Consider the following 72,089-nt stretch of genomic DNA (forward strand, 5'->3'; position numbering starts at 1 on the left):
AGAGAAGAATAAGCATAAAGGTGTTTAATATTGATTGATTAGCAAAACAGATACATGGGAAAAATAAATAGGAATGTAACAAACAACTTCCCTTAGATAACTCCTCTAAATATGGAGAGGATAACAACTAAAGAAAACAAGGATATATCAAATCCTATATCCCCCCTCAAGATTTAACATGCAAATTGGTAATGCTAATCTTACCAACAAGAAATTGACATTGTTGTGCTGTTAGGCCCTTTGTTAACAACTCTGTTATTTGCATTTTTCTACTGATGTGCATGGGAATAATCTCCTTTGATTCAACACATTCAAATTCAAAGTAATATTCCATTTTGCATGCTTAGTACTTTCTTGGAAAACCATATTGTTTTCTATGTGTCGAGCACCTTGATTGTCACATAACAAGGGTTTAGGAGATGAAGTGTTGACTTGTAATTCACTAAGTAACCAACGAACCCAAAGTATTTCACTTAATGTGGACGCCATAGCTCTATATTCTTCTTCAGTTGAAGATGGCGATACGACAGACTGTTTCTTACTTTTCCAAGTTATGAGGGTTCCACCTAGTAAGAGGAAGTAACCGGTATGGGAACGTCTCATGTAGGAACAACCAAGCCATTCAGGTTCCTAATAAGCATTTAGGAAAAGATCTCCTGCCCGGGAAAGAAGATTGCCTTGACCCGGTGTAGACTTCAAATATCGAAGAACACGATTTGATGCCTCCAAATGGTTGTTTCTTGGATCAGCCATAAACTGGCTCATGATAGAGTAAGTAATGTTTGGCCGTGTACCTTAAAGATACAACAGCCCGCCGATCAAACGACAATATTGAATCACATTGACACTTACTTAATTTTCATCTTTGTTTAGTTTCAAACTTTGTTCAATAGGAAAAGGAACTTGGTTTGGAACCCAATTTCCCGTTGTCCTTTAAAATATCCAAGGTATACTTTCATTAGCTAAGGCCCGAACCATCGTTAGTTCTGGTTACTTCTATATCGAAAAAGTATTTTAAAGGACCAAGGGCTTTGAAACTAAATTCTTTGTGAAGTTGATCCTTGATTTCTTGGATTTTTTTTGGACAACTTCCTATCATAATCACGTTGTATATGTAGATTAGAGCAATCACCGTAGTATGTGCAATTTCATAAATAAATAGGGAGTGATTTGCCTTGGACTGTTTGAAATTCAAGCTTAAAAGGAAAGTGGTGAACTTGTGATACCAATTGCGTAAATCTTGCTTTAACCCGTATAAGGACTTTCGTAGGTGGCAAACTCGAGTTTCACCTTCTTTAGAAAACCTTGAGGAATCTTCATGTAAACTTCCTCATCTCGATCCTCATGCAAAAAGCCATTGTTCATGTCAAGCTGATAGATAAGCCAATCCCTTTTTACAAACACTTGTAACGCCCCGTTTATTTAAATAAATTAATAATTGTATGTCCCGGACTAAATTGAGAAGAATTTTAGAAGTTGGGGGTTAAAAGTGTAAGTGTCAGATTAGTTTTGTAAGTATTTATGAAGGAAGGGACTAAAGGGTAATTTATGGGACTTCTTTGGGGAAGATTTTTGAGGTCAAGGGGCTAATTGGTAAATTCCGGAGTTGATTTGTAAAGAATTTAGAGGATGGAGTTAAAAAGGTAACTTATGGACTTAGATTGAAAGGAATAAGAGAAGGCGGGGCTGGAAATGTAATTATGGGGAGATTTCTAAAAGGCCGGGTATATATGCATTACGATGACTCATTGTGACCTAACCCTAATTGAAAACCAGCCGTCACCCTTTCCATCTTCACTACCGGTGCTGCTATCATTCCAACGAGAAGAGTAGTCGGGATCAGAGTACCACCGTCCCACTGTTACATTGCCGCCACTCCTTTTCTTCTTGCATGTTCCGATCTAACGAGTCCGAGTCGACGGCCACCATCCTACCTTTTACGTTGTTGAGCGCCGACATGCTCAACCTTGCTGCCTTCACTTCTTTGCCACCGGAAGCACCGCTGCTGCGTCCATTTTCGTGACCATCGAAGCGCCGCCGTCGCTTAGTTATTCTTCCCCGCCCCGTGTCCGTCATCATTTGCTAATCCGAAGAGGCAGTTTTGGTGTGCTTCAGCTCCTAGGTTGCAAGCATGGGGGTGGGCTATGGTTGCTGTTCGTTTTCTCGGATGAGGAACAAGAAAGACCACCGCCACCACCATTGGGTGGTAGCTAGTATCGCAACCGCCGCTGGTTCTGCCTTTTTAGTGGTGTTGCCGTCACCGTGAGCCACTAAGGGAGGGTGGATGGACCTTTTCGTGCAAATAGAAATCTTGTAGGTGTATGTTTGTTTTGTTGTAGAAGGTCTTAATGGCCGGAAAACGGAATAGATGCCCATCATGGCCGCCAGCCATGGTGGCTGCCGCCACGAGTCACCGCCGGCCACCACTAGGGTGGCTGTGTGTGTGTGTTTAGTTTAGTCTAGTGTGTGTATGTGTGGTTAATCGAGATTTGGCTTTGTATAATGTAATAAGCTTTGAATAATGAAAATAATAATAACCACCACCGTGAGGTGGTGGCCACCGCCGTATGCCGCCACTGACCACCACTACCCGAGGAGGTAGTGGGTGGTGCCCCGCTAGAAAACCCTAATGGGATTAGAGATTGGTTTTGGGCCTATTGGGCCATGTTTGGATGGAAAACCTTGGTTATGAGTATTGGGCTAGGACTTAATTGGACCCACTTTTGGGCCATTGGGATTAGAATGTGTGTTAAGCCCAATTATTCCATGTAACTTATCTAGTACACTAAAGGACTTAATGGACTAAGTTCTTAAAGGGCTAAGTGTGAAAACCCTAATTTCACTTGGGCTTTGTGTTAGGCCATCCAAGAATACTCAAATGGACTTGAGTAATTAGTTGGGCTCTAGGGTAAGGCCCATATGAAGGATTGGGCCTAATTTGGAAAATTGGGCCATAAATGGGCCATAGTTTGGGCCTAGATGGTTGTATGATATTGGTCCCTTAGAATGAGACATGTTGGACCGGACTGAGCAATTGGGCCTTAAGGGAGGTCCATGTAGAGGTTTGGGCCCAATTTGGAAAATTGGCCATATGTTGGGCTTTGATCCCTAGTTGACTTTGGTCCTATGGATTGGGCCGTGGGCTTGGGTAAGCCAAGCTAGGGGTAATGTAGTAATTACCCAAAGTATGTATTTATAGTTATGTGTTAGAACCCAATTATTAATTGGGTGTTATTTTGGTGTTGACAGTTCGGGAATCTGTCATCCAGCAGCTAAGGTTGAGTCTGCGGGACTTCAGCAGTATGAGATTGTGTCTACGGGACTTCAGCAGTGTGAGGTGAGTTTCCTTCCAGTAGGATCGGGTCTACGGCCATAATGTCGGCCCGTTTAGTTAGCAGTAGTTCCAGACCTCAGTCCGATGCAGTGGTTAGATTGATTGATGTCTTGGGATTCAAGCATGTTTTGTGTTATGTGTTCCGGACCCTGGTCCGATGCAGTATGCAGTGTATGTGTTCATGCTAGTTGATATGTTTATGCTATGTTATGTTCAGTCAGTTTCGGACTTCGGTCTGATGCAGTCAGTTTCGGACTTCGGTTCGATGCAGTTAGTTCCGGACTTCGGTCTGACGCAGGGGACAAGGTCCCAGTTAGTTTTGGACTTCAGTCCGATGTAGTTTCCGAACTTTGGTCTGATGCAGAGGGCAAGGCCCTGGTTAGTTTCCGGATTTCAGTCCGATGCAATTCCAAACTTCGGTCCGATGCAGAGTGCAAGGCCCTGGTTAGTTCCGGACTTCGGTCCGATGCAGTGGGCAAGGCCCAGTATGTGCTTTATATGTTATTGTATGGTATGTGGTAGTTTGGGGGATCTCACTAAGCTTTGTGCTTACAGTTTTCAGTTTTGGTTTCAGGTACTCAGTTTTCAAAATAGGAGCTCAGGAAGATTGCAGTGCATACACCATTTGTTTAGCCTGGGATGTTTATACTCTGATATACTTGACAGGTGTTATAATATTTTGAGATACATTGCTTATGATTTTTATATGAGGTTTACCGACTATGTTTTTTATTATTAAATTAAACGAAATTTTCAGACTCTGTTTTTGGGACGTTACAACACCGCTAATAAAGTTCGAATTGTAACTAATTTGGCAACTGGTGTGAATGTATCGTGATAATCCACCCCTTCCATTTGGGTAAAACCCTTTGCTACCAAATGAGCTTTGTATCTTTCAACTTTTCTATTTGGTTTGAATTTGATTTTATAGACCCATTTTGAGTTTATAGCTCGCTTTCCTTTAGGCAGACTCTCCAAGGTCCAAGTTCCATTTTTCTCTAGAGCGTTAATCTCCTTTTGCATAGCTTCATGCCAATGAACTTTTTGAGCTTCTTGTTTTGAAACACTTGGGCTCATTATTATTATTGATGGTCAGAGAAAAGCTTTATGATTAGTAGAAAACTTATCATAAGAAACAAATTTAGAAATAGAGTGGCATACTGTAGAGGAAACTTGATTGGAATTTGATGTTGGGTGTTTGACCGAAGGGGGAACTTGTACCATGAAGTCCTTGAATCTCAATGGCTGGACTCTTGCTCGAGTAGGTAATGTTTCAGATTGTACTTCTTATCTTGGTGCATTTATTTCAACTATATCATTATTGAGTTGTTCTTCATCATTTGTTCGATCCACTTCATACTCATCATGAATTTCATGTGAGTTATCCAGCTCACCTGTTTGGTCACGATGCATTTGAGTATCTTTCTCCATGGGGTTTTGTTCTTTGTTATGTGTCAAAACCGTTTCATCATGACAATGGCAATCGTGACACACCATTAGTTCTTTGCTTCCATCTTCATTGTTTCCTTGAACATTTTTGAAAGGAAAAATTTCTTCGTGAAAGTTGACATCTCTACTAAGTATTATTTTTCTAGTCTCGAGATCAAAATTCTTATAGCCTTTAGTTCCTGGAGGATATCCAAGAAACACCCCGGGCTTTCCCCTTTCTTCAAACTTTTCTCCTTTCATATTGGTATTATTAAAATAAACAAGACAACCAAATACCTTTAAGAAATTATAAACGGACTCTTTGTTCCAAATTAATTTAAAAGGAGTTTTGTTTTTAATAACCTTGGATGGGAGACGGTTGATCACATATGCTGCGATTAATATGCATTTACCCCAAAACCTTTTTGGAAGGTTTGCACCGATCCTTAAGTCATGAGATGTTTCAAGTAAGTGCCTATGGTTCCTATCAACCACCCCATTTTTCTGGAGAGTATGGGGACACGTTATAACGCTCGTAGATCAGGGCTAGTCAATTTAGAGACGATAAGCATCAAAAATGACTTTTTGATCGAAGATTATTTAGAAGGATTAATCTTAACTAAGTTTTAGTATATGTTACAAGGATTCTGTACATATAAATTACGCCAAAATCCGAGTTATAACGAAGAAGTTATGACCTGCCGAAGTTTCGCGACAGAACCGACACGACCCAGCGCGACGTAAATAGTGAATTTAAGGTAGATAGATATCTATCCTTAGTGATCTAAACGAGAGTCAAATATTTCGTCGATAGTAGTCCAACGATAAAAAGACAGACAAAAATGGAGTTCAGAAGAAGGAGTTATGAATTTCGAACGGAGTTTTCCTGTCCCGGCCTACTAACGATAATATATAAGTAATATATTTATAATATATTAAAAATAAAGTCAAAATTAGCCAATGGAGTCTAAACGAGAGTTGTAGAGCATAATCTCACCTACGCGTCGATATAAAGAACGTCGAAAACGGAGTTCGTGTGCGAAAGTTATGAATTTCTGAAGTTCGGGGCGCGAAACCCCGAAACTGCCAGATACCACGACATGACAAGTCTTCTGACACCTCCGGGAGTCCCCCAGATGCAACTTGCGATGACGCATGCAGTGACGACCAAGCCCACGACGTGGGAAAAGGTGCCATGACGTGGCAAGGGCAGATTTTGCCCTATAAATAGATTTGAAGGGACAGCCGAGTTTGGTTGCTCATTCTCTCATCTCTCGCCCATATTACCTCGATTTACGTGCAAAGAAGTACCCTCGAAGCCCCGGTATCATCCCGAGACCCGAAGCGAGTCCCGATGTCTGAAGATCCCGAGAAGTGCAATTCCCGAGCCGAAGCTCTGCCCGCGAGGAGCCCGGTTTTTGTGAAGATCTTCCAGATCTACCGAAGAATACTACTTCTGCAAGTCGTAGTGCTGTCCGATCATTTTCTGATCAAGTGAGTGTATAGTCCCTTTCACAAACACAATTTTAATACAAGTATTGTTTGAATGTATTAAGTATATGTTTTGTGTGAGTGTGTAGTTACTTTCTTCTAACTCATACATGGGAGCTATTCTCTATGAGATACGTGTTATGTGTATGTGTCTCATCTATTATTTGGAATGTGTATTGGATGAACATGCTATACAGGTTTTAAACTATGTATAAAAGTGTATATTTATATCTACGAAAATGTTGGGTAGAACATGGGTAAATGTGATAGTTGGTGACTATGGAGTTAGCGCCTATTGTATAAACCGTGGTGACTATGGAGTTAGCGCCTACTGTTAAGTAAACCTTGGTGACTATGGAGTTAGCGCCTATTGTATAAACCTTGATGACTATGGAGTTAGCGCCTATTGTATAAACCTTGGTGAGTATGGAGTTAGCGCCTATTGTATAAGCCTTGGTGACTATGGAGTTAGCACCTATTGTATAAACCTTGGTGACTATGGAGTTAGCGCCTATTGAGTAAACCCTGGCAACGATGTGACTTCGTGCCTATACCTCAAGTCAATCCTTAAGAATGAAGGATAGATGATTCTTAGGGTATATCCTTAAGATAAATGGAGATAATGGGGATGGGTAATTGGGTTGATTGTTTGATGATTAAATATAATAAATATATTACTGTGGGTTGAAAACCCTATATGCTCACCAGGCTCTCAAACCTGACCCACTCAGTTTTCTTTGCATTACAGGTAATGTCACAAGAGTATAAGTTGGTGGACTTGACGAGAGATTTTGGATTATAGATCAATAGTTATAAATAACCGTTGTAAGGTCTATTTTATACTGTTTATGCTTTTGGTCTGTATCGGAACATGACATCCCGAGATTTTGTTATTTAATGAAAATACATTTCTTTAAAGAAATGCTTTGATAAATTCTTATCACATTTTGTTTTGGGAACAAATTCCACAACCGTTTTCTTTAAACGATTACTCTAATTTATAAAACAAAGCATAAACAAATCGGTCTTTTCTGGCCGTGAAATTGGGGATGTCACACACTTGGTTTCTAACAAGATTCCCTTTTCATTGTAAATTCAAGTATGTTAGTGGATGTGAATTCCCCACCATTATCACACCTGAATCTTTTGATTTCTTTCTCAAATTGCATAATCATTTTGTGAAAATTCTTAATATATTGGTTGGCCTCACTTTTGTGTTTAAGAAAAAAAAATCCAAATTGCTCTACTAAAATCATCAACTATGGTAGGAATATAGTTCGCTTTAGTATATGACGGAATACGATATCTATCCCAAATATCACAATGAATTAATTCAAACGGAGCATTTGTTTTAATAAAACTAGAAGGAAAAGGTAATGTCGTATGTTTTTCTTTGGCACAAGAATCACAAAAACTATGTAAATCATTAATACTAGCTTTGAGGAAGTCTACTCTACCAAGCTTTTCATTTTGAAGTGTTTCCAAGTCTTTTGTGCCATGTCTCAATGGTGGTGGCCATAGTTTTTTTTCCTTGAATCATCTTCATTCGGTACAGTCCCCCTTGGCATCTCCCCGTACCAATCAAGTTCCTCCTATGAAGCCCCTTCATAATACAAAATCCAGGGAAAAAAGATATGGAACATTGCAGGTCACGACAAAGGAGACTAACAGAAAGAAGATTACATTTGAAATTCAGAACATAAAGAACTCCATTCACTTTTGTTCCCCCCTGAAGGACATAATCCCCTTTTACCTTAACTGGAATTGAATCTCCATTAGGAATAAGAACAAGAGCCTCGAAAGGGTAGCCTTATTGTTAATAAGGATGTCAGATAAGCAAGTAATGTATTCAGTGCAACCCGAATCGAGAATCTACTCACCTTCTTCATTTTCTTTACGAGCCATATTAGCTATAGGCTTAATACCCTCGTCATTACCTATTCCAAATAAGTACTTCAAGAAAAGCTAATAATCTTCATTTCTCAAACCTGGAATCAGACTCATCTATGTCTCGATGCATGCAACCTTGCCCTTTGACCTTTCTCCTTTCTTTCCGGGCCACCATTCTGAATATCCGATCAGTTTGAAGCAACTCTCATGCTTATGACCATCTTTATTGCATTTTGTGCAGTTTTCGGTCCCTTCTTTCATAGCCTTGGTTCCAGTTCTTTCTTTGTTAGAACTTAGAGGACCATTCCTTCTTTGAAAAGCTTTGAATGCAACGGATTTAATAGGTTTTGTTTTCTCATTCGAGACAGATCTTTGCCTTTCTTTCCCAACCACCATGTGATACGTTGTTCCGAGTGAATGAATTGGTTTTATAGCTAAGATTTGGGTTTTAATGATTGTGAATTCAGCATCCAGCCCCCTCAAAAGTTCATAAAGATGCTCCTTCTCTTGATGCTCATTAATCCTTGTGCCAATATTACATTCACACTTGTTACAAGAACATCGAGGGAAGGGATATATGGACTGGAATTTATCCTATATGGATCGTAACCGAGTAAAGTACATGGACACAGTGGCGCCACCTTGTCAAGTATAGGTGATATTTTGCTTTAATTCATATGCCCTAGGGGCGCTTTCTTTCCCTAAATGTTCATTCAAACTGGAGCATATCTCTGACGCCGTTCCTACATACGTGACGTAGTTTCATATGTTTTTCTCCATGGCGGTTGTCAACCAACCCTCTATCATGGCATCCACTCTGACGCCGTTCCTACATACGGATGTAGTCTTTGGAACCCTTTTCGGGTTTCTTGATCATTCCATCAACAAACTCTATTTTTTTAGCGAACATAAAGTTTGTCCTCTCTTGGCTCCAATCAGCGTAGTTGTTGTCTGTGAGGACCTCGTTCATGTGCAGTTGTTTTGGGTAGCCGGATGGATGAAGGTAATAGGGTGAGTTGTATCTGATCCCACCACAAGAACCTTCTCCATCTTTGGTTTTGTCTCATGTCATTCTTTAAGATCAAAAGCTAGGTTTGAAAACCCGCTTTGATACCATAATAGGTTTAACAAAAGAGAAGAATAAGCAGAAAGGTTTTCAATATTGATTGATTCACAAAACAGATACACGGGCAAAATAAATAGGAATGTAACAAACAACTTCCTGTAGATAACTCCTCTAAATATGGAGAGGATATCAACTAAAGAAAACAATGATATATCAAATCCTATACATGGACCCCTCCCCGGCTCATGTTGATTCTTCCACTCCGTACTATGGAAATGACAAAGTCACCTTTGGCAACGGTATCATTCTACCTATTTCCCACGTTGGTATCACATCTATATCACCTAAATTGATATTGCGAGATGTTCTTGTTGTGGCTAACCTAAGGATGTAATTACTATCGTTCAGCAAGCTTACTAATGATTTACCGGTTGATGTTTTATTTTCCCGGTCTTATTTTGCTATTCAGGATCTAATTGCCTAGCAAATTCTAGCAAAAGGGAAACATGAAGATGAACTTTACATTATGGGTTCTACTTTTCAGGCGCATACAACATATTTAATTTCGCCTTCTATGACATCTTTTGAATTATGGCATAAACGTTTAGGACATGTTGGTTTCGACGAGCACACCATATAATATGAAGTTGTGTGTGGTATGGTCATAGTTATGCCTATGTGGATGTGTTATAACCTAGGAACATCACCCTCCGCCCATGGCATGGTATTAGATAGACCATAAACATTCACATATCATTTTTTCTTTCGCTTATGCTTACATGGCATGAGTTATAACATCATAAACATCATCCCACTAAAATGATAGAGAGAAGAAGCTTAGTGGCTGTGTTACGAGGAGGGGTCTATACCCTTAGCTAGTCTTATTTGAACATTTCGCTATTATCATTTCATTTTAATATACCCCTATAATTTCCGATGATATGTGGCATACACTTATATACTTGCGTTTTGTATCAATATATTTTTAACTAGAGTTATTCCGAGAGCAAAAAATACTCCACTATAACTTTTCTGCTAATAATAATTTCCTTAAAGTTTTACTATATAATAATCGTTTAAAATAATTTAATAAATACGATGCTTAAATTGAGTATAGGGACAAAAGCACAAAGAAAAAGAACGTGTGATCCGGGGAAGGTATATATGGCAAAAGGCGGGCCACGGCGGTGGCAATTTGCAACCAAAAGTGGTTGTGGTGTTCTTTTAAGGACCTTTTTTCTCCATATCTTTGATAACAGGGTTAAATGTATTGATATCATAATAAAACTTATGATTTTTTTTTTATTTAAATGAATTCATTTGTGGGAATGTATAATTTTTAGTTACAGTTTAAACTTTAAATAAGACTTATGGGTCCACTTTACTGATTTCATTTTATTTGTTTTTTTATGTTGTTATGAAAAGTATTACCCAAACGTATCCATTTTAAAATTTCAATATTGACGGGTTTAAACTATCACATGTAATTTTCTAATACCAAAAGTTTGCCCTAGTTCTTCAATTTTTGGTGGAAGGCGGAAATATATTATACTAACACGAATCTAGAAAGGAAAGAATACGAAAAAAATACAAGTTAAAACTGGATTTTGGAGCCAAGTAATAAACTATTAACGTGCATTGCATACAGTTTTGCTAATAACACTACAAATGATTTTTAAATATTATAAATGTATCTGCAAAAAAATAAATAAATAAATAAATAAATAAGGAAAAGGCCATTTTCATTATTCCCACTATCTTTTGGACGGAGATAAATTCCAACCAGTCATCTTTGTTAACGTAACAGATAAATCTTATGTCCACATAATAGCATGTAAATCATATGCGCCATGCAACAGTTAAAGTCGGCGATGATCAAACCTGAAGTAATTTTAGATTCTACCCTTGTGGGTTCCATTGGTAACCTACTTGCACATGTATATATGTGTGTATGTATGTATTTTAGTATGTATATCTACTATCATCTTTTTTTTTTTTTGCATGCTATATAATCGAATATTTATTTGTTTCGTGTTCAACTTGATTTTCCATGTTTTCACTAACAACCATCTTAACTTCTAAATACAAACAATATTGATTGTGTAGTCCCGTCATGTTAGTTATGTTTTGTCATGTATCAGACATGGTTTCTTAAATTGTTTCAATTATTTTGATCAAGTACACAACCCCACAATGAAGCTTATTTTGATTTTAAGAGTAACAAACAAAGCAATACCATACAAATATATCATAGACCCATTTCTTTTGTATTTATTTTGATTTTTAAGTTCTTCTTCTAGAAAACTCCAAGAAAATGTGAAAGATAATAAACTTTTTACATTCATCCATCGACTTACAACTATATATACATTCTATATATAACATGAATTTATAACATGAATTCTGAGGAGCCTTATACACGACCTTTTTGTCCATTCACATTTGGCCACGAAACTTTTCCCTTTTTGGATTTTTGAAACTTTATTTTTGTTTTGTTTTTTTTTTTTTTTTTGCATTTGCGCCTTTAGTTTTCGTTGGCTCCCTCGAACCGACTTCCCCTTTTGATTTTAGCGGTTTCACTGCCTTGCTGACCACCGTCCTTATTGTCCAATGAAATCAAGCGGTTTTGTAAAATGTATCGTCAAGAACGTTGCCCCTTCGTCTCATCTTCTTTTGTGCATATCAGATGGCTACCGGATATAACTCTCAACCAAAAATTGATTGGGGGTGGTGTGACCCAGAAAAAACTCCTTCCAACCTACTTCTTTTATGATCTCATTGGAAATCATATAAAGACAATTCTGATTTCAGCATGCCGAAGACGTATTGAAACTATAAGAAAAGTTGTTGATAAGGTCATTGTAGGGATTTGAAGGCTCAAGAACTTCACGTGATTGCTATCCTCTAAAGATTCAAATCCTCAATCGACTTTCTCACATTTCTTTGCAGATTGGTAGTCATATTTTTCCCCTTTCCCTTGCTTATATTCTTCTAGCGCCATTCTTTTCCATCACCGACTCATGGTTACTTTCATCCCTCTATTCATTGATTAAAATATCGGTCCTTACCCCCACCGACTCTCATTTTCTTGAACCACCACTATTCCCTCTCAGAGGATTAGAGTGAAGGCGGGCCAGGAAAGCACCATCATAGGGTGAAGGCGAGGAAGCTTTCAAATTTTCTAGGGCTCCTCTCCTCCGCTTCATCTACTTCTCGGATTCGGCTTCCCATCGATCCGCTAGCATTGATTTAGGGATTATTTTTCCAGGTATGTTGTCGATTTGAACTATCTGTTTATTTAAACTCATGTAGTGAGTGGTTGTATGTTTGTAAAATCAACACAAATGACGGGACGGAAGCGAATTGAACGTAGGAAAAGGAGATTGAGGGTATTTTGTTGGAATGGACCAAAGGACAAATCCAAAATTGATATTTCAAAAAATGGAACATAGAATCGATTCGTCGGATTTAGAAGGCGTTCGAGAGAAAATGAAGACGATGGTGGAGGTAAGAAAGAAGGCGGTGACGGAAGGAGTTGACTGCATCATCCCGATGAGTAGTACCAGGTAGGGTTTAATTTACAAATTGTTCTGTATCAAAATTTTCAATTTGTTCTATTTAATCAGTTGCTATCTAACACTGCAGGAATGTAAGAAATTTTCATGAAGCATGGTTTGCTAATGAAGATGCAGTTTGTAAACCTGTTGGCATGTTGGATAATACCAACATCAAGCCACCAAAAGATGGAGAGGAAAGTTAGGGTAAAATAGTAAATAACTTGATGTTTCAGACTTTCGGTGAAGTTTTTAATCCTTATCTTTTTGTCATTTGAAGCTACCTCGTGGGATTTGCTTTGAATCGTATACACTTTATAATGTTAACACTGTTGCTTGTGGTCATCCTTTCTGTAACACATGTTGTCCAGGTTTGTATTGAATGCTCTGTGTTTTCTTTTCATTTTATTTATAAGTTTATAAGTGGTGCATTGAATTGCCAAATTTTTGTTTTTTTAATGCGTTTATTGATTTTGGTAGCTTATATTAGCACATCTATAAATGATAGTCTTGATTGTTTGATTTTGAAATGCCCAATTCCATCTTTTGGTGTTGTTGTTGATGTGGACATGTCAACATGTTGACTTTAGATGAAGATAAGAAGAAATATCGTTGTTACCTTCATAGATCTTATATTGAGGAGAATAGAAAGGTATGGAATTTATCTTAATGGTTTCATAATCAAGATTTTGATTATACTTTTATTCATTGATAATTTGATATGATTGACAAAGTGGTGCCCTGCTACTCCAAAGCCATCTGAAACACCACTTCAAAAGAACACCTCATCATTACCAAAGGCTCCTCCACAGGGTAACACAATGCTTGTTATCAATGTTGTTTTTGCAAGGGAAACTAGCAGAAACTCTGTTGAAACCTTGGTATGTTTCTTACAAATTTTACCTTATTTATTTCTTCAATTTGGCATCATTCTCTCTTAATAATTTTTAAACATTATCATATTGTGGAAATGGACATGTATTTTTTTACTTAAGTATTTATTATTCAAATAATAGTGCAAGTTCTACAACAAGATTCAAAATAATAGTGCAAGTAAATCACATTTTATTTAATTATTTTTTGATGTTCTTAGGTGACAAGCAACAAGGAAAGCATCTATACAATGGGGTAATAAACATTTCTAATGGACTCTAAATAATAAAAGTAGTAATAATAATAATCGAAGTTATAATGATTACGATATATATATATATATATATATATATATATATATATATATATATATATAATGATATAGATTAATTAAGGCATTATCTTGTGAACTGTTCTTTGTTCCTATTAGCTAAAATTGTGTCTGATGGTATTACTTTTCTTTGTTATGGCTTTTTTTACTTCCCCCCCCCCCTGTGGAATTCCAATTATGGAGAATTGAACTTTTTAGATGACTATTTGATAATTAATAGTTAGCTGCTCATGGAACATGTAGATTACTTTCGATTTTTTTTTGTTTTTGGGTATTTGATTGAAAGGACTGACCTGTGTGTCACACCCCAAAACCGGAACGGCGGAAACATTCTGGGTGGATGACGTCATGTCAAGTATCACAACATATGTAGTATAGTAATCAAAGTACAACAACCATTGCATTAATAGTAATAATTTTACATAGTTTACATTTCATAGCAACATCAAAGTAATACAAGGAATAATATAGATGCAGCTCGGTACTAGGCTGTCTTCACAAACGCTCCCGGGATGTACATGTCTATCACTGACCTGAGAATACAAGTTATTTTGAAAGCGAGTATCAGCATTTTTATAATGCTGGTGAGTCCATAAGTATTTAGTGTCATTTGTATAAATACGCCTTTTTATTCAAAATAACTTTATGAAAGATAGTAGTTTAGAATCTACGGTGTATTAGCGTCCTTTCCAGAAAATCCTATGTTTTCTAAATAAAAGCCGTCTTCTACCAAGACCCGACCGATTTATGTTTTAAGGAGTAGTTTTCCCCAAATTACTATCATTACTGAATATAGAATTGACTTTAAAAGAGTAATGAGAAAATCATAAGTGAAAATACTAGGGGAAAATAATATATATACCTCATCAGTAACACTGTTGACTAAAACAAAAGAAAACATAGACTCCAGGAGAGTATCAAATGAATGATACGCCTGGCTCAGTCTAACAAAAGGAGGTACAGACTCCAGACAGTATCTAGTGAACGATATAGCTAGCAAAGTATAAAACAAAAAGGGTGAATGTGAACCCGCATGTAACCATGCCGATCGACGATAGAGCATCCGATGACCCTCCAGGTCACACGTAGAGGTAATGGTATTTGAGGTAGTGGCATTATGTCACCCATGGGCCTTACCGACGCAGACTGTAGCTAGTAGTCTGGGTGTGGGAGTGTCATTCCCGTATAGATCTATACACATGATGTTCGCTCTCCTTCCCTGAGACTCTGGTTACACGGTGTTGGCACAATGAAGCGTTGTAGAGGGAAATAGTGTGTCACATTCTAAAGTAAAAGAGAAAGAGGGAGATAGAGAGAAATAGAGATAGAGATAGAGATAGAGTCTCCTAACTATTCCTATAATAGTTACTAGGGTTCCAGAAACATGAATAATAGAAGGATGCCTGTACTACTCAAGGCGATGAATTGGCTGAGAGAGAGAGAGAGAGGTTTTATGTCCATACATGTATACATGATATATAATTAATGTTTAAACGACCTTCGGATGGATAACCGATACCTACCAGACCACATCCCAACGAGGAAAAGGAAATAGGGCGAACTAGCTTTCCTAAGTCCTTTAAACATTATTTATATAACTATACAAATATAGGCATGCATTTAACGAAATAGAAGCATAGAAGAAAACTTTGGTAAAACCTTTGGAAAACCTTTAAAAATAAGAATTTACGACTTGATGTCATTTCGTAAAACAAGCTTTGAAAACCTTTGGAAATCCTTTGAAAAAACCTTTCATAAACAACTTTGAAAAATGGTTTGTATAAAACGGTTTAAGTGAAGAAAACCTTTGATAAGAAATCACGACTGGATGTCTGTTAAGTAAACAAACTTTGAAAAATGTTGGATAACCTTTAATGATCTAAAAAGGGATATTCATACTTTAACAAGATTCGAAAACCTGATTTGAAAATCTTTAATCTTGATAAACAGTTTAACATGCAAAATCTATTTTGCTATACAGTTATTAATCACATGTGATTTATCTAATAACTGTACAATTCAACTTGTATTCCCCCTTATAAAAGCAGTTAAAATCATTTAAAAGGTTAATTCAGGGGTATGAACTAACCTGTCGTGGGCGATTCGGATGAATGGACGGTATAGGATGCTAAGTGTCAAGTGAGGACTTGACCACACATGCGAATCCTATTTAACATGTAATGATACATTTACGTATCCAATTAGTCATTTAATAACTAATTAAGCAAGTAAAGATGTCCTACTACATGAAAACACTTTGCAACAATTGCTAGGAGTACCAAGGGTTGCATACAAGGTGTGTATGGACTCACATTGGAGTTTACTCCTCAAATAGTAGTGTCTAAGGGTGTTTACGGTTTTGGAACAATATCCCCCATGAGTTTACGGCAGTAAACTCATGGGAATTGTGCATTTGTGTGCTTTAAGGCTTCAGGCTTGACAAATAAGGGTTCTAGAGTTGATTCAAGGGCTATGGAAGTGATTGGGGCTCAAAATGGATACTTTATGGAGTTGACGGTCCTTGGACCACTCCCTTGGGAGTTTACGGCCGTAAACACATGATTTTACGGTCGTAAACTCATGTTTGTTCATTTCTTTTGTGCTTTGGTGGTTCTAGGCTATGTAGGCAAGGTTCTAGTCACTTATATGAGCATAGGAAGGTGTTAAAGGCACCTAAACACCTTGTAAAGGTGTTTACGGTTTTAGGAGGCCTTCCCAAACCATAAACTCAAGTGTTGCTCATTTGGGCATGTTTTGGTGCGTCACATGAAGGAATACAAGGTTCTAGGCACTCATGGAAGCTTTTGGAGGTGTTTAATGGGTAATTTAACATCCAAAAAGGTGTTTATGGTCCTTGAAGGTGTATTTACGATTCAAGAATGTTCTTGGGCCGTAAACTCATGTTTACTCCCCATATGTTAAGATTTTAGTGTTCTAAGTCCATTCGTGCAAGCCCCTAAGTCATTGCTAAGCATTAGAAGTCGTTTGGAAGGGTTTTGGGGCTTCAAAACCCCATTTATGAGTGTTTGCGGTCCAAGAGTGTTCTTGGGCCGTAAACTCATGATTTTGAGGGTTTTGGGTGATTTAAACACGAATTTGTAAGTGTGATAATCTAAACAACAAGCTAGGAAGGTTAACTTACCATTTTGAAGTTCGAAGAGGCGATTTTTGACCAAAACCCGATTTGTAGAGAGAGAAAGTAGAGAGATAAGGCTCCTAAGGTGTGAAAAGGTTGGGATGAAACCCACTCAACCCTTATATAGGGTTGAGTTTACATCCTGGGTGGAGGTCTACCCAACACCAACCGCAAACGGGGTTTTCGCGACTTCCGTTAAACACGGCAAATTTTAAATTATACTTCCTTATTTTTGGTTCGCTTGACGAATATTATTTAAAATATTCCAACGGGCTTAAATCCGGCCAAAAATATTTTTGGGATAAGTTTGGCTAATTTTTGACGTGCTTAATTACGACGTTAAAACTACGGAAATTTTGGGTTGTCACACCATCCCCCTGTTAGAGGGAATTTCGTCCCGAAATTAGAGTTTAGGAAAGGAAGTGGGCATGAATAATCGATTAATGAGATGAGGGTACTGCGTATTCGAATGTTCCTCGCACTCCCAAGTGAACACTGGTCTTCGCTTGGCGTTCCAGCGAATCTTCACTAGTGGGATGCGGATTCGTTTCGCTCGCATGATCTCTCGGCTCATGATTTTCTACAGGTCCTCTACACAAAGTTGGGTTCCCAATGATTTCTATCAAGATAAGTGTGATTTAGAGAGTTACGTCGGGCAAGCACTTTTTCAAGTCTAAGATGTGAATCAATTTGAGGTGAAATTTATGGAATTCCGAAAGTAGACTTCGTCTGACAAGGGTTGAACCAATTCTTATAAAGAATCTCGGATGGTCCTAAGCTCTCAGAAAGATAGAGCTTTTCAATACTTAGAACATAATGTACTTCTATGGTGAGATCATCACTGGCGTGATCTCCATTTTGAAGTTCCAAACGTTCTCTCATATCGGGGGTGTAGTTCTTCGGGTCGGTTCTTAGAAGGCTCGGGTTATCCTCGGATTCGCATTTCCTACTGATTGGTTTTCGGATGTTTCCTGGATCATCGGATGTATTGGATACACACTGGCATGTATTGATTTTGTGGCATTTATCTCGACCTAGTGCAAAATGGACCTACACTTCTGATTCTTGAGGTGTTTCGATCGGAAACTCTCAGAGTCAGTGAGATAGGGTTTTACCATACGATGTTTAGAGGGTTTTATATTTTCATCATCGTCTGACGGATGCTTTCACAATATGATTCCTACTGGAAAGAATCATGCTCTTACTCGCTCTGCTGTTTCATGGATAACAGTCTCTGATTAGGGCTAACTTAGCCCGTTGAGATTTTCTGAAGCGCTGGACTATTTCAGGAGGTGGTTTTACTATCTCTTTTGAGATAGTATTCCTTGGAACACCTAGTAGCCCAACGAATCTCTAAGACATGCCCTGTTCTCTAAAGTGTCGGTTTATTACAGTTGCAGAATGCGCGTGCTCTTGTGTAATCCATCGACTAACACCTAGACTGGTGTCAAGTCTATAATATCTTCGGGATCGGTGTTATAAGGCTTGACGCAACATACCATCTTATTATATTCAAGTATTTCTTGGTTGCAAGGGTTATCATGTGGTTCTTGGCATTTTAGTGTTCACTTCGGAGAATGCAGTCTTTCGTCTACAGGGCAACGGTGACTATTCTCACATGAGGAGGCGGTGTGTCCTAGGCACTACTTGTCGGTAACAGGATGGAAGAAGTGCCTGAGTAGTGCGAGTATCTTTGGCAACTACTCTTCCGGTGTTTCTGAGTTTCCATGATTTAGATTATGTATAGAAGTATAGGGTTCCATCACTTGGAGCTTCTAATTTCCTCATCCACTCTTCCCAGGGTTTAACTTATCGCGGCTTCCAGGTTTCCGGGATATCCACTGAGATGCTTAATTCGTGGGATTAAGCATGAATGGATGGTCGTAGTTAATGTCCTTGACTCTTACGAATCAGATTTCTTTACCAACTGAGGGTGTTAGCTACTATATTGGCTTAACTGGGATGACAACAAATTTTGGATTTGTGGTCATTATAGTAGCTCAACCTGCAGTGGTTCTCTTGACTCAAGTTTCTATTCTATGGGATAGGATGAAGGGTTTTACTATGAGGTTTGTGGTAGAGCTCATACTTGGCTTAACCACTAATACCTGGTGTATGCAAGCCATATATAATTGAGATCGACGGGATGTTTAGTTGTGCGACTCCACCCCAGACCCACAACCCAACGAGGAACAGGGAGTAGGGAGGAAGCACACATCTTAAATCTTTTTTATCTCAATTATATACCACCCTTATGCATATACTCGGTCATAGTAGTCAGTCCCATGAGTTCTATCCTCCTGATTCACGAACCTGATTGTGAAGTGTGAAGGGTGTTTCTGGGGGATCTACAGAGTAGGTTTCGGGTGGTTATCGTCTTCTGGAACACCTGCAGTGTCTTTCGCTGTGGGTTCTATCTTTACTTAAGGAGAGGTTGGTTAACAGCGCGCCATACCCTTCTCCTGGGTATTTCGGAAGGTTTTAGATAAGAGGGACGACCGACGAATTGCATTAGGTTTTATTATTATCTGGTTAGGAAGAACTTTTAATTGTCGAAATGGCTACGGTGAAAGTTTATTTTTACACAGAACTAGGGATTTACACATGGTTGCACTAGGTCAACCATGATTGATAGAGGCGTCGAAGTTGGCATACATCGACATGACATAGAATGAGGGTCGATAGGTCCATGTGCTGAATGGGCACACAAGTTCTTGGCGTCTCGGGTTTCGTCCCGTGTATCACTGTTGCGGATACTTGGACCGATAGAGTCGACACGGAACTATAGAGGATCCTGAGTGTTTTGGAATAGTGTACCTTTCATGAACGGATTCTCACGAGGCCTTTCTATAATCGCCTAGCATACACTAGTCATATATAATTAAGGTGGGGAGGACTGTTGACTGAGTGACTCCGCCCTAAATCCACAACCAAACGAGGAACAGGAAATGAGGCAGCATCATTCACTCGAGGTCTATCCAACTTAATTATACACTGCTTTAACGTATATACTGAGCCATTATAGCTTTACCTTATGAAATTTTTAGTTTTACCATAGTGCTGCGACTTTTAACAAAGTTACAGTATTAGATTTACTACAAGATTAACGCTGTGAACTAGGTGTATTACAAAAGCAAGTATACGCAGTATGAGGGCCCCTTTACCGTCGGGATCTCGCAAAAGATCATACTCTGGTCGCACTAGTTCTAAAAAGTTTACGAGTCTGATACAACGAACGCTTAGAATACTTTAACGAGGGTCTGGAGTAGTTTCTCCTGCAGCAGTGATCCTTAGTATCACCCCGTCTGCGCCGGAGTTCTTTATTATTGGACAGTCATTTTGAGGTGTCCCATCTCGCCGCACTGGTGACATATCTGGTTCGTACTAGTATTGGTGATGGGTGTGAGGTGCTTAGTCAGAGTTACGTGGACACGGGTGCCCTACTCGTTACTCCACTTTGAAAATTTTCTTTTAAAGATCCCGAATTTATCATCACCTTTGCGGGTAGGTTCGGTCCCAATGCCAGGGACTTGTGAAATGGGTCGTGTCGGTGCTGAAGGGGCCGGGGTTGCCGCTTGCTGCAGCGCGGCAAGTCATTGGAGTCGTTGGCGCTCCTTTCTAGCTCGGCGATTTTGTTTCCTATTCTCGGTTTTACAACTTTGCATGTTCGTGACTGTTGTCATGCGTTGGCTTCCTAGATCGGTACAAAGATCAGAATTTTCCATTCCTCTGCCAGTCGTGATTGCATTGCTAGCGTCGAGGTTCGCAAGGACAGTTGTCGCGGCAGCTGTTACCGCGGCTTGGAAAGTGGCAGCGTCGATATGAAGGATAGGGGCTTCATTGTTTGGCTGACTGTCTCTGGATGACGACATGATTCTGTAACACGAAAGACGAGGGGTTTGTGAGTGACCAAGGTTGACTCTAGATTATTTGATTCTGACTAAGAGATGAGTGGATAGTAAAATGTGTGATTCTATTTTAGTTTCACATCCCGACAAGGAAAAGAAACTAAGTCAGCAACCTCACATTTTACTGTCTACCAGGTCTTCGTTATATATAACTTGGAAATGTATGAGCAACGAAATCATACTAATAAACTTCTCACTAACCCTTCATAATTGAACTAGAATTCCTAGTAAGGGTTGTCTTTGGACCTTGATGTATTTCAATCGTTCACCAACGGGGTAGGAGTATGTTCTCGAAGGTTTGACCTACATCCCTATGATGCAGCCCGGGTATCAAGGTAGGGGTAATATTGAAAACCATAAGATGGGTGTCGTTCCTACTAAGTTATCCTTATACTGGAGAGATTTACTCTCCGACTCTAGAGATCTGAGGACAGTTCGGAACGAAGCCCGCGGGGAGAAAGGCTCATGAAGACTTATGGCTAAACACTCTCAATCGAGGTTTTGGGATACAATCTAATCGTATTACTTGCGACAGGAAAGGCGATCTACCTAACACATAGTGCGAGTAGTGTAATCACTAACTCACTAAATTGTATTATTTTATGGGTGTATTAGCGCGGCGAATACGAGAAAAAGGCACTTCTCAGTTCCATGTATTAGCTCCCTCTGTCTACCTCTTATCCGTGACTGGGACCGGCGTTGGTTTTCTTCGGGTAGTTACCTAGGGTTCTCTTCTCGTGAAGACATATTGAATTTCTACTCCATCTTACATCCGATCCTGACTCTGAGTGTCATCGCTTCATGATGGATGACTGGAAATCTCGGAAGTTCAGGCAAATTTCCCACCGATGTCCCTAAAAGGTATAGGCACTTGATGGTTTCAATAGTCTCGTCCTAGTTCATTTATTTCCGAACTGGAAATCTTCTCAATGAAACTCTTATGGGTCTGAATCAACTCTTTTGTCGAACACCGAAGTGGATAAGGTTTTCTACAGGGTTCGTGCGAGAATGGAAATGTCTAGACAATCCTAAGAGATTATTAACATTTCACTGGATGATCCATATCGAGTCCTGCTACAATTACATAGGGTACACAAATTATATATAGCTTAGATCCGATAGGCCTTCGAATATGTGATACTACTCTATATCCACATCCCAACGAGGAAAAGGAAGTAGAGCGAAACCACACATTCTTAGTCTATGGGATCCTTATTATATATAACCTTGGAAATATACCCTCTATAATCATAGGTATATCAATAAGGATCTTTTTAGTTTTTTCACACAAGGTTATCTATGGATCCTAAAATACCCCTATGGTATTTAATTTACTTGTTTGATTCTTAACTTCTGAATATGATTGTGGGATTAATGTGAGTCTTTTAGTATTCCAAAATACTCCAATAGTATTTTAAACTTTATGTTTGGCTCTAGCATTCCTATTTGGTAAGTTTCAGACCTGTTGCAACACCATTGTCACTCCCAAGCACACGTTCATCACATCTCGAATACATGTAGTTGATCAGGTTACATTTATTCCAGCTTACGATTACATAACTGCTCAGGTTTGACGGTAATGCTCATCATCCGAAGACTTTTATTCATGTTCTTCTTGTGATACTTTCTTCGGGTGTTTAGATTCTGGGTGTTCTAATACTTTTGTAAAATATGGTTATATTTTAAAGTATAATTCTTGGTCAAAGAGTTTTATCCCTATGTATTTATAGGCTGTATATCTTTTATGAATTGATATACTAAGCTCACTATAAACAATGCTCTGATACCAATCTGTCACACCCCAAAACCGGAACGGCGGAAACGTTCTGGGGTGGATGACGTCATGTCAAGTATCACAACATATGCAGTATAGTAATCAAAGTACAACAACCATTGCATTAATATTAATAATTTTATATAGTTTACATTTCATAGCAACATCAAAGTAATACAAGGAATAATATAGATGCAGCTCGGTACTAGGCTGTCTTCACAAACGCTCCCAGGATGTACCTGTCTATCGTTGACCTGAGAATACAAGTTATTTTGAAAGCGAGTATCAGCATTTTTATAATGTTGGTGAGTCCATAAGTATTTAGTGTCATTTGTATAAGTACGCCTTTTTATTCAAAATAACTTTATGAAAGATAGTAGTTTAGAATCTACGGTGTATTAGCGTCCTTTCTAGAAAATCCTATGTTTTCTAAATAAAAGCAGTCTTCTACCAAGACCCGACCGATTTATGTTTTAAGGAGTAGTTTTCCCCAAATTACTATCATTACCGAATACAGAATTGACTTTAAAAGAGTAATGAGAAAATCATAAGTGAAAATACTAGGGGAAAATAATATATATACCTCAGCAGTAACACTGCTGACTAAAACAAAAGAAAACATAGACTCCAGGAGAGTATCGAATGAATGATACGCCTGGCTCAGTCTAACAAAAGGAGGTACAGACTCCAGACAGTATCGAGTGAACGATATAGCTAGCAAAGTCTAAAACAAAAAGGGTGAATGTGAACCCGTATGTAACCATGCGGATCGACGATAGAGCATCTGATGACCCTCCAGGTCACGCGTAGAGGTAGAGGTATTAGAGGTAGTGGCATTATGTCACCCATGGGGCCTACCAGCGCGGACTGTAGCTAGTAGTCTGGGTGTGGGAGTGTCAGTCCCGTATAGATCTATACACATGATGTTTGCTCTCCTTCCCGGAGACTCTGGTTACACGGCTTTGGTGCAATGAAGCGTGGTAGAGGGAAATAGTGTGTCACATTCTAAAGTAAAAGAGAAAGAGGGAGATAGAGAGAAATAGAGATAGAGATAGAGATAGAGATAGAGATAGAGCCTCCTAACTATTCCTATAATAGTTACTAGGGTTCTAGAAACATGAATAATAGAAGGATGCTTGTACTACTCAAGGCGATGAATTGGCTGAGAGAGAGAGAGAGAGAGGTTTTATGTCCATACATGTATACATGATATATAATTAATGTTTAAACGACCTTCAGACGGATAACCGATACCTACCAGACCACATCCCAACGAGGAAAAGGAAATAGGGCGAACTAGCTTTCCTAAGTCCTTTAAACATTATTTATATAACTATACAAATATAGGCATGCATTTAACGAAATAGAAGCATAGAAGAAAACTTTGGTAAAACCTTTGGAAAACCTTTAAAAATAAGAATTTACGACTTGATGTCATTTCGTAAAACAAGCTTTGAAAACCTTTGGAAATCCTTTGAAAAAACCTTTCATAAACAACTTTGAAAAATGGTTTGTATAAAACGGTTTAAGTGAAGAAAACCTTTGATAAGAAATCACGACTGGATGTCTGTTAAGTAAACAAACTTTGAAAAACGTTGGATAACCTTTAATGATCTAAAAAGGGATGTTCATACTTTAACAAGATTCGAAAACCTGATTTGGAAATCTTTAATCTAGATAAACAGTTTAACATGCAAAATCTATTTTGCTATACAGTTATTAATCACATGTGATTTATCTAATAACTGTACAGTTCAACTTGTATTCCCCCCTATAAAAGCAGTTAAAATCATTTAAAAGGTTAATTCAGGGGTATGAACTAACCTGTCATGGGCAATTCGGATAAATGGACGGTATAGGATGCTAAGTGTCAAGTGAGGACTTGACCACACACGTGAATCCTATTTAACATGTAGTGATACATTTAAGTATCCAATTAGTCATTTAATAACTAATTAAGCAAGTAAAGATGTCCTACTACATAAAAACACTTTGCTACAAGTGCTTGGAGTACCAAGGGCTGCATATAAGGTGTGTATGGCCTCACATTGGAGTTTACTCCTCAAATAGTAGTGTTTACGGTTTGGGAACCATATCCCCCACGAGTTTATGGTCGTAAACTCATGGGAATGGTGCATTTGTGTGCTTTAAGGCTTCAGGCTTGACAAATAAGGGTTCTAGAGTTGATTCAAGGGCTATGGAAGTGATTGGGGCTCAAAGTGGACACTTTATGGAGTTTACGGTCCTTGGACCACTCCCTTGGGAGTTTACGGCCGTAAACACATGAGTTTACGGTCGTAAACTCATGTTTGTTCATTTCTTTTGTGCTTTGGTGGTTCTAGGCTATGTAGGCAAGGTTCTAGTCACTTATATGAGCATAGGAAGGTGTTAAAGGCACCTAAACACCTTGGAAAGGTGTTTACAGTTTTGGGAGGCCTTCCCAAACCGTAAACTCAAGTGTTGCTCATTTGGGCATGTTTTGGTGCGTCACATGAAGGAATACAAGGTTCTAGGCACTCATGGAAGCTTTTGGAGGTGTTTAAAGGGTAATTTAACATCCAAAAAATGTGTTTATGGTCCTTGAAGGTGTGTTTACTGTCCAAGAATGTTCTTGGGCCGTAAACTCATGTTTACTCCCCATATGTTAAGATTTTGGTGTTCTAAGTCTATTCGTGCAAGCCCCTAAGTCATTGCTAAGCATTAGAAGTGGTTTGGAAGGGTTTTAGGGCTTCAACACCCCATTTATGAGTGTTTGCGGTCCGAGAGTGTTCTTGGGCCGTAAACTCATGATTTTGAGGGTTTTGGGTGATTTAAACACAAATTTGTAAGTGTGATAAGTTAAACAACAAGCTAGGAAGGTTAACTTACCGTTTTGAAGCTCGAAGAGGCGATTTTGACCAAAACCCGATTTGTAGAGAGAGAAAGTAGAGAGAGAAGGCTCCTAAGGTGTGAAAAAGGTTGGGATGAAACCCACTCAACCCTTATATAGGGTTGAGTTTACAGCCTGGGTGGGGGTCTACCCAACACCAACCGCAAACGGGGTTTTTCGCGACTTCCGTTAAACATGGCAAATTTTAAATTATACTTCCTTATTTTTGGTTCGCTTGACAAATATTATTTAAAATATTCCAACGGGCTTAAATCCGGCCAAAAATATTTTTGGGATAAGTTTGGCTAATTTTTTACGTGCTTAATTACGACGTTAAAACAACGGAAATTTTGGGTTGTCACACTGTGTTGTTGTTTGGTCACGAGAACAAAAAAGGATTGCAGTTGTTAATGGCGGTGGTGCTGACCACCGAAGACAATTATATGAAATTACTAGTCATGAAAAACACATGATTGGTATAAAAATTAATTTCCTCATCTAAGTTGACGGATAGTTTTTAATTGGTTGATGTTTTACTATCTTTTGGATTTTGTTATTTCATTTATTGGATAGTTGACAAATCTGCAAACACAATCAATGTTAGTTGGTTGGTGGTGTTTCACTTTTGATGAGATTTACCTTTTTTCTTTTCTTCTAGTAACGTAATAATAAAACGTGTAATTTCTTTCAGGAGCGGGTGAAGGTAAATTCAGTTCCCCTTATATGTCGATAAAAACTACATGCTAGATGAGGTTACTATTTACAACTATCTATCATGATTGCTAAATTTACATAACATTGATTTAAAATAGATACTTTTTTTTTACTTTCCTAAAGCAACATGATACCACATACACGCACCATGTGCATGGTCATAAGCATCATACAACTCAAAAACTATTCAAAAGCATCAAGTTCAAACAAAACATACAAGATTCAACTAATATGTAGTAAGTACCTAAAGGAAACTATATCTAAAACCTACAAAAAAATACAACATAAACAATTAAAAAACGGACAAATATTGAATTTGATGGTGCCGAATAAAGATATAAAAAAACATAAACACAGTAAAAGTATTAAAACTGAGGCTACTATAATTTTTAAAGAACGTATGATCTTTATTTTCTACATTTCTTTTATTTAAGAATTCTAAATCAGTAGGTTTGTAAAATATAAATTTCATTATCCATCTTTCCTCATCTGTCTTTCATATTCTTTGAAAGTCATATAAGAAACATGGATATTGTTTTACTATTATATGCATTCATTTTAAAAGCTTTATTAAAAAGAATTTGTTAAATTATGTTGAAGCAATCGATAATAACAGAAAAAAAAAAGTAAACATGGAACAATACCAGAACGAGTCAACAATTCAAGTAGAAACCAAGTTAGTTACAAAACTTGCAAACAATAATTAATGATCAGTAGAAAGCATTATAATACATACACACAGATAATAAAAAATACATAATACACAATACCAAAATACATAAATCATCAAAAACCTGAAAGTCATAAAAAAAACGAAGGTAAACATGATGAAAATGTGAATAAGATTCAAGTAGTTCAGCAATGTCTGAAACAAAGGGTATTTTTTTGGTCCAAAATAAAAAGATTATCATCTTTTTTTTAACTTTTTTCTTCAATAAATGAGTAACATGGACTTTTTTTTTCTTTTGAAATTTGAAGTCTTAACACTAATGTTGATGTGTGTAAGTAAGTAAGTTGTGTTCATATAAGTTTAGTCCTTTACTAAATTTGATCTTTTTTTAATATTTTTTCAATAAAAGAGTAACAGTACCAATTCCTTTTTTGCAATTTGATCTCTTAGTTTCTTATATGTATTTGATTTTATTTATTTATTTGTGATTTGCAGCCCAAATATAGTAGTATACTTACTCATATACTGCATGAGAAGACCATCATTTGTATAGTGAGTTTTAATTAATGACTGGAAACTAACCATTAATAATTTGGTCAAGACTGTTGTATTTTGTTTTGTAGGAATTACCAAGTTGCATAACTGATGAAGCTTTCCGAGAAGATGTTTTCTGTTGGTTTTGGCAATAAATAAAATGTATTTCCTTTTAACATACAATGATACATAGTTACACTAATTAACATCAGCAACATACTTTAGAAACAAATACCCTCCAACCCACGCAACGAGAGGGGATCTTTTCTAGTTTAGGTTGAAATGAGAATACTAATAAGGTTGGAATGTGAGAAGATATCTACACCATCCATCTTTCTTGGTCAACGACTATTTTACCAGGTGATATATATATATATATATATATATATATATATATATATATATATCATTATCATTATCATCCATACTTATAAAGCTAGCATTTTTTCTTGAATCTCATGCATTTGAAACCCCTTTTTTTAACTTCCTCAAACCACATTCATTTGGAACTCCCTGTATTAACTAATGCAACTCAAAAGTTTTCTTAATTATGATTTAACACTCAAAAGTTTTATAACTTATATTATGTTTAATTAGCATTTAGTGAAAAGTTTACTATAAAAAGACCAATCTTTTGTGTCTTTTGTGTTATATAAAATCTTACATGTATGGAGGATTTAAAGATATTGTGATTCAAAAGTTTTCATATAATTGAAGCATTCATGATCCAAATATGATGATTTGAAGAAATGGGTTATGTCGTATCGATGATAATTGTAATATTATTTTTTCTTTCAACCAAAACAAATGAATCTTTTATATTATTTCTTTATATTCAGTTTATCATTTAATCTTTATATGTCATTTGTGTGTATTACTCAATCTTGAATGTTTTGCTTGGAATATATTTCTGATTCTTCTTTTTCAAGGAAAATATTTTGATTGCAGGTTAGTGAAAAATTGTCATCAAGTTTCTATGGTTGAATGGTGTTAAATGAAAAAAGAAGATTCATAAAATGGATATAGGTTTTTTTTGTTTTTGCAAAGTTGACGAATGTTAGTTTTTTCTTTTGATTTAAATGTATGCATATGTAACATCATTATATTCAACCACCTAATGCTCTTATTTATTTGATTGTAGTTTTTCTATTTTGATTATGTTTATTTTCTATTTTTTGTTGGGTTATCCTACACAACATATTTAAAAGACAATATTTAAAAGATAATATAATTTTGAACATTTGATATGTAATTATGATATGTTCTTTATATAAAAGTAACTTATCCATATTATTACGACCAGAATTACGTATGACATTTACGAATATATATATATATATATATATATATATATATATATATATATATATATATATATATATATATATATATATATATATATATATATATATATATATATAATGTGATTTGTTTAACATGTATATGCACCTATGTATGTTATAAATTTATAATTAAATATCTTTATGTTTAATAATTGAAGGGATTAAAATGATGCATCAAAACCAATTATTTAGGCGAATATAATAATAATAATAATAATAACTAGAAAGGTTACCCTAGCTACGCGGGGGTCGGAAATTTTCAATGTTGTTTCTGAATCGATAGATATGACAAACGTAGAAAGTGCAAGGATGACAAGCTCAGGCTTTGCCCTGGACCGTTTTGTTCATGTTTTTATGAAAAAATGTAAAAGTTCTGACTGCAAGTACCAGAAGTGTGAAAATGGCTAAAGAATTAAAGCGGTAGGAATTAGCAAGTTTTTAGAAAATGGATCAAAGTTGTCGAACCGTTAAAGTTTTGTGGCCAAACTTTAAATATTAAAAGGTTCCTAAATAGAAAAGGGATCAAAGTTGTCAAACCGTTAAAGTTTTGTGGCCAAACTTTAAATATTAAAAGGTTCCTAAAAAATGTAAAAATATCGATTATAAGGACCAAAAGTGTCAAAATGGCTAAAAAATGAGGACCAAAGTTGTCGAACCGTTAAAAGTTTTGTGGCCAAAGTTTAAATATTAAAAGGTTCCTAAATAGAAAAGGGATAAAAGTTGTCAAACCATTAAACTTTTGTGGCCAAACTTTAAATATTAAAAGGTTCCTAAAAAATGTAAAAATATCGATTATAAGGACCAAAAGTGTCAAAATGGCTAAAAATGAGGACCAAAGTTGTCAAACCGTTAAAGTTTTGTGGCCAAACTTTAAATATTAAAAGATTCCTAAATAGAAAAGGGATCAAAGTTGTCAAACCGTTAAAGTTTTGTGGCCAAACTTTAAATATTAAAAGGTTCCTAAAAAATGTAAAAATATCAATTACAAGGACCAAAAGCGTCAAAATGGCTAAAAAATGAGAACCAAAGTTGTCAAACCGTTAAAGTTTTGTGGCCAATTAAAAGGTTCCTAAATAGAAAATGGATCAAAGTTGTCAAACCGTTAAAGTTTTGTGGCCAAACTTTAAATATTAAAAGATTCCTAAAAAATATAAAAGTATCGATTACAATGACCAAAAGTGTCAAAATGGCTAAAAAATGAGGACCAAAGTTGCCAAAGTACAGGGACGAATTCTGGCAAAAAAACAACATAAAGTCCACGGACTAAAATAGACAAAAATTGTGGAAGTTCACTATTCATAAGAACTATTTATAAGAAACAATTTCCATAATAATAATAATAATAATAATAATAATAATAATAATAATAAATATACATTTCCAAGTACCGCATTCATTTGAAACTAACGTTACAACTCAAGAGTTTTCTAATTTATGTATATTTATTAGGTACAACTCAAGAGTTTTTAACTTATGATTATTAATTAGTAATCACAAATAACGTTTTATTTTCCTTTCTTTTATAAAGTTGTAAAGTTTTGCTCTCTAAAAACATTAATGTATTTGAAGAGATTTGTGATTTAAATATAAAGAGTTAATATAAATATTATAATAGATGTTTTAGTGTTTTTATGTTATTAAAAGTTATAGTGTTTATTTTTCATATTTTTTTATTATTCGTTGTATATATATATATATATATATATATATATATATATATATATATATATATATATATATATATATATATATATATATATATATGCTATCAATTGCGCGCTATAGCGGTGCTATAGCACCGCTATAGCGTTTCGTGGTGATCACCAACCGCTATTTTCAAGTTATCATTTTCAAATCGCGGTACCGCAATTTGCGCCGCAATTAACCGCAATTCACCGCTATTCTCATAACCGCGATAGCGGCGCTATGGCCGCTTTTTTATTTTCTTGCATATTTCAATTATTTTTATTACATTTTGCCCATTTGATTAAGTTGTCAACAAAAAACAATTTTTAATGAGCCCGTTACTTGCATTTTAAAAAGCCCATTGAAAAACCTAATTAACATTATTCAAAGTATCTGATCCAAAAACGTGAATGTGACTTGAAGACTTGAAGACGATTTGAGCTATGACGAACAGACAAAGACGAAGAACACAGGTGCGACTGCGAGGCTGCTTCTTCCGAGTTCGGAGGAACTGACTTCTTAATTACTCGATCATGAAGAATTTGGTCTTCACTCTTCATCCTTCACTACGTAGTTTGTATATTACTATATTAGAATTTTGAATATTATGTTATTTTTCTATGAATTTTTAGGTTTTATGATATTAATTCTATATAGACTTATTAGATTTTATGATATTGATTCTAAATATAATATAAAAATATTAAATTATATGGAATATTAAAAAAGCCGCTATACCACCGCGAAAACCGCGATTTCAAATAGCGGCATGTGACCGCTATCGAAATTTTGACCGCGATAACTGCATAGATATATATATATATATATATATATATATATATATATATATATATATATATATATATATATATATATATATAATAAATGTGTTTCTATTTTTATGTTACTAAAAGTTGCAGTTCATATTGTTATTCATACGTTTTGTTACCCGTTATATTATCATTCATTTGATATATAATTTACACAATTTTAAACGGTTTATAAAATTATCAAATAATTGTATATATCACGACGACTTAAAAATAAAACTATAATGTGTAATAAAACTAATATGTTAACTATATGTTTGCTTTACTACTAACATTTTATTTCAAAGTAGAAATATTAAATAATAATTTGGTAAAAGTTATTATTTTAACTATATAATTTTAATCCTGCGCAACGCGCGAGAATTCGCCTAGTATACTTATAAAGCTTGCATTTTTTCTTGAACCACATTCATTTGAAACTCCCATGCATTTTTTTCCTTTCACCACATTCATTTGAAACTCCTATGACTTTTCAATTTCTTTCTAATAATTATTATAAGTTGGTTAATAAGGTTAAATAAATATCAAACCTAAAGTGTAATCATATATAAACTAAATTTCAATATTAAAAAAATATATTTTCTTCTACTTATAAAGTTTGTTTTTAACTTTTAACATATTATACTTAATTTATTAGGTCTAATATGTTGTATGTAAACCATTATCATTTTAAAGCTACAACTTTTGATCAATTTGTAAAAAATACTTAAATTGTTAATTTAAATATAGTCTTAAAGGATCAACTTAAATATAAAATTTAGTTCAACTTAAACGACCCAAAGAATATTTTGTAAATGGTTAAAAGTGATAAATTGTAGTGTCTTTCTAATAATTATTATAAATTAGTTAATAAGGTTAAATAAGTATCAAACCTAAAGTGTAATAAAAAATAATTAAATTTCAATATTAAAATAATATTTTTACTTCTACTTATACAGTTATGTCTTTAACTTTTAACATATTATACTTAATTTATTAGATTTAATATGTTATTGTATGTAAACCATTATCAATTTAAAGCTATAGCTTTTGAACTGTATGGATAAAATACTTAAATTGTTAATTTAAATATAACATTACATGATCAACTTCAATATAAATTTTAGTTCCATTTAAAAAAACCCAAAGAATATTTTGTGAATAGTGAAAAGTGATACATTGTAGTGCTAAATACAAAAACTAAATTGTAATATCAATTCACTAAAATATTTCCTAAAGATATTTTTATAATCGATAAAAGTTTTTAAATAAGTTGCTTAAAATAACTTACAATAACAATAGTTAAAAATAATTCTATATAAAGGATTATATTGTTACCTTTAAAATAAAAAAAAAATTGTGATGTTTTAAATAATTACACTGATAGAAATTAAAACGTTAAGCAAATAAATTTTAAAAAAGAATTAGCAATAACAACAACTATAAATAATATTAAACCATATATTATATTTAATTTTATTCATGAGTAACCTGCAGTTAGAGATCATTCAAAAGATTGAGATTATGCAGTTTTAATAGATGTATATATTATCATATAATTCAAAATAATCAATATACTATATCAATTTAGTATACGAATTATTCTATCAAATTTAACGACATTATTGTTATATTTAAAAAAACTTATATTTGTAATGATTTCAATTATATAAATGCTTATGCGCAACGCGCGGGTATTCGCCTAGTATATATATATATATATATATATATATATATATATATATATATATATATATATATATATATATATATATATATATATATATATATATATATATATATATATAAGGAAATACATAATTTTGTCAGAACGTGAGACCAAATTTTTTTTTAATGAAATATTCTAATATTCTATTGTTCGTAAAAATAGAATATGCAATATATATTCTAACATTATATGTTTTAGAATATTTCAATGTAAAATATGTTAAAATTATTGTTTTAGAATATTATAATATTACACATTTAATTTTTTTGTGAGCACTAGAATATTAGAATATTTCACAAGAAAAAAGTGGTCTTACGGTCTCACAAAATTAGACCGTTTCACATGAACTTAACCATATATATATATATATATATATATATATATATATATATATATATATATATATATATATATATATATATATATATATATTGTTGGGATGGCAACAAAACAAGTTAAACACTTTCAAACAAATGTCAAATAAACTTCAGTCAAACTTGCGAAATAAAACTTCTAAAAAACTTAAATCAAAACTAAACACAATATTTAACGTGGTTCGGTCATAGTGACCTATGGGAGCTCTCAATTAAAATCACACACATAGGTTACACCTCACGTGAGCTCTCAAAACAAAAGAATCTCCCTTGCTTACTAACTGCTCCAAAGAATGTGCTCTCAGCCACATAATAATTGCTCTCTTGAATTTACTGCACACACACACACAGGTGCATACTTACAAAGAAGAATAATGAATTGGGATATGAACATGTTTATAAGCAAGCATGACAAACCCTAACTCTGATGGGCCAGACACATCCATGATTAGCCTATAAAGGGATGCCCTAGTTTCCAACCAATCATTGAATTCCAGGTGAGCGCTTCTATAACCTTTAACCTCATGAGCATCGTCTATAAGCATCATCGATGAGCATCGTCCATGAGCGTCATCGATAATCATTGACTACTAATGAGTGTCCTCCTTGAGCATTTTCAATCGATGGGCATCCTCGTTGAGCATCCTCGTTGAGCATCTTCAACTGTTGAGCATCCTCCTTGCGCATCTTCAACTAATGAGCATTCTCCTTGGGTATTTTTAACTGATAAATATACATGATGTTTATATGAGATTCATGATGCTCACCCATGATCCCTAATGCTCACTTGTGATCCCTGATGCTCACTCGTGATTCCTGATGCTCACTTGTGATCCTTAATGCTCACTCATGATTCCTTATGCTCACGTGTGATCCATGATGCTCACTTGTGATCCTTGATGCTCACTCATGATTCCTAATGCTCAGTTGTGATTCCTGATGTTCACTTGAATTTGATCAAGTCTTTACACCCCAACAATCAGTAAAGAATCCATATTCATCATCTTTTTTTAATTATATGTGGTGATTTGTTCTGCTTCCTGAAATACACACACACCAATCGAAAAACAAGTATGATTCTTCACATGCACCTATCTTTTTTCAACAGATTTGTAATTGAATGGCCCAATGAATAGCTTAACATACTCTTTTAATTAAGTACCAACATCTTCAATTGTTTCTTCTGTTTGGAATCAAATTTGGGAAAACTCAATTTTGATTAACCTGACTCCTAGTAGCCTACCGCTTCAATGTGAAACATGTTGAATGAGCCAACCTTTAATTCAAATCGCCAAAAAGAGAGGTAGGTTGTTTCAAATGTTTCAGAAGTTCATTTGTGCACAAGTGACTAAATGTGTTCTCAATATATCCTTCCTTTTATTGTTTGGTTTTCTACGATTACTTCTCCTTCTACTGCTATTTTCAATGACTAAATACGATAAAAAGTACAAAATTAGGAATCATTGGACCATTGTTATGGATTGTAAATATTCAAAACAAGATTATTATAGGTTTTATACAATAAATCCAATTCCCTCTTAAGATCTAATTACCTGATTTTATTACTCAAAACAAGATTATTGTATGTGTTTTGCAAATGAAAAAAATCATTTATTGTATTATTTCTTTGTGTTTTGGTTTTATTTGTCAATTGATTTTTAAATAATCATTGTACATTACCTTGATGAAAACAAGTTTGAAGATTGTTAAGATTCAATCTTCAGGAAAATGACCGAATGTGTAGGGTAAGTATTTCCTTTATGAATTTTTGTTTAAATTTCCAGATATTATAATGGGTTCAATAGTAATAGAAGGAAGGAACGAAGATGATATTCATAAGGTATTGGTGTCAAAATTGCAAGTTTTTTTTAACATGTATTAAACCAATGTTCACTAGTGAACATTTGATATTCATGTATGAAGAAGATTAATTTCCTTAGTTTTTCAATAAATGTTTATTTATGAATAAGTGTTCATCTATGATGGTTCTAACTTTCATGCATGTTCGCCTATGAGCATGTAAGAACATGATTAATTTTCTTGATTTTTGTATAAATATTCAATTGTGAATATGTATGAACAAGTATTATTCTGTATCTATGTTCAGTTATAAACATATATGAACTAGGCGAATGCCCGCACGTTGCGCAGAAACACCTATATAGTTGAAGTCTTTACAAATATATGGTTTTTTAAATATAACAATAACGTTGTTGTTAAATTTGATATAATAATTTGTATATACTAAATTGATATAACATATTGATTATTTTGAATTATATGATAATATATACATTTATTATAACTTCATAATCTCAATTGTTTGAATGACTTCTACCCGCGAGTTACACATGAATAAAATTAAATATAATATATGATTTGATGTTATTTATAGTTGTTTTTATTGTTAATTGATTTTTTTTAAATTTATTTGCTTAATGTTTTAATTTCTATCATTATAATTATTTAAAACATCAAACATTGTTTTTTTATTTTAAAGCTAACAATATAATCATTTATATAGAGTTGTTTTTAACTATTTTTATTGTAAGTTATTTTAAGCTACTTATTTGGAAACTTTTAACGATTATAAAAATATATTTAAGAAATATTTTAGTTAAATTGAGATTACAATTTAGTTTTTTTTTCTTTTATCACTACAATTTATCAGTTTTTCCTATTTACAAAATATTCTTTAGTTTTTTAAATGAAACTAAAATTTATATTTGAGTTGACATTGTAATGCGCAGAAACACTTATATAGTTGAAGTCTTTACAAATATATATATTTTAAAATATAACAGTAACGTTGTTGTTAAATTTGATATAATAATTCGTATATTAATTTGATATAATATATTGATTATTTTGAATTATATGATAATACATACATCTATTATAACATCATAATCTCAATCGTTTGAATGACTTCTACTCGCGAGTTACACATCAATAAAATTAAATATTATATATGATTTAATATTATTTATAGTTGTTGTTATTTTTAACTAATTTTTTAAAATTTATTTGCTTAATGTTTTAATTTCTATCATTATAGTTATTTAAAACATCAAACATTATTTTTTGATTTTAAAGCTAACAATATAATCATTTATATAGAGTTATTTTTAACTATTGTTATTATAAGTTATGTTAAGCTACTTATTTGAAAATTTTTAATGATTATATAAATATATTTAGGAAATATTTTAGTTAAACTGATATTACAATTTAGTTTTTGCATTTATCACTATAATTTATCACTTTTAACTATTTACAAAATATTATTTGGTTTTTTAGTGAACTGAAATTTATATTTAAGTTGACACTGTAATGTTATAGTTAAATTAACAATTTAAGTATTTTGTCCAAACTGTTTAAAAGTTGTAGTTTTAAACTGATAATGGTATACATCCAACAATATTTTAAATCAAATAAATTAAGTATAATATGTTAAAATTTAAAGACATAACTTGATAAATAGAAGTAAAAATATTATTTTAAAATTGAAATTTAGTCTATTTATGATTACACTTTAGGTTTGATATTTATTTAACCTTATTAACCAACTTATAATCATTATTAGAAAGACACTACAATTTATCACTTTTAACTATTTATAAAATAATCTTTGGGTTGTTTAAGTTAAATAAAATTTATATTTAAGTTGAGCCTATAATGTTATATTTTAAATAATAATATAAGTATTTTATACAAATTGTTCAAAAACTATACCTTTAAAATGATAATAGTTTACATCCAACAATATATTAAAACTAATAAATTAAGTATAATATGTTAAAAGTTAAAAAACATAATTTTATAAGTAGAATTAAAGATATTATTTTAATATTTAAATTTAGTTTATATATGATTACACTTTAGATTTGATATTTATTTAACCTAATCAACAAATTATAATTATTATTATAAAGAAATCGAAAAGTAATGGAAGTTTCAAATGAATGTGGTGAAAGGAAAAAAGAATGGGGGTTTCAAATGCATGAGATTCAAGAAAAAATGTTAGCTTTATAAGTATGTATGATATGAATATTCAATTATGAACATGTATGAATGTACCTTATTTATGAACATTTTAGAAAAATGTCTATAAATGTTCATCAATGAACATTAATCTCGTGTGCATCAGTTCAATTAATGGGTTTTTATATAAATGTTCCCAACAGAACTTATATATGTAAATAAATGTTATAATTTAAGAACATTATTAAAACACTATTATTTCCTTTTAAAAATAATATAGTTATTTTACCATCAAACCTTTTTGGTATTAAATTGATCAAGTGGTCAAGAAGATGGTTCTATGGATCTATGAATAAATTTGGTTCTATGTTGAACCCACCCCTATATATATATATATATATATATATATATATATATATATATATATATATATATATATATATATATATATATATATATAAAAGCCAACCCTCATTCCTCAAAATCTTAGAAAGGTAGTTGAAGTCGTGCCCAACTTCAACTTTTCAGTGATATAGACCATAGTACCTTCATATGCTGAGTTCACCATACTAAATATTTCTTTAGCCTAGCATCCCCTTGGTTCACTATCTTGAACTCTCTAGTTAGCCACATCTTAATCTCATTGATCTCCTGCATGTATGAACCAACAATCAACACGACATCAACATTCAACACAAGGATGATATAGGTGGATCTTAACTTCTTTAGGTAAGATTCATGCTCAACCGCACGTCATCTGAACCCACTTCTCCTCATAAAGTTATCAAACTTTAAGTACCATTGCTTAGAAGTTTGTTTCTTTCCATAAAGGTTTTCCTTTTTCCTAAACACCAACTTTTGATTATAAGCTGTAAGAGCACTTTCTGGCTATGCCTTCCAGATGTCTCCTTCCACATTACCATCAAAGAGACCAATTATATTCATATCTACCTGCTCTAGATAGAGATTATCAAAGTCCACTACATTCAAGATGAAATAATTGTAGTTATCATTGAAACTGGAGAATCGTCCTCTCTCTTCTTTTAGATTCCCTTGACCACCAATCTTGTCTTGCAAGTTTTTCCACTATCTATCCCATCCTTAAACCTAAATCATCTGAATGTTCTGCAGTCCGCTCAACTCGTCATCCGTAGCCTTCTCCCACTATATGGATTTTGTAACAACCCGTTATTCCAAATCAATGTAAGTCAAACTTGTTCAAATAAAAGGCTAAAATCTTAACCAAGTATGAATGAATTCTCAACATAACTTGAGGCAATAAAAGTCAACAAAGCTTACACTAGTTCAAATAAAGGCTTAATACTTAACTTAAACTATATATATATATATATATATATATATATATATATATATATATATATATATATATATATATATATATATATATATATATATATATATATAAGGTTTTCGGTTTAGGGAATCTAATCCCTAACCAAAACCGAAAACCCTTCCTTGAAATAAAGCAAAACCGAAACACCCTCTTCTAGAAAGCCTAGACCGAAATCACTTCTTTGTTTGACTAAAAAACCGAAATCCCTTTTTTCCATTTGACTTAGGATCGAAAACACTATCAAGCCCATCATATGGGACCGAAAACATAAGGTTTGATGCCCATTAGGACCAAAAAGCCCCACTTATATTTAGTTTCATCCGTAAACACAATTCATTTCTCAACTTTTCGACCGCAAACACCTTCAATTTGCTCTCAAATATCATCCGAAAACCTTCATATCTTCATAAGATATTGCTTAGATCTTCATCCAATCTTCAAATTTTCAACCGAAATCATCATCCTACCTTCAAATCTTCATAAGTTCCTTCATATCTTCAAGTTTTTCCTCAAGAACACCATGCACATCTTCAAATATTCATATTTCACCCAAGAACACCTTCAAATAATTACTAATAATTTTTGTAAGTATTTCTTACATAATTTAGTATTATCTAAAACTTTAAGTTATTATTTAAATTATTTCATAAATTTTAATACGATATCGTGTATAATTATTATTAGGATACGACTACTTACGCGGGTTCTAACCCGAGGATCATCACTACTACTTCGTATCCAATTGAGAACGCATATTCGAGGTGAGTTCATACCCCTACGATTATTTTACAATGTTTTTTTTTTTTTGGGGGGGGGGGGGGGTGGAATACAAGTAAAACACAAAAAAATCTCATGTTAACATTCAAACGATTTCAAACTGTTTCAAGCTAATCTGAATTATTTCAACTGTTTCATTTATTATTTTACTTAAACATAATTATATATATATATATATATATATATATATATATATATATATATATATATATATATGGTTCAACAGACTTAGGACTGGTGTTTTCGCCTTAACTCCTGTTCCTTATTTGGTTGTGAACTTAAGGTAAATTCACATGTCCAACTGGCTCTTTAATTACAATTATATATGTTTTATATATGCGAGTATAAATCTTTAACCATTTTGTAATACGCCGGGCAAAGGGGTATTTTCGTAAATATTTTCATTATCTTCAGAACATACATATAAACTATAATAGGTACAGTTTATGAAACATACATAGTATCTTACTAGTACAAGAACCATACAAGAACATACATGATAATTTATAATAGGTATAATTTATGGAACACTTACACTATTTTACTAAGTTCAAAGTGTCACACCCCCAAACCAAGGATGGCGGAAACGTCCGAGGGTGGAGGACTTCATGTAGAGTATCACAACAACGAGTATAATAGTGCTCAAAGTAAATACAACCATCATAAATATAATTGAAAAAGTTACACCAAAGTATATGTTTACATGATTCGAATCAATTACATTATGATACAAAATGAACTGTTTGACGATTTATCGTCCCATCCTCAAAACGTTGTTGATTTCCTATTTTCACTGAATTCCTGAGAATACAAGTAGTTTTGAAAAGTGTCAACACAAAGGTTGGTGAGTTCATAAGTTTTTGACGGTAAGAGTTTGAAAATCGATCTTTGTAAAGAGATGTATGATACCAAGAAAAATCCAATATTTTCCTTACATAAGTTATGTGGTCCTAATACCAGGACCGAAATCGAACTAGTATTTGTCATACTTAAAGATATAAAAGTGGTTTCAAATTGGCGTAAAACCCTTTCTGATTTGAGAAAAACTCTCGTAATGAATGGTGTGTAGTCTTAAATACTAAGACTGAAAATATACAGCGATATTTGTAATTGATATAAAAAGTGATTTTAAATGAACATAAAACCCTTTTTAATATGAAGACGTACAAGTATTTTTCCGTACTTAAAGTAATTTCTGAGAGCTAAATCGACATAACTCACTAATTTAAAGTTAGAACCCGTAAATCTTATGATTTGTTAATACCACATGTGAGCTATCATAACCATACTTGACATAGACGGCCTCGTAATACGACGTTTTTCAGGCGTCGCCGTTAAATGACACTTGTCACCACAGACCTGCCGGTCTAGCTGTTGCAAGCAACTCTAGTGTGGGTTTGTCAAACCCAATATAGATCTATACACAACTATCACGTTCTCCCTACAAGAGACTCTGGTTACAATTTACAGGACTTTTTGACTTTGTTACTTTGGAAGTAACCCGAAGGGAATGACTCACAAATTTATTCATTAACAGATTTACGTGAACTAAACTGAAAACCTTTGGTAAATAAGTTTGAGAAGTAAATGATACATAAACTATACCTATTATAGTTTATCCAAAACGTTTGTAATGTATAAGAATTCTTTTATGAATGCCTTAATGCTATGAATCCATAAACTATGCTCATTATAGCTTAATATACGTGTTCTAAATGAATGAATAATCTTATCATGAATGACTATGTTTCAGTTTATGATGATAAACTAACAAGGAAACACATTCAATATTTAGAACTTATCGTTATACACTTTGCTCAACATAATACAAAGTGTTATGAAAGTTATAAGCTGTTAACAAATTTTCAACCTTTCTACACTGTTTTTGAAAAGTCATAGAAAAATCATACGAAGTTGAAAACTAAATCCGTAAATTCTGAGAGTTCCCAAAATGTGTCTAGTTTACTCATAATTTTTATCATGATTTTTAATGACCTCCAACTAGGGTGAAAAAGTCCATAATCACAGACTGCTCCGGATTGGTGTTTGAAATGATAGGCAGTTTTGTAAAAATCACCATAAATTGTAGAAAAATCGTATGGAGATGTGCTAGTAGTCATTTTAAAGCTAAGAACTGGAACTACTTACACCTAAAACAGTTTTTCAAACAAAAATGTTTAAGTTGTCCAAAACAGTCCGTGAATGGAGTCCAACTTTTCTGATGAAAGCTGTTAGAAAAATTTAGTTATGTTCTTGGTGTTTTAACTTGTATTCCCCCCCTAAAAACTTAAGAAAACATAAAAATGTAGGGGTATGAACTCACCTTGAGTGATTTCAGTAGGTAAGTGTTGAAGAAGAGAAGTGTTCAACCCAAGAACACTTGAAGAATCACTTGAAGATTCGAAGATCTAACAAGAATGTGATGATGTTTGTGTAAGCAATCTATGATTTTGAGTAGGAGGGTGTGCAATAATCATAAGAAAGATGATGATACTTACTAATTGTAGGAGAAAAGTCTTGGAGTATGCCTTGAAATTCTCGAATTGGAGAGAAAGATGAGAGAGTTTGGAGTGTGGTTCTTGGTGAAAAATGAGAGAATGAATGAAGTGTGAGGAGAGAGGGTGGATGTTCCAGCCCTAAGAACGTGGGAATGGTTGAAAATAGTGAGAAAGGACTTATGAAGTGACTAGGGATGGGCTGGTGGTGAATAGTGACATGGAGTGGGTATGGGAGTGGTTGCTTGTGTCATAGAATAAAGGAAAGTCAACACTCCACCTTTGTACTTCACCCACTCTTTTGGATAAGGTTTTATCCTAAAAAAAAGTGATAATTTAATAATTATGGGTCCTTATATGTTAAAATAAAGTTTTGGGTGAAAATCTCGTGTTAAAATAATTAAAAACGGGCCTAAAACGCGAAATTAGTCGAAAACCGGGAAGAAAGGCATTCCCAGCGAGACCTCTCGGTCCTAGGCCGAGGTTCGGTCCTTGCTGGTGTCGAGTCGGAAGCGAAGTGCGAACCAGAAGAAGAGGTGAGGGCGAGGGCTCGGTCAAGGGCTCAGAAGCGAGGGTTCGGTAAGTCATCAGAAGCGAAGGCTCGGTAGGTCATCAGAAGAGGAAGTGGTCAGACCCGAAATGTGCCGAACGTTCGGGTTCGGGTGAGGCATGCGAGGTTCGGGCCCGAGAGGACCTTTCGGGTTCGGTTCAGCAGCCTTCGGCTCAGAAGGGTTCGGTTCCTAAGAGGACTTTCGGGTCCTAAGAGGGGTTTCGGGTCCTAAGAGGGGTTTCGGCTCCTTAAGTCCGTTTTTTGCGTAGACTTCCATTTTTGGGCTGTTTTCGCCAAATTCGAGGGTCGGGATGCCCTGAGTGATTATAGAAAGTTGAGAGAGATTTTGAGAGAGATTTGAGAGAGATTCCACATACTTAGAGAGATTTGGGAGAGATTTGACATTCTTGGAGAGATTTCACATACAAAGAGATATTTGGGAGAGATTTGACATTCTTGGAGAGATTTCTCATACAAAGAGATATTTGGGAGAGATTTCACATTCGTAGAGAGATTTGGGAGAGATTTGACATTCTTGGAGAGATTTCTCATATAAAGAGAGATTTGGGAGAGATTTCACATACTTAGAGAGATTTGGGAGAGATTTGACATACTTGGAGAGATTTCACATACAAAGAGATATTTAGGAGAGATTTCACATACTTAGAGAGATTTGGGAGAGATTTGACATTCTTGGAGAGATTTCTCATACAAAGAGAGATTTGGGAGAGATTTCACATACTTAGAGAGATTTGGGAGAGATTTGACATTCTTGGAGAGATTTCTCATACAAAGAGATATTTGGGAGAGATTTCACATACTTAGAGAGATTTGGGAGAGATTTGACATTCTTGGATAGATTTCTCATACAAAGAGAGATCTAGGAGAGATTTCACACACTTAGAGGGATTTGGGAGAGATTTCTGATAAGAAGAGATGGAGTGAAAATGATTGAGAGCGGTTTTGTGTGTGACGAATGTGAGTGTCCGGCTTCGCAGTGCAAGGTCCGTAAACCCCGTTAAGCCTTGTTTAAGGATCTTGCATACTCCCGATGAGTATGTAACATTGTTTTATCGGTTTGGCTCTCCACGTACCACCGTTTTAGGTTAAGGAGATCTAGATGTATGCACTTTTCGATTTATCATCTCTCATTAGAATAGAGAGTTGTTTAGAAATTACATAACGTAAACTCTAGTACCTATGGGCAAATTGAGTTGACCGGTTTGACTTGTTGACTTTAGTTGACTTTGACTTGACCGAAAATTGACGATTGTCACACAAAGACACATTGCTAAAATAATTATTTGAGTATAAGTATTTTACACTACGAGTACACTACAAAAGAGTTATACATACATTTACAAGAACAAGAGAACATTTACACACTATATGTAAACAAGTTAACACAGGATTGTGAGCCACTACTTCATTGTACCTATTAGGGTATGCGTAAAGTCCTGATTATAACCTGAGTCTCCTGGAGGGAGAGCGTGAATTTGTGTATAGATCTATATGGGACTGACAATCCCGCACCTAAATTGTTAGCTACAGTTAGGCCGAAAGGCCTGGGGTGGCATATGTCATAACATTCTGACGCCTGAAGAACGTCGCGCAGGCCACTAGTCACTTTAGTATGGTTATAACATCATTCACAATAAGTATTAATTAAACCTTTTGGTTTACGAGATAAACATGACTTCAAGGGTTTTATTTTTATAATAGAATTACATTACAATACACTACTTTACAGGACAACTGGTGGATTCTAGGCACATACATACAAAAGGGTTTTCATATAAATACAATATAGTACCTTATCTTTCTAATACAGTACATCATACAATTTTGGGAAGCATTCATTTATATGGTTTTATTTATCAATAAGACTACATTATACTGTTTCAGAGTACAGTAACAAACATACATTTTGGTCTTAAGGCCTAAGACTACATTTCATTTATAATAGAAAATATTGCATTTTGAGGATTTGATAGAGTTCATCCGCAAGGGCTCTAGGTTTGACCCATTCTTGCACATCAACAAATCATTGGTTGATGGAGAATACCTCAATGGAGTACTTTCCTTAGTGGTCCTCTTGATAATGGGATGCTTGATCTTTGAAAGACCTACAACTTCACCCTCATAACTATTATCACCGAAGCTCACACTTTTTCAAGATTTATTAGAGCTCTTATTACTTCTTAAATATCTACCTATCATTTCACCACTGATAGGTCTTGCATGATTCTAGGATCCTCCCACTAAAGAACCTGAAGTGGGACTGTAAACACAAGAATGAACTGAATCCGGCTTCCCAAAGTTAGGCGGATTACTTATCTTTTCAAAACTTACTTTCTTTTATCTACTAATAGAACATGGCTTAAAAGCATCTGTCAAAATCATCGAATCTGGCATTCTCCCTTTAGATACAAGCTTCTCCATCCCTTCTTACTCATGTGAACAATTTTTTGTTGGTATAGAGTAGATGTCCTAACTCATTCAACAATTTATGCTTCATCTTCAAAAGCTTCCACCATATACAATGTACCCTATGATGGGTTTCGGTCCTAAGAACATCCTATGTGCTCATACAAACCCTAATGTTTGGATCTAGGTTTCTCTATTGTACATGCAAATTATCCAAGACTATAAACCCTAATTCTAGCATTCAAGTAATCATATTAACATGAGAATAGGTTTAAGATGTTACCTTGATTGTTATGTAGCAATAACAATCCCAAATCTCCTTGTATTGACTTTAGAAAGCTTAGAGTCACAATTGTCACTCCTCTAATGGTTCACAAACACCATAAGCAAGAGGATGAAGAGGAGAGAGGATGGAGGCTGCCTAAAAACGTGTGAAACCCTAGAAAAAATCTTAGCCACGTTTTTGGTCCTTAAGGGGTCTATATATAGTAGGCTATTAGGGTTATCTAACAAGGAAACCCTAATTTGGATGCTTAAGCCCTAAGCAACCCATGGACTCCTTTAATTAGGGCCTTGGACGATTCCCTTATGGGTTTCCCCATAGAATTCGTCCACTCCTTAATTTAAGACAATCCATAGCCCAAATTGCAATTATCCCATAATTACAATTCCAGTCCCTTAAGTTTAATTAATCTCTTTTAGTCACAAAACTAATTACTAACTAATTCTTGACTAATATTAATTAAACATTATGATTTCTCCTTTAATATATTATTCTCATAATATATTAATAAACCATATTTAATCCTTTCTCTCCATAATTCATCTTATCAAGTTGCTTTAGTGAAGGCAACCCAAAAGGACCATGCACCATCTGGTCAAGTACATACCAAAACAGTTATGGACTTAGACACTAATCCAACACCCTATTCCTGACCCTTAACAATGATCAAGTTTCCATTCTTCACTTTCCACTTGTGATCACCAAATGTAACATGATGGTATTCATTATCAAGTTGCCCAACTAATATCAACCACTTAGGTCTGGAATGAACTTGATATTATTCAAAGTCTAATATATACTTAGATTCATCTTGGGAATCACATCTCTAACACCCTTGATATCCAGACACTTGTTATCTTCCAGTCTTACCTTTCCTTAATAATGCCTGAAGTCCTGCATTACATATCTAGAATGAATAGTGTGAAATGACGCACCAAAATTCAAGACCTAGGATTCTATTGAGTTTTAAAATGAACAAATGAGAACATCTCCTTCAAAATCTTCTGCCATATTCATCTCCTTTTGGCCTTTATCTGGAATGAGCATTGGGCAATGACCTTTGACATGACCATTCTCTTTGTAGTTCAATTAAGTAACTCCCCTCCTATAGTTTTGTCAATCTCTCTTTCTCGACTCTGATCTTCCATTACTCCTACACCCTTTGTTGGACTCGATTCCTCTGTTTTCAGTACTCATAAGACTATGGAAGATTATCTAGTACTCGGTGTACATACATGCTCACCACGGATTAAATCAAGAATGCCTTCAAATGTTAACTTCGCACCCCTATCTGAGTTGATAACTAATGTCACAGTACCAGACCAACTATCAGGCAAAGATGATAATGGTAGCAATGTCATGACATCATCTTCAAATTTAATCTCAACCGACATCAGCCTTGATACGATTGAATTAAATTCATTGACATGATCAATCACCAAGCCACCCTCCTTCATCTCCATATTTACCAATTGTATAATCAAGTGAACATTATTCGTTGTTAAAGGTTTTTTGTACATGTTAGATAGCGCCTTGATCAACCCATGATTAGTCTTCACATTGACAATCTTGTAAGCTACATTATTTTCCGAATATAATCTCACGACACCAAGTGCCTTCTGATCTAACAAATCCCAATCCTCCTAATTCATTTCTTTACTTTTACTCTCAGACATTAGTTCATGTAAGGTCTTCTGGTAGAGGTAGTCTTCAATTTGCATTTTGAAGAAATCAAAATCTTGACCGTTGAATTTATTGATCTTAACTCTCCATTCTTCGGCCATATCTCTAATACTAGTTTTTTAGGATGACAACAAAGAAAGTTAAGCAGTTTAGACAAACGTTTAACAAACTTTGATGAAACTTGTGGAATAAAACTTCTAAAAAACTTAAATAAAAACTTATCACAATATTTAACATGGTTCGGTCAAGGTGACCTACGTCCACACGCGAACAAGAGAGAGAGGATTTTGTTAAGCTTCCAAGAACAATTACAAATCACACACAAAAGTTACACCTCACTTGAGCTATCAAAACAAAAGAATCTCTCTTGTTTACTAACTTCTCCAAAGGATGTGCTCTCAACCTCATAATGATTGCTCTCTTGAAATTATTGTGCACACAAACGTAAGCGTACACTCGCAAAGAATAATTAATGGGGATATGAACCAATTTATAGGCAAGCATGGGAAACCCTAATTCTGATGGGTCAGTCGCATCTATAATTAGCCCATAAAGGTGATGGGATTTATAGATAGCAAATATGTACAATGTGGAAAACAATTAACAATTAATAGGGCACATGCATCCTATAAATGATCTATGTCAGACACCTTGATAGCATCATACAATGAACAACTAAACTAGCCTAACCCTAGTGTAAATTGAAAAATTAAAAATTTTAGGTTACCTTTTGATTTGTTATAGCAAACAAATCAAACCAATTCTTGTAGTTGTGAAGCTTAGAAAGAATAGCACTAAAGAGATGATCCATCTAATGGTTTGTACCCAAACCTTAGCAACACGAACATAGGAGGAGAGGGAAAAGGAACAAAATTTCGAGCTTAGAAAGCATGGACGAAAATAATTGCCCTTGAGGTCCTGTTTATAGGTGATAAAGAATCCTTGGATAACACTTCATTGAATATAATAGTAATATCTCAAAATAGGTAGTTATCCAAACCCTTTATTTATCATCTAAGGCTTCCTAGATCTAGCATGTGATAATCGATATTAACATAAGAATAGGGTTTAAATCTTACCTTTGATTGTTATGTAGTAATAACAATCTATTCTTCCTTGTAATTGGCTTCTGAAAGATTAAAGTCACAAGTGTCACTCCTCTAATGGCTCACAAACACTAAGATCAAGAGGATGAAGAAGGAGAAGAGGAGAGGCACTCAAAAACGTCCAAGAAACCCTAAGGAACACTTAGCCCCGTTTTTGGTGCCCTAGGGGTCCTTAAATAGTGAGGCTATTAGGGTTATCTAACAAGGAAACCCTAATTTGACTGCTTAGGCCCTAAGCGGCCCATGGACTCCCTCCTTAGAGGCCTTGGACGAATTACCATGGGTTTCCCCATAGATTTCTTCCACTCCATCCTTTATGGAGTCCATTAGCCCAATATCCAACTATCACACAATTGACAGTTCTAGTCCCCTTTATTTAATTAATGTCTTTTAGCCATAAAATTAATTATCAATTAATTCTTGACAAATATTAATTAAACAATATGATTTCTCTTATAATATATTATTCACATAATATATTAATAAATCATAATTAATCTCTTTCTCCACAAATCATCCTATTAAGTTGCTTTGGTGAAGGCAACCCAAAAGGACCATGCTCACAATCGGGTCAAGTACATACCAAAATAGTTATGGACTTAGACACTAATCCAACAGTCTCCCACTTGGATAATTCTAATAACTATTTGCCTATAACTTCAAACTTGATCAACAATCGTAGCTTTCAAAAACACTGCTGTTAACTCTGATCTTATCAGATACGCGTCCTTTAGATTAGGGATCATATATTCCTCCATTCTTGATATCGTATAGACTGAGACATGGATTTTAATCATTCTCTCTGTCTATATAATGTTTACCGACTTCCGATTTATGACGACTGACAACAGACTACAATTAAACACATCAACTTAGTCCCGGCTTGGCCAAGCGCTTAGGGTGTCATCACTAAATCATCTAGGGGCCCACAGATATTGCTTTTATCCCACTTTGGGTAAAAGGAACGGATAAAGTTCGATTCAATGCTCGTTTGCACTCACTTACTGAATCACACACAACAATACGTTTTATAACACCAAGTTACTGGTGCATTTACATATTATCAATGTGTAACCAACTCGCAAGATACAACTTACACATTTTGGTTTAAAGAATATAAGATATTATCGTCTCACCAATCACTCGTGATAAAATCCATGAAACGATCCAAGTGAGCGTGGGTTTAATCCAATGCTCAAATCATATTCATAAGCACTCATGAACGTTGCAACAAACATTTGCTATGTCTAATACACTTTAGGCAATCTACAAACCAATTCATGAAAATCTTCTTTCATACCTACTCCCAAAGTATGAGCGACTGTGGAACGTTCAAATAATCTTATTATTCAGGAAGTCAAAACATGCAAAGTGAAACACAAGAATAATCGAACCCAATATGGACACAAACTTTTGATTATAAATAAAACTCCTTTTATTTAATCACCATATTGATTACACATTATTCATTATATAATGATTCGGGTAATCAACTTATTACTTGAATTATAACAACAATTGTCCCATGCTCTTAGCATGCACTCTATGTTTACATATGGTCCTCACTTTGTGAAATAGTATAATTGAATAACATTTTCAATCACACTCATTTCACAATTCCTAATCCATTAGTGTAACAATACAAAATTCTCGCCACTACTAGAATATGTTTGATTCTAACATTTTATGCAACAGTCTTTTCGTAATGTCATGACGCCAAAGTCACCAAGAATTTGCCAATGAAATAACAAAGTGCTCTATTGGAGATTGTTACAAAACAATTTCATAGTCATGAAGTCTCATATTCAAAGTACATTCCTTTGAACATCCTTCTTGCATAAAAGTTTCTAATCTAGACATTGATTCTCGATATCCAACTCCCAATATGGAAACATTTCCAATTTCTCCATATGACAACTCAATCTAAATAGAATCTTATATGTTCATAATAATGTCAATATGGTCCATCCATGACTATACTTCTAACTGTCCACAAGCGACCAATCCTTAGCGAACCTTAGATTGTCCTTGGTAGTTGTTTAATTATTTTAGTCAAAATCGGTTCTATTTCCTTTTTTCCTCTAAATGCCCTAGGCATTTGGAAAATTTTAGAATGGTCGAATATTATAGCATATGCAATTGATACTATACCCGAAACGTATGGGATACAATTATAATGAAAAACATGATACTTTACCAGTTTCCTACTATAATATCGTCATAATATTTCTATTTGTCGTGTTCTCAAAATTCGAACTATGAAGAAAGATGCCGTAATCATAATCGAACATTGAGAATGCAAATAATAAATATACCCTTGACTGAATTCAATTAAAATTTCTCGATCTAAGCTTTTAGATTGGAAACGAAGTATAACATTCTCTCTCTTAATTATAGCAAAAACAACTTTTCTACCCCTGCAACTTTGCAAAATGAAACTTTTGGTTTTTTTATAATTAATATTTCCAACTTGTAATACTTAAATAATCATGCTCCCACTAACATGATGATTATATCCATTTCAGCATAACATTTATGCTCCCACTAGCTTTGACACGTATTTAGAAACCAGCTAAACTTCTAGAAAACAATACTTATTGACTTCCAAAGTTCATTGTTTCTAATACGACATGCTTCGATAAGCCTTTATCTAAGCTTCTTTAAATCACACACCTTTCCTTAGATAGCTCATAATCGAATTTGAGAATGCAATTAACATAATCGCTATCTTCTTAAAACCTCTCTTAGTGAAAGCTTTTCCTTGATGGGTTTTAGCCATAAGAACATCCTATATGCTCATGCAAACCCTAATGCTTGGATCTAGGTTTCTCTATTGTACATACAATGTATCCAAGACTTATAATCTTAGATCTAACATATTATAAACTGAAATTAAGGTTTAGAGAATTACCTATGATTGTTATGTATCAATAACAATCCCAAATCCTCCTTGTAATGACTTTAGAAAGCTTAGAGTCACAATTGTCACTCCTCTAATGGCTCACAAACACCAAGAGCAAGATGATGAAGAATAAGGAAAGTAGAGGCTGCCCAAAATGTCCAGAAACCCTAGAGGAACTCTTAGCCACGTTTTTGGGGCTTAAGGGTACTATATATACATGTAGGCTATTAGGGTTTTCAACTAGGAAACCCTAATCTGACTGCTTAAGCCCTAAGCAACCCATGGATTCCTTTAGTATATCCCTTGGACGATTTCTAATGGGCTTCCCCATAGAATTCGTCCAACCTATATATTATTAAGTAATCCATAGCCCAATTTCAATTATCTTCTAATTATAGTTCCAGTCCCTTAAGTTTAATTAATCTCTTTTAGCCACAAAACTAATTATCAATTAATTCTTGACTAATATTAATTAAACAATATGATTTCTCCTTTAATATATTATTCTCATAATATATTAATAAATCATAATTAATCCTTTCTATCCATAATTCATCCTATCAAGTTTCTTTGGTGAAGGCAACCCAAAAGGACCATGCACCATCGGGTCAAGTACATACCAAAATAGTTATGGACTTAGACACTAATCCAACATTCCTCACAATCATTTTCATGAAGGACAGAAACCTTATGACACATAGATTTTATGGTGTATGTGTTCCTATCCATGTGAATTTTCCATAAGCATAATCGAAAGATAATGTTTGTGACAAATTCAAACTCTTATGGACAGAACTTGTTCAGTCTTAATTTCTTGCCATCAAGGGTCCCACCATCGCTTCCAAGCTATCTAGTAGCTCTCTTATTCCAGTCAATGTACTTTCATTGAACAAGGTGTTTGCCCTTATGCAACCTATTGAGAACCTGTAGAACTCATATGCATAATCACTCAACTGGATTGGCACAGAAATAAAATTTTGTCAACACGATAGGTTACATTCCTCAAGTCGTGTGCTAGTGTTTAATCGGTTTACTTCTTGATTTGTTCTTGAATTTTTTTCAAGTTTTTCAGACTCCCACTAACCTCTTGACATATTAGATTCTCTTATCAAGAAACATTTCTTAATAAACAAATATCCAAGAGTTAGTGCGTGTCTATATCAAGACAAAACATTACACACTTTTGGTCTTAGTTGGTCTTTTTCTTCTCCAAGACATCTCAATTTACCAATTTCAAACATGCAAGAGTAGGAAAAACAATTTTCTACTTCACATTCAATGAGTGTGAGTCACTCAATTCACAATTTTGGAGTACGATTCTAAGACTTGATTTTTGGAACGAAGTATGACTCATCCTTTTGATTTAACCATTTCAATAATTTCCGATTCTTCTTCTTAGCCATACTAGTGCACTAAGATGTGTTTTAGAGGATCATAAAACTGATATAATAGTATTCTCCCTTCTTCTTAGATTGGAGAAACTTTTATCTTTCTGCCTTCATTGATTCTTCTTATTCATTCTACTATTCATTGAAACTTTTCAATGATTCAGAATTACACTTAATCTTGTAAGTATAACCACATTTACCAAACTTTTGGCAAATTATGACGAATAGTCTCATTGTTATTTGTGGTAGACTTGACTAGTTCACAACATTGTGTTCTAGTCCTTTAGTCCTTCACTTGAATCACATACTTGTGTGATCAAGGAATTAGTCTTAATTTCCTAAGTACTAAGATTTCCATACATCACATGATTCAAATCATAAGATTCCAAGTTTCTTTCCAATTGAAACTTGGGTGATGGGAATCTTTCCTTACTTAGAAATTTTTTGACAATAACATAACTAAGAATCACATCCATTTATAGAAATACACAAACAACGATTTTTCACAACGATTTCATTGCAAGGATATATATATATATATATATATATATATATATATATATATATATATATATATATATATATATATATATATATATATATATAAGACAAATCAAAATTTATTTTATTCACAAAAGCAGCGGAAAACATATCCTTACAATGCAAAATCAATTGAAAAACTATGTAATCAAATATTCCTAGCAACTCTATCATAATTTTATAAGCTCAAAATATGATCTTCGAATCCATGCGATCGTGATCCAGTTCTTCGTGATCAGACTCATCTTGCTCTTCCATCAAGATTCCTCTCTTTTCTATGATCCTGCAAAACATTCAAATGTAATCTTATCACATTATGTATTAAGAATCAATGAATAGGAACTTAAAGGAGTTAAATAGTGGATATTACCTGAAGTAGAGCCATACTTCTTGACTCTCCCATCTTTTAGATTCTTCAGGTCCTCTGGGCAGCTTCGTAGCCAACACCCCTTCTCTTGGCAGCAGAAACAGGTGGCTTCTCCTGGAGCGACCATGGAAGCATGGTTGGTTGAGTTACCAGACAAATATGCTCCACTACTTTGCCAAATCATTTCTGATTCAACAGCAACAAGCATGTAAGTTAGGTCAATGAGGGTCGCGTCAAGATCCATCATATAATACCCACTTATGAACTTATCATATGATTTAAGGAGTGACTGAAGAACCTAGTTTACAGCCAACTTCTTTGGGAAAGATGCACCCAAACATTGTCAACCTATCGATGTGTGATTTCATCCCTAGGACGTGAGCACACACGGATTCATGTTTCATTGCCAACAGGGCTTGAGTGATTTTGAACTTTTCAATTCTTCAATCTTGTGGGTTTGGGAGAACAACAGGAGGTGGTGGAGGAAGTGAAACCACGTTATTCCATAATGCATGGATCGATCTTTCACCTTCATTGTGTAACATACTTTCACTTTGAGTAGGAAAACCTTTTCCTTGGGATTCTAGAAGACCACAGTTAGATTCAAACATCTACAAAACGGGAGAAAAATCAAGAGTTGATTGATTGAGTCCTTAATAAATCACCCAAATGAGATATTAAGGCTAGGAGCCAACACAATATTCCACAACTTGGGAGATGGATGTCGTAACCCAAATTGCAGCACATTTGAAGGTAAGTGAATGACGATTCACTAATTTTCCACCATGAAAAACAAAAAAGAGATTAGGTTTTAAATGTATTGAAAACCTCCAAGATCCTTTGAGATTCATTAAACTTTTCAATGGTATGTTTAAATCTCGATATGCCCCTCGATTTGTGACTGGGATGTCGAGGATCACAAAACAGGGTGTGAATAACCACGCAAACTTACATGGTGCCCCCAATGTTACAGTCACCTATTCGATGTGCCGGTTAACCACACACGCTCCACCGAACTATGACAAACATTGAGTCACCCTTTTTTATCTTTGCTTAGAACCATTTAGTATGCCGGTTAACCACACACGCTCCGCTAATGTCTTCGCAAGTGTACAAAGCGTAATTTCATGGAATTGCATCAATTCACTTTTACCTAAAGTAACTAGGATTGGGAATTTTGTAAAAACATTTAGTAACTTTATACTTCATTGTACTTTTAGTGGAAAGGGTTTGCCCTATCCTACCCGTTCGGCTAACGACCCTCCACCAATCAAGGAAGCAGTGGGTGAGAGTGGACACCCATTAAACGGCCATTTTATAGGTCATAAACTTATACCCCCGCCCTCCTTTATAGATCGGCTTCGTGAATGAGGCCTACTAACAGTAAGACTAGTAGTTTAAGTTATACATATATAATATTAGACATTTAATGTTATATATAGTATAAGGGTGTATTTTAAACTTTTAAAATACTAGGTGGTCTAATTTAATAAATTATACTCTTAATTTAATTAAATGTAAACCATATCACTATGGATTTATTAATTCTCTTTTAATTATACACTTAATTAATTAATAAAACCATAAGGGTGCAATTTAAACTTTTTCAAAAATTAGGGTTTTAGAATTTAACATTTTAAAATTAAACTTTTAGTTAAAATTTAAATTCCAAAACCTGAGGGCATTTGTTCAAACATTTCAAATCATTAGGGTTTAGAATTTAATATATTTCAAAATTTTTAATCAAAATTTTAAATTCCAAAACTTGAGGGCAAGTTTTGAAACCTTTCAAAACTATTAGATCAAAATACAAATAAGGCAATTAAACAATTAATTGGTGATTATCTAATTATGACCTAATTCAATTTTCATGCAAGATAACGCTCAAATAATCCAAAAAATTAACATTTATCATATAAGGAAGTAAACATTTGACTAATTTGAAATTATCTTTTATTTTGGAAAGGATAATCATCCAATATCAATAAAATTCGTAATTTATCAATAAAAAACGGTTTGGCAATTATCCCACAGCAAAATAGGCATGAAATCCTGAGAATCCCTCTTTCTGACAGCATGACTCGCCGAGTTCCCATAGGAACTCACCGAGTTCATCCTACTCGACGAGTTCACTTTGGGACTCGACGAGTTTGTCAGTCAAAGGAGCAAAAAATCGATTTTCTAAGCATGAATGAAACACAAAGCATCAATACAATAGAAACCACTCAAGGCTTTGATACCACTGATGGGTTTTAGCCATAAGAACATCCTATGTGCCCATGCAAACCCTAATGCTTGGATCTAGGTTTCTCTATTGTACATGCATTCATCCAAGACTTTAAACCCTAGATCTAGCATGTGATAATTGATATTAGCATAAGAATAGGGTTTAGATCTTACCTTTGATTGTTATGTAGTAATAACAATCTATTCTTCCTTGTAATTGGCTTGTGAAACCTTTGAGTCACAAGTGTCACTCCTCCAATGGCTCACAAACACCAAGAGCAAGAGGATGAAGAAGGAGAAGAGGAGAGGCACTCAAAAACTTCCAAAAAACCCTAAGGAACACTTAGCCCCATTTTTGGTGCCCTAGGGGTCCTTAAATAGTGAGGCTATTAGGGTTATCTAACAAGGAAACCCTAATTTGACTGCTTAGGCCCTAAGCAGCCCATGGACTCCCTCCTTAGAGGCCTTGGACGAATTCCCATGGGTTTCCCCATAGATTTCGTTCACTCCATCCTTTATGGAGTCCATTAGCCCAATATCCAACTATCACACAATTGACAGTTCTAATCCCCTTTATTTAATTAATGTCTTTTAGCCACAAAATTAATTATCAATTAGTTCTTGACTAATATTAATTAAACAATATGATTTCTCTTATAATATATTATTCACATAATATATTAATAAATCATAATTAATCTCTTTCTCCACAAATCATCCTATGAAGTTGCTTTGGTGAAGGCAACCCAAAAGGACCGTGCTCACAATCGGGTCAAGTACATACCAAAATAGTTATGGAGTTACACACTAATCCAACAGTATGGACACGAGACATGGATCAGAATCAGTCTCATTGTCTAAGATTATTTTTCTTGATCTCCCAATTCGTAAAGAATTTATTAGACACCAATTAAACAAATCAATTAGTCCTGGTTGGGCCCAACACTATATATAGTCAACATTAAATCATCAAGGGGCCCAAAGATATCGTTTTTCCTGCTAGGTCAAAATGAATGAATAAAATTTCACTGTATAATTGTAACCTTTACTCACCAAATCATATATGATACTACGCTTTATAACATCAAGTTACTAATGTGTTTACATGACACCAATACATAACCGATTTGTAAATTACAACTTACATATCTCTGTTTGATGAATAATAGATACTATCATCTTAGAATTAATCATGGCTAGATCCGTGAAGTAATATCCAAGCATGAGTTTATCCAATACTTAAAGTCTGTATGTTCAAAGTACTCATGAATATTGTAGCAATTCTAATTGCAATGTGTTAACCTTAATCGACAATGTACAATCAATTCATGACTGTCTTAATTAACTACTTCCAAAAGTATAAATGACTATAGGGTTTGAATAATTCAAATTACTCAGTAAGTATAAACATGCAAAAAGAAACACAAGAATAAATAATTTAATAAGGCAGTATGATACTCATAAATAATTCTCTATTATTCATTCACCAATTCGATTACATTTATTTTGTTATACGTTTCGAAATATCACCTAACTACTAAAACTAATGTCATCTCTTAGACCAATGCTCCTAGCATGATGGTAGTGTTTGACTATACTCAAAGCTTTTGTGAAAGGATCTTCAAAATCATCTTCTGATGATACTTTCTTCACCAGAAGGTTTCCTTCTTCTACCTGATGTCGAATATAATGGTAATTTCTGTCGATATGTTTGGATCTTCCATGATCCTTTGCTTTTTTTGTCAAAGCAACTGCGCCTTCATTACCATAGAACAGTTCCATCGGTTCCTAAATAGTTGGAACAACTCCAAGATATCCAATAAAGTTCTCTATCCAAACCGCTTTGTTCGATGCTTTGCTCACTACAATGTACTTTGACTTACAGGTGGAATCAACCTCTATTTCTTGCTTGTAACTTTTCCAAGTAATCGCTCCCCTATTCAGTAAGAACACTCAGCCAGACTGCGAACAAAAGTTCTCTCCATCTGTTTGAAAGTTGGCGGCGTCACTGTAACCAGTCACTCTTAATGTATCACTGCAACCAAGAACTAGGAACATGTCTTTTTTCTTTGCATATACTTAAGAATATTCTTCATCTCAATCCAATGGGCTCTTCCAGGATTTCCCTAAAATCGACTAACTATGCTTAAAGCATAAGACACATCAGGGCGAGTACATGACATTGCATACATGATCGATCCTGTAGCTAAATCATTCATGACTCGACTCATGTCAGCTATCTCTTCATCAGTATTGGGACTTTGAGCCTTACTCAACTTGATGGTACTATGAATACGCAATTCTCCTTTCTTGCACGATGCAAGTTAGTATCCAACAAAAAAATATGGTTTTAACCTGTTGACAACTTTGACTTTTTATTTTAAGTAATACAATCCTCATTTTAGCTCTAGAACACATCTAGAAATGTGTGTTCTTGGTGTGATTTATGTGTGTGTTTGTGTGAATGTACATTTGAATGTTAATTCAAGTGTTATTATCAAGGATTACAACAGTCTAGCTCAAATTCAAGTGTGTGTTCATAATCCATCTTTTACCTACAATCTTGATTCTAAAGTGGTTTTCCAAAAGAATTATCATCATCAAAAATATTTTTCATAAAAAGAAGTTTTCTATGTGAAGATATAGTCTAAAAATAATATAAGAGACTCTTAAACCAATAAAATATTAGAAAATTTACATGGTTGTGACTCAATTACATTCAACAACATACATATAACAATATTTTACCATGTAATTTTATCCTTGCACCACCATTACCTCACCACCAAAAGAAATAATGTCTATGCCTCCCTTATGAATGTTTATTTTCCTTTGTTCCCCCAAAACATCAAAACCCCAAAAAATAAATCGTTTACGTACTATAATAGATAATTATTACACTATGTGCCACTTAGAGCAAGAAATGAGAAATTACAAAGTTGGTAACAATTGTTACTATTTTCCATTCCAACCCTATCTTAAATCATTCTGATTAATTTTCTCACCATCAGTAACGGCCTTAATCACATGAAAACAATGTAATTAATTTAGCATGAAGACCTAAATGAGAAATCGGAGTCCATAATGTTAGATTTTGGGTCTTGAGAATATCAATACACTTGGATAATTTCTACTATCAGGATTGCAATCACTTTCAAAAATCTGTAATTTCAACCCTATAGCTTGGGGTATCACAAAATTAGGTTTGGGATAATTCAAGAAGGAAAATTTAGAAGCCATGCCACTTCTAAATCTGAAACATAAAAAGTACCTTGTTGTTTTGCTTTTGATGAGATAGAGACTTGTTTATGATCAATTTCATGTATATCATAGTTCAACCCTCTTCCAGGAACATTTACATTCGGAAGAAAGTGGTTAAAATTCGGTTACACCCTGCTAGGGGAGCTACCCCTTGAAACCCCATAAGTGCCCCCAGACCCTCATATTCCCGAGTTGAAATTTATCATTTCGAGTGTACACCCCGCACCTCTTGTCTAGGTGAGTAAATATAACTCAACCTATCTTAATATTAATAATAACTACATTAAAATATGTTGATAACACTAAAATCACCGACATTCCTGCCCATTTTAGTGTAATCCTTAATTTACTAAAAGCAAAAAAAAATCAAAATCATGCATAAATGAAAATATCTTAAAGATTAAATTTTGACATTAGTCTAATACACATTTCAAATAGTTGAGAATCAAGGTGCCTTAAGGATTGAACCCTTCAACTCATTTGAGTAACTGAAGATAATATACACATAAGTTAAGCACAAAATCTAATGTTTCATACTTGACACTATTAAATCCATGTGTCCTATCCATTCCTAAGTGCATAAAAGCCTAGCCCAAGCTTTTTGAAGCGTTAAAACTTCACACTCACGTAGGTAGTCCTTCTATATCATGCACCTGTTAATGCACTTTTTCAAAAGAACTATTAAGAACTTAATCAACTCACTTTAACTCTATAGTTTATAAGCACATACCTTGGGATGTAAACATAATTGTGCTCCAATATCCATAAGTAAGAATTCCATATTGAATTTAACTTCTAACATTATATTAGAAGGGAATTGGGTATCTCACCCATAGAGATATAAGGTGGGCCTTAAACCCATCCCTACAATAGACTTTCTTACCAATTCTCTAGCTAACCCCTTCGTCAAGTGATAAGCTAAATTATGTTGAGATTGAACAAACTCTACAGAAGTGATACCATGATTGATGAGCTCACGTTCCATATTGTTCCTAACACCTAAATGTCACACCTTTACATTATATTGTTGACTATATGCTTTTGACACGGTGGAAACACTATCATAGTATATAGAAATAGGTGATATATGCTTTGGGCACAAACGAATTGCATAGATCAAATTCCTTAACCAATATGCATCTTTAACATCATCTGTAAGGGCTACAAATTCAAATTCCATAGTTGAATTTGTGATACATGTTTGTTTCTTAGAAGCCCATGAAATAGCACATGCACCAAGAAGAAACACCCAACCACTTGTAGAAGATTGGTCCTCAATATTTGTAATCCAACTAGCATCTAAATCTTTTATGACAGAAGAAAACCTTACATAAGTCAATCCAAAATCCATGCTTTTCGTAAGATACTTCAACACCATCCTTACTGCTTTCCAGTTATGAGTAATAGGGTTACTAGTAAACCTACTTCTCTTTCCTATAACAAATTCAATATCAGGCCTTGTGCTAGTCATAACATACATCAAACACCAAATGACCTTTTAATACTTAAGTTTTGAAACTGCTTGACCAATACTTTGCATAAGTTTTATAATTGGATCAAAAATAATAGTCATATGAGAACAATCTAAAAATTGAAATTCTAAGGTACTATCTCACTGTAATGAGATTGTGAAATTGAAATTCCTTGATGTTCACGTTTGTTTCTTATTCCAATAATCACTTCTGCCTCCCCCATATCCTTTATAGAGATTTGATATGATAAAAACTTTTTGGTCATGTCAACTTGCCTTTGATCAGTACGAAAGATCAATATATCATCTACATATAAGCATATGATCACTCCTTTACAAAACTCATCAAATTTACTATATACACACCTTTCTGATTGATTCAACTTGAAATCATGTGATAAGACAACATCATCAAACTTTTTATGCCACTGTTTAGTTGCTTGTTTCATCCCATACAACGATTTAATGAACTTACACACTTTATGCTCATTTCCAGGAACAACAAAACCCTATGGTTATTTCATATATACCTCTTCCTCCAGATCATCATTCAATGATGTTTCTTTAACATCCATTTGGTGAATGACCAAATTATAACTTGTTGCTAAGAAATCAACAATCTTATGTTAGATATACGAGAAACAAGAGCATATGTATCAAAGTAGTCAATGCCATGTTTTTGTCTAAGGCCTTGAATAACCAATTGGGCATTACACTTGTCATTTAATCCATCAACTTTCATATTCCTTTTGAAAATCCACTTGCAACCCAAAGGTTTAAATCTATGATGTAGATCAGATAATACCCAAGTATTATTTTTTATATTAGAATCCATCTCATCATTTATTTCTTCTTTCCAAATGTCACAACTGTAAATTTTGAGCCATGTAATCTATACATTCAAGTTAATGTGAATCAAAGACTTCAATCAAATACAACATGCTAGGACTACAAATAGTCATCAAACAATTGGAGACCCTAGAAGTTCTTGTTAAGTCTAATTTAGGCTAGAACTTCCTTATTGGATCCAAATGGGCCAATAAGCTTCCAATTAGACTATCATGGGCTTAGAACCCTAATTGGACTCTAATTGGACCCACATTTATTTATTTTAACATTTTAGGTCATGTTGGGCCTAGAATTAAATAAATTAAAAGCCTTGATACATGAATAACCTAAACTAGTCCAATAAAAACATAAAAATCCTACTACCTTCTCTTAAGCATAAAACACACTCTAACTAACTCTAATTTTGGGCTTAAGGGAAAAAGCCCAAATTTTTCTTTTCCCTCTCTAAAATCTCGGCCCAAAGGCCCAAACTCAAGAGGATAAGAAGAGAAGTTGACTTTGGTTGCCACCTCACTATTACCCATAGGACTTCCATGCATTACTTCCCATGCTTCCATGCATATCACTTCAAGATCACATCTTCTCTTCTCTTCTCTCTCACTCTCGGCCATACACACCCACACACCAAAAATCTCTCACAAATTCTCTCTAGATCACTCAAGAACAACTTTCCCTCTCCACTCAAAAATCTCGAGTTCTAGGAAGCATTCAAGAGGAAATCTCCACAATATTCTTCATCTAAGGTAAGATTATGCATAGATCTATGGTTTAAATTCTTTTGTTATCAAAATCCTTTCCTAATCTATACAAAAATCGTGATCTTACACCCTAGAACCATCTCAAAACTCAAGATCTTCATCAAAGGGAGCCAAGGCCAAAAACACTTCATTTTTCTTCCATCTTTTCTTCCAAAAACCGAAACTACACCCAAGGTGAGATTCATACCCCTATTTTCTGTTTTTATGAGTTTTGTGGGGGGGGGAATACAAGTGAAAGTGTAGATCTATATGTGTTTGTATGCCTTGTATGATTTCCATGCTTATATGTATGCTTTTATGTGTTTTTATGTTGGATCTAGCCTTAAAACCCATCAAAACCGAGATATATCTTGTGTTAAATGATTTTAGCTTCAAATATATTTCTAAACACAAAGTGCTTCAAGAAAAATGGCTAAGTGGTTTAGTAATAATTTTCTTTGGGTTAAAAACACAAATTTTGGGCCTAAAATGTGAAAAATGCTAAAATAAGGGCCCAAATTGACATTTCACAGATTCTGATGGATCAAATGTGCCAAAACAGTTTCCATAAAACTATTTCTGGAATTATATTCAATTAGAGGATTAAAAACATAAATTTCAAGCTTATTGGGCTAAAAATGAAAATTTCGGCCCAAGGAGGCCCATTATGCGAATTTTTCTGTTTTGGAGGGCCAAAACTGTGAATTTCTGTAAAACAGTGGACTATAAGTGTCCCAAATCCTTTTCAAAGGTTTAAAATGCTTTTTAAATTTAAAAAGGACCAAAGTTGCAAAAATTTTCCAATTTGGGCCAAAATTGTCAAAATTGCGAAAAGAAGGGCTAAAACCGAGAAAAACTGCATTTTCAGGGACTTAAACTGTTTTCTATGAAAAATATGCTGGAAAATATTAATTACAATAATTTTTGGTATTAAAATGTCAAGAAAAATAGTTTAAGGACCAAACCGGGAAATATTACATAAAAAGGGTTGAAAATGTAAATTTTACAAATAATGAGGGGCTGAAAACAGAAATATTTCAAGGCTGATTCATTATGTACAATTTGATCAAATAATGACACCGCGACTATCGACGAAATACAACTCATTACAATACCAAAAGTCGTTGTTAAACGAATTGGCTCGGTCTCGAGCCAATGGAAATCTACAACTACTAACTCTTCGATACATACAAATAACGATTGGTAATACATATACATACGAGTGTGCACAGACGTCTACGCACCATCTTCGGGCCCCAAAAGTGTAAAATCTTGCTTGTTGGGCCTAGCTAGCCCAATGACCTGATCTTAAGGCCCGAAGACACATATTTTCTACGGAGTGTTGAGTTTTACCGACTTGGCACAACGTAGAGTGACTTTCAATGGCTTGTACCACTGGTCCCCAAGGGTCCATGGTATTGCTAGAAGAGTCTGCATATTTTACGAGGCGGGTCGGGGACCCCTCGCACGCATATTTTTCCCCAGCCGGTTAATGGAGTCACCGGGGTCTTCGTGACCTCTTTCTCTTCGGATGTGGGACTACACTTAGTCAGGGCGATTGGATAACGTGATTAGTACGGACGACGCCTTCGGGTTCGTTAGTATAACTATAAACTGGGCGTTTGTGTAATGCGGGTTTGTAGTAAATAATCATTGCTCGAGAACCTTCCAACGTCGCCTGGGACTGACACTGCTATTTTCGTAATGGTTTCAACGCAACTTAATGGATTCCAAAAGAACTAGGGGAACATCGGGTTTCCCTAGGGTTTTTATTACATACAGATTTGAAACGCATACATCTTCAATGAACATTTTTTTACAAGTATAGAAACAAACAAGCATACCTATGGATCTTCACAAACGTTTTCGAAAGCTTTTCTTTTCAGAAAATATCGGATTTTCTGGTGGTTTTTCAAGCAATATAAACATTCGATTTCAAACACTACTTATGAACTCACCAACATTTCATATGTTGACGTTTTTTCAAAATACTTGTATTCTCAGGGAACCAATGAATCAAGGGAAATCATACTCAGTGACGGTTGCAGTTTATTTTGTATGAATTGAACAAATTAATTTTTGGGGAATGTAATGTTAAAACAATGTATGACATGTAAACACTACTGGTTGTACTATGTTGATGAATGGCGACGAATGTTGTTATGTTTCATATATATTCAATGTTATGGTATTCAATTGAGTCACGACAGCCCCCGGACGTTTCCGCCGTCTGGTTCGGGGGTGTGACAGGTTGGTATCAGAGCTTTGTTTATAGTGAACTAGCATGTCGAGCCATACATTGATATGCAACTATAAACCAAAAAGAAGGACTAACATAACTCTGAAAATAAATAAAATACACTTGCCTGCATTAGGAGTAAGGACCTAACGCTGAATCAAACACAATAAAGCTGGTATCTCGGTTCATTCGAGACTGTTCTTAGTGATACCAAGGAGCGAATGTAGCCTGATCAACTACATTCTCTCCAAGGTAAAACTAACACACGTCTTGATGAGATCGGAATAGCCAGGGAACCTAAAACTATACCCTTATCACCCAAAAAGAGAATGTTTGCTTAGTCTGTACAATAGTCATAGTACCCTAGGAATAATGTAGCATAATTACGTACTCGCGCAGACAGCATGGCTGGTTTTCATCACCCTGGAGACCCCTACTTCCCTAATCAGGGAAACAACGGGTGGCTAGAGGAGGAGGAGCCTGAGGAAGAGCCTGAAGAAGAACCTGAGGAGGACCCCGAAGAGGAATCAGACGGGGAACCGGAGGCAGAAGTCGAGGGCGAGCCTGCCGAACCCGAGGAAGACGAAGAACCTTTCGGAGAGGAGCTTGATGACAGCGAAGGGGGTGATTCGGACGCAGAGTCCGAGGTCATCGATCCCCCTTACCCGATCAGGGTACCTGCTTATCGTGTGGGACCCACTGGACCTACCCCTCCTTGGGGCATGGATCTTTGGAGATGGAGCAGACATCAGGGACAGCGACCCCCGTTTGGCATGTCACGTGAGTTCTTTGACTTGAGGGACGGAGGACCGGCCGACCGAGCTCTACCGGTCATGGTGAGACGGTTACGGGACACCGGCGACCTTGCTCAGGACACTGCTGATCAAGTACGCCAGCTGTGGACTAGGGTCGAGCGTGCGGAACAGGAGACGCGTGACGTCCTCCGGGAGTTTCACATGAGGCAGGTAAGGTGGGAATCTCGACTCCAGGATGCAGAACGCTTGGTGGCTCGTCTTCAGGGAGCGTCCACATCTTCGGCACCACCTCCTGACGCAGCTCATCGCGGTTAGGGATAGACCTATCGTAGTAGGATATTAGTAACTATGTTATGTACTCCGGCTCTATGTTTAAGTGACTACACTACTCATGGAGCCGTTATGCTGTCGGATTAGTGTTACTTATGTATGCTCCTACGAGCAAATTTTCTTGTACTAAACACGGATAATATTAATAAACTTTTGTGTGTTTTGCTATGATATTCTCAGTTGTTATATGTTGAGGTGTTATGATTGTATGCTTGATGATAGTAATGCTTAAGTTCGTACCCTACACCTAGTTAGTAGGATCATAACCTCACCGAAACCACGTACACTCAACATCTTTCCGTTTCATGACAGAAAGATGCCTCGCCCAGCTACTCGCGGAAATCCCGAACCAACCCCGCCGGAAGTTGACTCTACTGCTTTCCAGGCAGCCGTGTCTGCTGCGGTCACAGCAGCTATGGCACAACTTCACCGAGGGAACCACGGAGGAGGTAACGGGCAAGGATCCGGAAGTTCGAACAACGGGACGAACCAAGGGCTCACTAAAACGTGCACCTACAAGGATTTTGCGAACGCTAAACCCCGAACTTTCAATGGCACTGGGGGAGTGATCGCTCTAAAGCGATGGATCGAGAAGGTAGAGTCGGTGTTCGAGATATGCGAGTGCCCCGAGCAGATGAAGGTGAAGTTCGCGGCCTGCACTTTTGTGGACCAAGCACTCACTTGGTGGAATGGTCACATAGAAGCTATGACACTCCCTGTTGCCAACTCTATACCCTGGACAGAAATGAAAGAGATGTTGACGGCTGAGTACTGCCCCCGAGGTGAAATACAGAAGATGGAGCAGGAGCTGTGGAATCTCACGGTGCAGAATGGGAACATCGATGCTTACATATCGAGATTCAGCGAACTATCCCTGTTGTGCCCGGGTATGATCACATCAGAGGGAAAGAAGATTGAACGATTCATCTGGGGACTGACATCCCCCATTCAAGGGAATGTGATAGCTGCTAACCCTGAAACGTTTGACAACGCGAAGAGATTGGCAAAGAGGCTATATGATCATAACCACAAAAAGGGCGAAAAACCAGTGGAGACCGAGAAGAAGAAGGAGGGGGATGGTAAGAAGGGATGGAACCACAAAAGAAAGGGGCGTCAGGGCCCCGAGACCTCAAAAAGGCAACAAACAGTGGCAGTTAACGCTGTTACTGCGCCGGTTCCAGTCACCTCACATGCTCCAGCCTCAGCTGCTTCAAATGCTTCAAGGCCCTATTCCGGTAGCGCTCCCAAGTGCAATAAGTGCAGTTTCCATCATCATGGAGAATGTAAGGAGTTCCATTGCACCAGTTGCAACCGAAGGGGACACACTGCGAAGTTCTGCAGGGCTTATCCTTCTCAGAACCAGAGTCAGGGAAACAACCAGAACAACAACAACAACCACCGCAACATCAACAACACCAATGCCGGTGGCAACAACGCAGGGCCTAGCCACACCTGTTTCGGGTGTGGAAGGACGGGACATTTCCGTCGAGATTGCCCTAACAACAACAACAACTCAGGAAACAGAGGAACAGGAAGAATGCTGACTATGGGTCAGAGTGATGCAGTTCAAGATCCCGCAGTTGTGACCGGTACGTTTCTCCTCAACCACACTTATGCATGCATCTTATTTGATACCGGAGCGGAGCGAAGTTTCGTAAGCGAGAAGTTTAAACATTTACTAAAACAACAACCCCAGAAGCTAAATGAAACCTATACGGTGGAAATGGCCAATGGGAAAACCGAATCCACTAGGGAGATCTACATCAGATGTACCCTAACCCTTAACCAGCACGTCTTTCGAATAGACCTAATGCCAGTATCAATTAGGAGTTTCGATGTGATTATCGGCATGGATTGGTTAAGCCCCCACCATGCTGAGATTATGTGCCACGAGAAGGCCGTTCGCCTTCGTCTCCCAAATCACGAAACCCTAGTAATTTACGGAGACAAACCCAGTACGAATCTCCGCCTCATTTCGTGCATCAAAGCGCAAAAACACTTGCGAAAGAACAATTTGGCGTTCTTGGCCCACATAGTGGACAGGACCAAAGAAGAAACCAACATTCAAGACATTCCGGTAGCGTGTGAATTTCCGGACGTGTTTCCCGAAGATCTTCCAGGAGTACCCCCAGAGAGTCAGGTTGAATTCCGAATCGACCTCGTTCCAGGAGCAACTCCCCTCGCTAAATCACCATATCGGTTGGCACCTGCTGAAATGCAGGAATTATCCAGCCAACTCAGTGAGCTTCTAGACAAGGGATTTATCCGACCTAGCTACTCGCCATGGGGAGCTCCGGTGCTCTTTGTCAAAAAGAAGGATGGATCTTTCAGAATGTGCATCGATTACAGAGAGTTAAACAAACTCACTGTCAAAAACCGCTACCCACTCCCGTGAATCGATGATCTATTCGACCAGCTCCAAGGAGCTAGCTATTTCTCTAAAATAGACTTACGATCCGGATACCACCAACTCAAGGTCCGAGAAGAGGATATTCCAAAAACCGCTTTTCGAACCCGCTATGGACATTATGAATTCGTCGTAATGCCCTTCGGTCTAACAAATGCACCTGCCGCATTTATGGACCTAATGAATCGAATCTGTCGACCGTTCCTGGACAACTTCGTCATTGTGTTTATCGATGACATCCTCGTCTATTCTCGAAGCGAAGAGGAGCATGGCCGTCATCTCCGACAAATTTTAGAGACTCTGCGCACGGAAAAGCTTTACGCCAAACTCTCCAAGTGCGAGTTCTGGCTTCGGAGTGTGAATTTCTTAGGCCACGTAGTTAGCCAAGAAGGAATTCATGTGGATCCCTCTAAGGTCAAAGCTGTGGAAGGATGGGCAACCCCGACTACGCCCACAGAAATTCGTCAGTTCTTAGGCCTAGCAGGGTACTATAGGAGATTCATCCAAAACTTCTCTAAGATCGCCAAGCCGCTTACCTTGCTTACGCAAAAGGGCGTGCCATTCAAGTGGACAGACCGACAAGAGATTGCGTTTCGAACCCTGAAGCAAGCTCTTTGCAGCGCTCCTGTACTATCTCTACCTGAAGGAACGGAAGATTTTGTAGTTTACTGTGACGCGTCAAATCAAGGATTAGGTTGCGTTCTCATGCAACGTGGAAGAGTAATAGCATATGCGTCCCGTCAACTAAAGACGCACGAAGTAAGTTACACGACCCATGACCTAGAACTGGGAGCCGTGGTCTTCGCTTTAAAAATTTGGAGGCACTACCTGTACGGTACTAAGTGCACCATCTTCACGGACCACAAGAGCCTCCAGCACATCTTGAATCAGAAGGAGCTGAACATGAGACAACGAAGATGGGTGGAGTTGTTAAACGACTACGAATGCGAGATCAAGTACCATCCAGGCAAGGCCAACGTGGTAGCTGACGCATTAAGTCGGAAGGAATACACAAATCGCCGTACGAAAACGCACTCGATAACCATTCAGTCTCATCTGACCACTCAAATTGCATCAGTCCAGGCAGAGGCTATGAAAGCGGAAAATAGAACTAGCGAGGCATTGCGCGGAATGGAGAAGAACCTGGAAGTCAAAGAGAATGGGGTATACTACTTCATAAACCGTATTTGGGTTCCAAAAATCGGAGGATTCAGAGAGACCGTTATGAAGGAAGCCCACAAGACACGATACTCCATTCATCCTGGTTCGGACAAGATGTATTTGGACATTAAGTAGCACTATTGGTGGCCTAACATGAAGGCGGAAATCGCAACTTATGTTAGTAAGTGCCTTACGTGTGCCAAAGTAAAAGTGGAATACCAGAAACCTTCCGGATTGTTACAGCAACCGGCAATCCCTGAGTGGAAATGGGAGGGGATTTCTATGGACTTCGTGACCAAGCTACCCAAGACGTCGGAAGGATTGGACACCATATGGGTAATAATCGACCGACTGACGAAATCTGCCCATTTCCTGCCAATCAAAGAGTCCTACAAGATGGAGAGGCTGACGCGTTTGTACCTACGAGAGATTGTCAGACTTCATGGAGTGCCAAAATCTATCATCTCGGATAGGGACAATAGGTTCACGTCACGCTTTTGGCAGTCGCTCCACAAGGCCATGGGAACTCATCTTGATATGAGCACCGCGTATCACCCACAAACGGACGGTCAAAGCGAACGAACCATTCAGACGCTTGAAGACATGCTTCGTGCATGCGTGATAGACTTCGGAAAGTCTTGGGATACCCACCTACCGTTGATCGAGTTTTCATATAACAATAGTTATCATTCGAGCATTAAGGTGGCCCCTTTCGAAGCACTGTACGGGCGTAAATGTAGATCACCGTTATGTTGGGCTGAAGTAGGTGACACCCAGCTAGCAAGAACACATACATCGGATAGGGCAATGACATGACCGGAAATCATTCGCGAGACCACAGAAAAGATTGTCCAGATCAAAGCTCGATTACAGGCATCGCGTGACCGGCAAAAGAGCTACGCTGATAAACGGCGAAAGCCCTTAGAATTCCAGGTCAGTGATCGAGTATTGCTGAAGGTCTCACCCTGGAAAGGAGTTATACGTTTCGGAAAACGAGGAAAGCTAAACCCACGGTACATTGGACCTTTCGAAATCGTCGCTCGAATAGGCCCGGTAGCCTACAGACTACAACTACCCACGGAGCTAAACGGTGTACACCCCGTGTTTCATGTTTCTAATCTGAAAAAGTGCCTATCAGATGAAACTCTCGTCATTCCTCTTGACGAAATCGAAATCAATGAGAATCTCCTGTTCGTCGAAGAACCAATCGAAATCATGGACAGGGAGGTGAAGCGTACTAAACAAAGTCGCATCCCGATCGTGAAGGTACGGTGGAACGCAAAGCGTGGGCCAGAATTCACGTGGGAACGCGAAGATCAAATGAAGCAGAAGTACCCTCACCTATTCTAGCAATTCTCAAATCTAGCTTTCAAACAGAATTTCGGGACGAAATTCCCTCTAACGGGGGGATGATGTCACAACTGTAAATTTTGAGCCATGTAATCTATACATTCAAGTTAATGTGAATCAAAGACTTCAATCAAATACAACATGCTAGGACTACAAATAGTCATCAAACAATTGGAGACCCTAGAAGTTCTTGTTAAGTCTAATTTAGGCTAGAACTTCCTTATTGGATCCAAATGGGCCAATAAGCTTCCAATTAGACTATCATGGGCTTAGAACCCTAATTGGACTCTAATTGGACCCACATTTATTTATTTTAACATTTTAGGTCATGTTGGGCCTAGAATTAAATAAATTAAAAGCCTTGATACATGAATAACCTAAACTAGTCCAATAAAAACATAAAAATCCTACTACCTTCTCTTAAGCATAAAACACACTCTAACTAACTCTAATTTTGGGCTTAAGGGAAAAAGCCCAAATTTTTCTTTTCCCTCTCTAAAATCTCGGCCCAAAGGCCCAAACTCAAGAGGATAAGAAGAGAAGTTGACTTTGGTTGCCACCTCACTATTACCCATAGGACTTCCATGCATTACTTCCCATGCTTCCATGCATATCACTTCAAGATCACATCTTCTCTTCTCTTCTCTCTCACTCTCGGCCATACACACCCACACACCAAAAATCTCTCACAAATTCTCTCTAGATCACTCAAGAACAACTTTCCCTCTCCACTCAAAAATCTCGAGTTTTAGGAAGCATTCAAGAGGAAATCTCCACAATATTCTTCATCTAAGGTAAGATTATGCATAGATCTATGGTTTAAATTCTTTTTTTATCAAAATCCTTTCCTAATCTATACAAAAATCGTGATCTTACACCCTAGAACCATCTCAAAACTCAAGATCTTCATCAAAGGGAGCCAAGGCCAAAAACACTTCATTTTTCTTCCATCTTTTCTTCCAAAAACCGAAACTACACCCAAGGTGAGATTCATACCCCTATTTTCTGTTTTTATGAGTTTTGTGGGGGGGGGAATACAAGTGAAAGTGTAGATCTATATGTGTTTGTATGCCTTGTATGATTTCCATGCTTATATGTATGCTTTTATGTGTTTTTATGTTGGATCTAGCCTTAAAACCCATCAAAACCGAGATATATCTTGTGTTAAATGATTTTAGCTTCAAATATATTTCTAAACACAAAGTGCTTCAAGAAAAATGGCTAAGTGGTTTAGTAATAATTTTCTTTGGGTTAAAAACACAAATTTTGGGCCTAAAATGTGAAAAATGCTAAAATAAGGGCCCAAATTGACATTTCACAGATTCTGATGGATCAAATGTGCCAAAACAGTTTCCATAAAACTATTTCTGGAATTATATTCAATTAGAGGATTAAAAACATAAATTTCAAGCTTATTGGGCTAAAAATGAAAATTTCGGCCCAAGGAGGCCCATTATGCGAATTTTTCTGTTTTGGAGGGCCAAAACTGTGAATTTCTGTAAAACAGTGGACTATAAGTGTCCCAAATCCTTTTCAAAGGTTTAAAATGCTTTTTAAATTTAAAAAGGACCAAAGTTGCAAAAATTTTCCAATTTGGGCCAAAATTGTCAAAATTGCGAAAAGAAGGGCTAAAACCGAGAAAAACTGCATTTTCAGGGACTTAAACTGTTTTCTATGAAAAATATGCTGGAAAATATTAATTACAATAATTTTTGGTATTAAAATGTCAAGAAAAATAGTTTAAGGACCAAACCGGGAAATATTACATAAAAAGGGTTGAAAATGTAAATTTTACAAATAATGAGGGGCTGAAAACAGAAATATTTCAAGGCTGATTCATTATGTACAATTTGATCAAATAATGACACCGCGACTATCGACGAAATACAACTCATTACAATACCAAAAGTCGTTGTTAAACGAATTGGCTCGGT

At 35.6% G+C, this 72,089-nt stretch overlaps 1 protein-coding gene across 2 annotated transcripts; it reads left to right on the forward strand.

The window, feature by feature from the left end:
- The first annotated feature begins 11,706 nt into the window (after positions 1-11,706).
- On the forward strand, positions 11,707-27,873 carry LOC111886533 (uncharacterized). 2 transcript variants are annotated; one of them, XM_052769161.1, is made up of 7 exons: positions 11,707-12,477; positions 12,583-12,775; positions 12,855-12,970; positions 13,044-13,134; positions 13,354-13,415; positions 13,498-13,644; positions 27,662-27,873. In XM_052769161.1, the coding sequence occupies exons 3-7, from the start codon at positions 12,872-12,874 to the stop codon at positions 27,725-27,727; spliced, it is 465 nt and encodes a 154-aa protein (XP_052625121.1). In that variant the 5' UTR covers positions 11,707-12,477; positions 12,583-12,775; positions 12,855-12,871; the 3' UTR covers positions 27,728-27,873. The 2 variants fall into 2 exon arrangements, with proteins under 2 accessions (XP_052625121.1, XP_023738562.2); XM_023882794.3 differs by lacking the exon at positions 27,662-27,873 and adding an exon at positions 13,857-13,965.
- The last annotated feature ends 44,216 nt before the right edge of the window (positions 27,874-72,089 follow it).

This window comes from Lactuca sativa, chromosome 3 (genome assembly GCF_002870075.4).
Source record: "Lactuca sativa cultivar Salinas chromosome 3, Lsat_Salinas_v11, whole genome shotgun sequence".
NCBI lineage: Eukaryota > Viridiplantae > Streptophyta > Magnoliopsida > Asterales > Asteraceae > Lactuca > Lactuca sativa.

What these genes read in the sequence shown, in the direction of transcription:
- LOC111886533 (XM_052769161.1), top strand. Translation starts at nt 12,872, where the DNA reads ATGAAGCATGGTTTGCTAATGAAGATGCAGTTTGTAAACCTGTTGGCA. An exon ending in CTGTAACACATGTTGTCCAG is followed by an intron (nt 13,135 to 13,353) that starts GTTTGTATTGAA and finishes TGTTGACTTTAG; the next exon opens with ATGAAGATAAGAAGAAATAT. An exon ending in ATATTGAGGAGAATAGAAAG is followed by an intron (nt 13,416 to 13,497) that starts GTATGGAATTTA and finishes TGATTGACAAAG; the next exon opens with TGGTGCCCTGCTACTCCAAA.